Below are 72,089 nucleotides of genomic sequence, written 5' to 3'. Positions count from 1 at the left end.
TTTTGATCTATGTGAGCCAAGCATGAATGACAGGAACCTTCATCACTTCATAGTGGATGAGTAGCCAGTATTGTAAATAGTCATCCTTTTAGAGGAGATCTGGATACACGACCCGCTCTAGTCTCCACTGAGCCCTCAATATCTCAAGGCTCTGCTGAGAAATTTTAAAAATGGCATTAGTTAACTATTATGGGCATATTTCTAAATATTTAGAAATAGTAAGAAAAGGCAGAATATGTTATCTGTACAAATGGTTCTTTCTTGTATGGTACTGTACTTACTGCCACAAACACTACGACCCCAGCTTGTTGGGCATCATCCATGTTGAGGCCATAAGTGATCTGACAGAACACATTGCACATTCTTTGGCCATTCTGTTGTTATTGTTGCAAGGCTTTTGACCTACTTTCATATAGAATATTAAAATGATGGACATTATTATTGTGTGAGGCTCTGCAATGGCGTTCCCAAGATATCATTTCACCAAGAGGTGTAAACTAGAGAATAATTTATTTAGCCCCAAGACTGTATAGGGTACCACAGAGGTTCTCAAACTGTGGTCCGTGGATGACCAGTGGTCTGTGAGCTCCATTCAGGTGGTCCGCGGATTGTTCCCTCTAAGGTGCATGCCTGGGCAGCCACACACAAGAGAATGAAGGGCCTCCCACCTCATTAGGTGCCTGGACCCTGGAGAAGATGTAAGGTGAGGTGATGGCCTTGGGGAGAATAGAGAGTAGGTGGGAGGGGGCACTGGGGTGAGAAGAGGTGGTGGGGAAAATTTGGGATGTGCAGGGCTGCGGTGGCCAGAGAAAGCGGTGACTTTCTCCAGCTCCAGGGCTGCAAATGCTGGGGAGAGATGGCCCTACTTCCCAGCCTCAGCTCTGTGGCTGCTCTGGTGGGGGAGAGAGGAGAGACCCACCTCCTTTCCAGCCCCAGCTCGGGGGCTGCTGCAGTGGGAGAGAGAGGAGAGACCCCCCTCCTTCCCAGACCCAGCTCAGGGGCTGCTGCGGTGGGGCGGAAAGGGCACATCCATCGCATCAGAAAGGTAAGACTACTGATATTAAAATATGAGTTGTGTGTTTTTATTTGTAGAACAAAAAAAGTTTATTATTATTGAGTTGTTTTTATATAGCACTTTTAGCCAAAGTGATTTACAATAGTTAGCTAACAGTACAAACAACATTTGGAAAGATCATTAAGGGGTCCGCCGAGACCCTCAGCAATTTTCAAGTGGTCCATGAAAAAAAAGAAACTGAGAACCACTGAGCTACAGTATGACTATATTTGGCTAGAATGTGAAAAGCCCCAGAAAGGTCTATGCCTGGAGAGCATCACCAAATGTAGAGCATTGCCTGTGTAATCTGCACAGCCCACGTCATGAACACAGATGTACACCTACTCAGAAAAGCTATTCCCTTCTTCAAGAGTGTGAAAGGCAAACCCAGCCTATGCCGTGTATATATATAGATATAACAGCTCTGTCTCAGCTAACAGGAAGTACAGCCAATGCATTTAATAACAAGCAGCCTAGGAGAGTGGGAAAAATAAAGAAAGGAGGAAAACATATCAAGGAACACAAAAATAAATAGGATAGCATTTGAAGCCAGCAAAAGTTGCTGATTAAAAACTAACACCTGCTACTTAAAGTGACACTTGTACTTGCAATATATTAGGATAGAAACTTTATGCTGAGAGAAATGAATGTTATAGCAACAATTTAGATTCCAGCTCCTGTCCACATTCATACTACAAAGAGAGAAATATAAACAGAAAGTTTTGTAATAAAAAATTATGTAGACTCGGGGACAATAGTTGTGAAAGCACTGGATGAAAATCTGTTAGAATAGAAAAAAATTTCTAAATACTCTATCAACAGCAAAAAGATATCTATGAGTTTGCGTAAGAACTTTCTTGACTTGTATATCTTCATATATATTGGTCCTTAGACATGAATGTTCTTCAACAGCAGAATACTTTCTATTTTGGAAGCTAATGCTCCTTTCGCAAACATGTTCTGACACATTTCTATAAAACTTTTTCTCCAAAGATCAGTAGTAGTAATAATAATTGATTCCACCCACCTAGATCTCAAGTATCTTGGCATATGACTGCCAGGATCTCCCATGTCATCCCTGCATTAATATTACTTTTCACTTACATAGCACCTTTCATCTGAGACTCTCAAAGCATTTTACAACAGTGGGGAAGTATCATCATCCTCAGATTGCTAATGGGGAAACTAAAGCATGGAAAGGTGAGGTTGGAGAACACTGTCTCACTGTGGCATTGTGACTGCTTGTTATTATGTATTGATTGTTAAATGACAACAGTGTGATCTTCAGTGTCAAAAACACAAAGGAAGATATGGTCCCTGCCTTGAGGGACTTATAGTCAAAGATCCAGTCCTATGGATTGCTCACATAGGTAGACTGTTCAAGTAAGCAAAGTTATTCACATGCTTAAATGCGAAGCAGGATTGGGACCTAATTCTGCATGAGATTCTGCTAGTACAGATCCCCTGAACATGTGCAGCGTCCCATTGAAGTCAGAGGTGTAAGAATCCCTGCTATCAACTTTGGATGCAGAATCAGGGACCAAGACTGAGGTATAGTTGTGATGGGCACTTTAACATAGAAATTTCTTAACATCTGTGAATTTGAATTCTCACCTTTAACATTGTCTGTCTATAGCTCTTTGAATGTACTGTAATAAATATATCTGTTGTCTAGTCGTTCTTTTCTGGGGGGCTGAGAGGGGGCATGGGAGTGGGCAGAGGATGTTAGGCCCCTGTAGTTTTGTCAAAAAATGTTCCTTATATATTACTCAGAAGTCTGTGCTTACTGGGACAATCAAAATACACAGCAGACATTCAAACTTGTAAAAGCATAGGCCAGGTGACTGTATTTGCCAGAAATGCTCACAGCTAGATCCCTAACTATAGTTTCAGAAAATTCAAAAGGCAGAAAACAATAAAAATTTCTCTGCTCATATAGGGTCAAATTCAGGGGTGACATAAATGTTGTGTGTAACACATAAGTTAATCAGCCTGTCACACACTGAGTGCATGGAAGTGGGGGGCATCTGGCAGGAAACACAACCAGAAGCAGTATATTAGATGATGTTGGAGAAAGCAAGCTTGACACTAGCTTATCTTGCACTTCTTTACACCCTTTGTTCAATTTTTTTTCCTGCTAAAACCCACTCTTCCACTCTCTTATCATGTAAGTTACACCAACTTGCACTCACTTTTCAAAGTGCAACTTTCACCACCATTTATGCTTCCTCTTACTAAAGTGCACAAAGATGTGTCAACATTTTTCTCTTCAGCATTTTTTTCTACAGAAGGGCAGAATTTCAGCCATAATATTTTAGAATTTGGAATTCCTACTGGGCAATGTCCGTACTATAAAGTGTATTTTAGTTTTTTTAAAAACTCACATCTGGGTAGTGTCTTAGGTTAGCAGTTAGATGTTGATCCATATATTGCTTTAAGTGTGGTAATGGTGAAAAGGCTTATTGTGAAAATATCATCTCGTTACTTTACACATGTGTATCATCTTGTTACATTCCCTATGTGTCCAAGTCTTATTTGCTTATTGGCAAGGGATTTGACCATAGTCAGAATGGCAAAACCAACAGAGTTGTGAAAAAGAGAGCTGCATTCTATTCCAACTCATTCATTATGAGTAAAACTATGAGCTAAGTTCTGATTGTTACTTTCAGCTACACTAAGCAATCATACACTTTTGGAAACAGACCTCCATCTTTCTCATGCAAGCCTGAGGCTACCTGATGTTTAACTTAATAACAACAGTGTTATAGCCAATTTAGAGAAATTATACTGCGGAATGTATTGTACTTACTTCTCTTTTCCATTTCAGAGAGGTAGCTCAGTGGACTAAGTCTCAGATTTTAAACACTTAGGTTTTATCTACCTTAGGCATTTATCCTGATTCTACCAACTGGTAAATAATTACCAATGTGGATTCACTGGTGCAAACCCTTAGTGCACAATTTGCACTAGTTGAGCTCATCTTGGTTTTGAGAAGGGGTAAGTTTCCTTGGTGCAACCTTCCCCAAAAATGCACTTCTCAAGGAATCCACTGGAAGAAAGAGCCATTCACACAGAGGCTCTGTGCCGCATTGGTTCCTGGGAAACCCTGTCTCCTTCAAAGACTTCATCCAGGAATGTTATACTGGCTGCTGTGCCTGAAACTTCCCTCATTATATTGTGGTTTCCACAGCATAGGGAGGAGAGACACAAAAGTTAATACTGCTCTGTCATTATTAATTTTAATTTGGAAACTTGGTTCCCCAAACCTTCCATGTGCAGATCCCCAACTCCTTGGAGGGGCTTCCATCAGGTGTTGGAGAAATGGAAAATTATGTCACAGAAGCAGGACTTCCTCTTCCAGACTCCTTGGGTGAAGGCCTAAGTGGTTTTAGCCCTTTCTACCCACAGAGATGAAGGGGATGATTTGAACCTGTGCTTTTGTAAACCTGAGATTGTCAAAGCAGTCTATAGAGCATATTGGCATCTACAAATGATATTGATACAGAAAAGAATGCAAGGCTGCAAGAATACTTGTTTCATGAGATAATGTGTAAGTCCACTATACTGATTTATAGTTTGATCCTGCAAACCCTTACTCACGTGAATAGTGTCATTGATCTTACTGAGTCTCATTATGTGAGTATTGATACATTCAATTTGCAGAATCAGGGTCTTATTTAGTAACTGCTCACTAAGGCCTGGTCTACACTGGGGGAGTGGGGGAGGATCGACCTAAGATATGCAACTTCAGCTACAAGAATAGTGTAGCTGAAGTCAACGTATCTTAGGTCGACTTACCTCGCATCCTCACGGAGTGGGTCAATTGCCGCCACTCCTCTGTCAACTCCACTTCCGCCTCTCCCTACGGTGTAATACAGAAATTGATGATTTATTGCATCACCGCTAGATTGATCGCTACCCACTGATCTGCTGAGTAGTGAAGATGTACCCTTAAGTGATAAGTTATGGGGCATTAGGCATTGCCCAGGATTACAGGCAGTGAGAAGCTGCACCAGCCCAGGGAAGCACAAAGACATATTCATTTCTATTTCAAGGAAGCAGAATACCATCCTTCTCTGCTGCAGGAGGAGAGCACAAATACTCTTATACTTCTTTATAGGGTGCAGCCACTTACTTAGGGATTCATGGGCCTGTGGAGAGAGGGTGGAGCCATGGCCTCATCTCATCCTGGTCCCCTTTGTTGTGCCAAACACCCTTGTGGAAATAGAGTGAACAGTTCTTGACCTTTGAAATGCAATTCTGCCCTCAGAAAAGGGAGGAGAGAAGAACATTTTATACCTCCCTCCTTCCTCTCTCTATGCATATTATATTAGGCCAAGCAAAATTGGACCCTGTGAGTTTATTTCTAAAGTGATTTAGATGAGGAGTGTGAATTTCCAAAGGATAAGAATACATTTATTTCCAACAGCAACAAACTCTATTCAATCATGTCATCAAAGATTCATATATCTGAAGAAAGAATTTATGGAGACAGGAGCTATTTCTATTTTCTATGCTGCTAAATTATGGGTTCAAATTGGTGGGAGAAAAAAAATCTTTGTTCTGACCATTATGAGGTGAAACAATTGCTGGATGCACAGCATATAGAGAATACTTCAGAGTTTCCTCTCCAGTAATTTTAATGGGGGACAAAGTGTATCAAATCCGTTCGAAAAGTAGCAAACTACCAGAAGAAAATAATTATGTTCCCCAGTTTTCACACTGGTCACTCCTAGAACTCCGGTAACATTTTAATAATTATACTGAATTCAAAGTGGTGTTAAGAGTTCAATGTATTATTTCCTGAGATGGTTTGATTTCTGTCTTGAGAAAAGAATTTTACATGAGATTGTATTTTGTATTTATGTTTGCTTATTACCTCTAATATAAATATTGTCTTTAATGAATTTTATGGTGCTATGGCTCAAGGTAGTATATGGTACATTTCTTCCTTGACCAAACGGATATAGTTCTCCCTTGAACAAACAGGATTTTTAAAATAAAGCATGGAGGGGTACAAATAGATACTGTGTCTCCTGCTTGTTTCGTTTTTTTTAATTGGATAATTAAAACAGTTGGATAATCTTTTATTCTAGAAAATGTGAATAATTTATTGTGCTTATTTTATTTCTTCCTACCTTTATGATTTATTTATTTGTTGAACCATATTATTGCTTTTTTTTGACCTGATCAACGAGTCAACGTTTCAGGGCCCTTGGGGTGTCTGGTTGGAAGTAGAAATTGATGGAATCTGGTATTTTCTTTGATGTAGTTTTATTTACAAAGAACGTGCAAAGTCCTGTCTCTGAACACAGAAGGAATCAAATAGCAGAAAACAGTTTCAGTTGCTTAGAGCACTAGAAACACCCTTTTCAGTTTGCACCCTGAACCAAAAACCTCTCCCCAGGTTTCTTCCAGGGTCACCCATTGTGCTTTTACCTGCTTCTTTAGGTTGTCTCTCTCTTTCTTAGTTGTTCTGTTCTATCTTCCTTCCCACCCCACATACCCCCTTTTATCCAAAATAATACTCAGCCAACGCTCTTGGGCAGGTTCACAAACTCCTTTTGTCTTAGGTGGGAATTTTCACTCAACTCATAACACTGTTCCACCCAGCTCATGACAATATAAATAAAAAAGTTATTTAAGCTAGATATTTATATTCAACAGAAGTGAAATTCACACGTGTGCAGAGGCCTTTGTACCATTTAAATAACCACTGAAGCCCTCAAAAAAGGGTGTAAGTGGGACATAGCACAAGGATGAATTTAATAACCTCAGAAGTAATGAGGCTGGAGGCAAAGCAGCATTAACTTCTGGCACACCACTTACCAACTTCCTTATGTCTAGCCTCAGCACCTTTCTGTTGCCTCCTCCAATCTCATGGGGGATATACGAGCATTTCCCATGCTTCTTCCACATAGTCAACCTGCTACAGTCCCTCTAATCAGTGCTCCACGATTCTTATCTGCCTGAAATACATACACAGACACCACCTCATACTGTACATATAAACTACTTGGTTTCAATAATCAGTTAAATTTACAAAGTGACAACTTGTCACATCATTTCTCAAACACAAGCACTTATATTGTGTTCAGTGGTATAAAAGGTGGTTTCTATAATAGGTAGACATAATCCCAGTCTATAGAGAGTTTAAAATCTAGGAGTCGGACTCTGTAGATCTGGGCTGACCCCTGTACTCTGTCATGGGTTCACTTGTAGGATCCTGCTCTAAATTTTAGACTGGAAGCAACAATTGAGGGACAAAAGAAATTAGAAGGGAACTGAACAAAGATGTAAATATGATGTTGGTGTCACTCTGTGCACAATTTTAGCAAAGTTTTTTTTTAGTTTACATTTTAAATGGTTCACTTTTGTAGGCTTTGTAACAAGTATCTAGGAGTCTCTTGGATGAGGTTTAGGATAGTGGCTGGGTTCAGCAGGTTTTTTGAGTCTGTTCCAGATACCAGGGGCAGCATAGAAAAGAGAGAATTGGGTTTCATTTGCTACTACTTGGATTTTATAAACTTCAGTTGTCCACAGAGTCTCTTTAGGGAAATCTGACATATAAGTCTGAGTGTTCTAGTAATCAGGAAAGGGGGTACAAAACCCTTTCCCCTTGTAGCATGAAGCCATCCTCTGCAAAGAGGGGCAAAAGCTCTTGTTCCCATTTCTGAACCTTCCCCTATTTTACCAGTCTGTACCTGCATCTGCATCCATCTCTGCCCTTGATTTTAAGTCCTCATTTTGCTCAGGGAACAACCTCCGTCAGCAAATGAAGACAGAGCAGTGATTTCCCTACACCCCCCCGAATTTCCCCAACCCCCTCCCCGAATTTTGTGAACTAGTTAGGTGCCAATTTAATGACTTTTTGGAAATTTGAATTGAAATTGAAACATTAATACACACTTTAAAAGCATATACAGTGTATGATAAAATACGTGTATCTGTAAAAGTATAATAGATTTGAAAAATATGAACATAGACTAGCTTCCTTATACAGCTGTTTTTTTTTATGACAGTGTCAGTGCATTCATTTTGGTGATGTTGGCCAACCTAATAATTTCAAATGAGGATTTGAAAAGCAAAGTCTAAGGCCATATCTATGCTACCCGCCAGATTGGCGGGTAGTAATCGATCTATTGGGGATCGATTTATCGCATCTCAACTAGATGCGATAAATCGATCCCCAAATTGACACCCATACTCCACCTTGGCAGGAGGAGTAAGCAGAGTTGACAGGGGAGCCACGGCGGTCGACTTGCCGCAATGAGGACGGCCAGGTAAGTAGAACTAAAGCACTTTGACTTCAGCTACGTGAATAGAGTAGCTGAAGTTGTGTATCTTAGATCGAACTCTCCAGTGTAAACAAGCCCTAAATGAGCTCTCCCTGACAGCTAGTGATGAGCTGGGTCTGGTGGGAAAGGCTTCGGGACCAGATTGTATTTACATTCACACCTAATCCACCTAGGTATCCAGCAAACAGAGCTGTGTTGCCCAAGTGATAGATTTTGGCTGGGGTTGGGTTACGAATCACTTGAATGCAGGGAGGGGGATGAAATGTTGTTGTTCTTATTGTATGAGTAAAGGGCAGTAGAACTGTACTTAGCCTGTGCTGATTGAGGGCCTCAAGAGAGAAGGTGGGGACCTATCCCTCTCCGCTGTTTAAAGACAGAGCTGATTAGGCTCCATAGATAGTCTTTTATTCTATTAAGTGACCACTGCAGCTGAAATCACTGATAATCAGGTTTAAGTGCTTTGTCCTGCTGTGGGGACAGTGTTTCTGCGGAAGAGACAGCCCAGACTGTACTAGCAATGAGGTTCCCCCATTGAGAGCTCAGCTGAAATCACTGAGAGCTGGGTAGAACCTCAAGAGACCAACTCACAGAGGTCACAGTGGCAGGTGGCAGCAGAAGGTGACTGCGCAGGGCCACTGGCAACAGACTGGTGGAGTGAACGGTGGCACAACAAACAGCAGTGGCAAGAGTGAACAGTGAGCAGCTGGAGCAATGAGCAAGGTGCCTTCTTCCCCCCTCTGAACTCTGAGTCTCCACTGACCAAGGACAACACAGGTGAGTGGGTTGTGGTAGAGGGAAAAGTGAGGGGCATGTTAAATAAACATTTGTTAGTTGGACTATATTTTAGTGACTTTGCTCCAGAATGCTAGATTTGAGACTGGGAATGGAAACTTATATAAATATGTTTCCTAGTAGGCCAAGATTGTTAAAATGCATTATTTGCCAAGGTTGTTATCTCACATCGTTGCCATCTTGAGAGGTCATTATGTTAGGGAGTTTCTGTACTAAACATTTTTATTATTAGAATTAATTTTTACATAAGAATGGTCATACTGGGTCAGACCAATGGTCCATATAGCCCAGTATCCTGTCTTCTGACAGTGGTCAAGGCCAGGTGCTTCAGACGGAATGAACAGAACAGGTAATCATCAAGTGATCCATCCCCTGTTGCCCATTTCCAGCTTGTGGCAAACAGGCTAGGGACAACACTCAGAGCATGGTGTTGCATCCATCCCCATCCTGGCTAATAGTGGATCTATTCTCCAGGAATTTATCTAGTTTTTTTTTTAAATCCTTTTATAGTTTTGGTCTTCATAGCAGCCCCTGGCAGAGTTCCACGGGTTGACTTTATGTTATGTGAAGAAGTACTTCCTTTTGTTTTTTTTAAAACCTGCTGCCTATTAATTTCATTGGGTGACTGCTAGTTCTTGTGTTATGTGAAGGATTAAATAACATTTCCTTATTCACTTTCTTCACACCAGTCAAGATTTTATAGACCTCTATCATATCCTCCCTTAGTCATCTCTTTTCTAAGCTGAAAATTCCAAGTCATTTTAATGTCTCCTCCTGTTTCATACCCCTAATCATTTTAGTTGCCTATCTCAGGACCTTTTCAAATTCCAATATATCTTTTTTGGGATGGGGTGACCAGATCTGCACACGGTATTCAAGGTGTGAACGTACCATGGATTTATATAGAGGCAATATGATATTTTCTGTATTATTATCTATCCCTTTCTTAATGATTCCCAACATTCTGTTAGCTTTTTTGGCTGCCACTGCGCATTGATGAATGTTTTCAGAGAACTATCCACAATGACTCCAAGATCTCTTTCTTGAGTGTTAACAGCTAATTCAGACTCCATCATTTTGTATGTATAGTTGAGATTGTTTTCCAATGTGCATTACTTTGCATTTATCAACTTTGAATTTCATCTGCCATTTTGTTGCCCAGTCACCCGGTTTTGTGAGATCCCTTTGTAACTCTTTGCAGTCTGCCTGGGACTTCACTATCTTGAATAGTTTTGTATCATCTGCAAATTTTGCCACCTCACTGTTTACCCACTTTTCCAGATCATTTATGGATATGTTGAACAGTAATGATCCCAGTACCGACTCCTCAGGGATACCACTAGTTATCTTTCTCCATTCTGAAAACTGATAATTTATTCTTAGCCTTTCTTTCCCATCTTTTAACCAGTTACTTATCCATGAGAGGACTTCCCTCTTATCCCATTATGGCTTACTTTTCAAAATTCAATTTAAATTAAATACTTTTTTTTTAAATGTATTTTTTTAGAAATCTAGACCTGTTACGTGTAATGTTTTGGTGTAACTTGCATTATCCTTATGTTAAATTTGCATTATACTAACAAAATATTTACTTTATTCATATCTCTTTTATATGTTGCAGGTCAAGGTGAAAATGAAAAGATAAAAAACAATACAATAATTTTTCCACTCAAAGGCCTCAAAAACTAACCAAAGTGAAGAACACATCAAGAAGCAAGAATATATCAAAATGTCATCTGAAGGTTCAAGTGGTATATCTACAACCAACCAGCCCAAAGCACAAATACAGCTACCTACTGAAGAAACAGTGTTTCAAAAATCTAAAGGCAGTTCCTGATGTTTGTCGGACAGTGTTCCCATTTATTGAAGTTACAAAGATGGCTACTGGTCCACCTCTTGCAAAAGAGCTTACGAAGAAGGAAAGCTTCCCAATTCTACAATTGATAAAAGTGGAGGAGCTTGGTTTGTCAAACCGACCAGTAAAGCCAATGCTGACAAACTATGTGAAAAGGCTGCAAAACACCAGGCCTTTGGAATGCATCAACATGAAAAAAAGACTTTTAAGCCCACTTCCAAAGCCAATTTTAGAAGTACTTAATGAGGCAGTTAAGAATATTGGAGACACAACATAGTTCATGCAAACAAACATGGCTGTGGCATCCTACTTTCTATTTAAGCAAGAGATACCACACATTACAAACTGAGAGGCCAATGTTAAGTGCATTGTCACTTGTTCATCCTCAAGTTGAACACTGGTTCAGAACAAGATCAGCAAATGCTCACTATCTTTCTGCAAGAAACTCAACTGACTGGCTGGAAGCATGTGGTGCAACAGTGAAAGCCTCAACAGTTGAAAAAGTGAAGAACTCTCTCACCACATTCAAAAAATTTGCATACATGGCTGATGAATGCACCGATGCAAATGGACATCAAGTATTAAGTCATTGTGTACATTATCTTGATGTCAGTGGTAGGCCAGTAGATTAATTTCTAGATGTTGAAGTTATAGAAGACACATGGGCATCTGTGACAACCCACATCTTAGAAGAGTTAAATGCTTGTCAGTTGGACCCCAAACAGGTGGCTGCTTGTGCATCTGATGGAGCTGCAAACTTCTCTAGAAGACATGGTGGAGTACAAGCTTTGCTCAGAGAAAAGTGTAACCCTAATCTCTCCTATACACACTGCAGAGGCCATCTACTCCAAATAGCACTACAAGCTGCAGAATCTTCAAAAGACATTTAAAAAGCTATAAATGTAATGTCTTCATTATACTCTTTTTTCAGAAAGAGTCCAAAATGACTGAATATCTTGGAAAATATAGAAGGTACACTGGGACTGAAGTTCAAATTAGTCTAACCTGGGAAAACCCACTGGCTTTCTCATGAGCGATCCTTTGCTGTTGTCTTAAAATTACTCCAACCATTATTACTGGCTTTGGAAAGTATCTACCAAGATGGGATGGATCTAAGTAGTGAGGCTGGTGGACTACTTTTGCTACTACATTCAGAGAAGACTATTGCTATTCTCTCTCTCGCAAGTCTACTGTTGAAAGCACTTGGATCATTAAACAATGCCATCCAGACATCTGCTACAACAGTAGTAGATGTTTGTCCAGCAATAGAAGCTACATTTGGATCAATCGGAGAGCTATCCATTGAAAAAGTACTGGAAGAAGCAAAGCCTTCAGTCCAGAAGTTGACTAATTAAGGCATTTATATTGAATCCTTAAGTGAAGAAGACAAGAAGTGTCTGTTAAGACAACTGAAAAAGCACACAGACTTGATTCTTAAAAATCTACAACAGCGACTTCTAGATCTACCCAACCTCTACCTAACTTTTACAGATGCCTGTCTTACAAAACACCGACAATTGAGTGGCGTGAGGCACTACTAGCAATGGGGCTGCCATGTGCTCAGGACAGAATAGAGAATTTGAACACAGAGTGGAGTATCATACGTTGAATGAATGAAGATTTGACTTCAACTTCTTTTTTATCATCACTAGTGGCTCAACCCGATCTTTGTATTCTATTTCCTGGGATGAAAGAAGTAGGAATTCATCTCCTGCTGCTCCCAGTCACAACAGCTACAGTTGAGCATTTTTTTCATCATTGAATAGAATTCTGTGTTCTGAAAGAAGTCTCCTTCTGCCTGATCATGTGAATTAACTAATGAGCGTAGCAATTGAAGGAATGAATTTACCGGACACACAAGAAGCCACCAAAGATGAACACACGGCATTCAAGAAGTTCATTAACAGAGTTAGCAAAATTCTAACAAGAAAGCTGTAGACGTAGTGCCTCATAGAAGGATTGAGTAGCCAACTTTAATTTGTGATTTTAAAACATGAGTTAAATCTAATAAAACGGTCATGAAACATTTTTGTTTTTACTATGGTGCCTTGTAGCCCACCTGTGCACTCACAGTCTCACCACTCATCAGCCCTGACACCCCTGCCCCATTCAATTCCTGGGGAAACCACTGCGTGTGTTAGAGTTACGAGGAAGCAAGACCGTGCGCGGGAAGCCCGCGCAGTCTGAGAACCCTAGCTCCAGGCACAGCACTGGGGCGGCCGCTCATTCAATCGGGCTCCGGAGGCGCATGCTCAGTTAGACAAGCCAAAGGTGCCCGGAAGCGCATGCGTAGTTTAGTGGCCTTTCTCTGCCGGAGTGGAGGGGGCCGGGCTCGAACTGACCGAATGAAAACCGGAAGCGGAAACGCTGCGTGTAAAACCGCTTTTCCCTTCGGTTAGGCGGATTCCCCTCCCCCTTCTCTGTTCCCGGCGTAAAGCGAGCGGTGCAGGCCCCGAACGTTGTAGTGTAACCGCCCTAACTGCTGCTCGCCCGTGTCCCCTCCCTCAGGACAGCGAGAGCCGGCCAGAGAAGGCTCCCTCCCCCTGCCCCTCTCCGTGTGGGTGCTGGGCCTTCGCCGCTCCCGTGTCTCTGTCAGGCGGCCGCTATGTCCGACAAGGAGTTTATGTGGGCCCTCAAAAATGGAGACCTGGATGAGGTGAAGGACTATGTGGCCAAGGTAAGAGCCGGGCGGGGCCGTGATGGGGGGCTGCGCGCTTGGTAGAGCGGTGTGTGCGCGCGAGAGAGAATTGGCCTCACGTTGCCAGGGGCCGGGCCGGGCGCTTGCAGGGGTGATCGCGCTGTGGGGGGCGGGGGTGTAACGGGCCAGGCGGTGGCGGCGTGGATCGAGCCGGGCTGGGAGTTGTTTGCAGCCGCGCCCAGAGGCCGGGAGGGAGCATTGGGGCACACGCGCGGGTGGGGAGGTGCCAGTGCCTGGGGGCTCCCGGGGCTCCCCGCCCCCCCGGGTAGTGGCGGTAAGTCCTGCACAGGGAGCTGAGGGCTAGCTCGGTGCTGGGCTCTCCTGACTTACCAGGACTGTCTTTAGGGCCTTGGGCTGGTCCCGCTCCCTTTCTGAGTATTGGGGCCCCAACAGTACAGCGGGGGCAATTCTGATCTGCTGGGCTTGTCTCTTAGATCCAGGAGAAGGGCAAAAGATTATTACGACAGGGTACTAAACATCTATGTAGTTACTGTTAGGTCTTTCTGCTCTGAGCACTGCCGGGGAGGAACTCTCCCCTCACTATGTTGCAACTACGATCGAGGATTGGGAATTATTCACATTGGGGTGGGGGGAATTCTGCCTTGACAAATGTTCAGGATGCTGTGGGAGGTGGATATGCTCTCTTCTGTCTTGGTAGAGATGATTCTAGCAGAGTTTCTCAAACTCATAGCATGGACCTGCATCTTACTGTCTTGCAGGCCATCTTTCATCCTGATAATTGCTTACACTGAATACTTCCCTCATATTACATATTTCTTTATTGTATTACTGTCAGTCAGTTTTTAATTTATTTGAAAAGGGTAATTATCTTTTGCTGATTTATCTCCTCTCTGCTAGAAGTAGTCAGACGCTAGGTCAGTTTGATTTCTTTGGGCTTGTCTACATCACAAAGTTGCAGCGCTGGTGAGGGGGTTACAGCGCTGCAACCTAGGAGGTGTACACATCTGCAGGGCATCACCAGCGCTGCAACTCCCTGTTTGCAGCGCTGGCCGTACTCCCGTTTTGTCTCGGGTGTAGAGGATCCAGCGCTGGTGATCCAGCGCTGGTAATCAAGTGTAGACACTTACCAGCGCTTTTCTTGACCTCCGTGGAATAAGCAGGTATCCCAGCATACCTGAGGAAGCCTCTGGTAATCAAGCTGGTCTCCTTCCCCGGTTTGCTCTCGCGTTCCCCGAACCCCGAGCAAGCAGGTCTCCTTCCCTGTGGTTTGCAGGGTGGTTCGGGGAACGCGAGAGCAAACCGCGGCGAAGCTGGTCTCCGTCCCTGGTTTGCTCTCGCGTTCCCCGAACAAGCAGGTCTCCTTCCCTGCGGTTTGCAGAGTGGTTCGGAGAACGCGAGAGCAAACCGCTGCAAAGCTGGTCTCCTTCCCCGGTTTGCTCTCGTGTTCCCCGAACCTCCTCCGTGCAAGCAGGTCTCCTTCCCTGCGGTTTGCAGGGGGGTTCGGGGAACGCGAGAGCAAACTGCGGCGAAGCTGGTCTCCTTCCCCGGTTTGCTCTCGCGTTCCCCGAACCTCCGTGCAAGCAGGTCTCCTTCCCTGCGGTTTGCAGGGTGGTTCGGGGAACGCGAGAGCAAACCGCGGCGAAGCTGGTCTCCTTCCCTGGTTTGCTCTCGCGTTCCCCGAACAAGCAGATCTCCTTCCCTGCGGTTTGCTGAGTGGTTCGGGGAACGCGAGAGCAAACCGCGGCAAAGCTGGTCTCCTTCCCCGGTTTGCTCTCGCGTTCCCCGAACCTCCTCCGTGCAAGCAGGTCTCCTTCCCTGCGGTTTGCAGGGGGGTTCGGGGAACGCGAGAGCAAACCGCGGCGAAGCTGGTCTCCTTCCCCGGTTTGCTCTCGCGTTCCCCGAACCCCCCTTGAAGCCGCCCAACAGCGCTGCAGTATGGCCACATCTAACACTACTTGCAGTGCTGGTTGCTGTAAGTGTGGCCACTCTGCAGCGCTGGCCCTATACAGCTGTACTAATACAGCTGTAACAACCAGCGCTGCAAAATTTTAGATGTAGACATACCCTTTGTTTCTAGTAGCTTTTGTAGGTCTCCAGGTTCTTCTTTTCATTGAACATCCAGGATACCTGCAAAAGCTGTTGAAAGGAGCCAGCACTGTGTGAAAAGAGAGCTCTCCATGGACCACTATTTGAACACCTGTGAAAAATGTCAGATATAAGCTGATGCTACAAGATACTTTAGCCATCTCCAACATTAGGAGCAATCTTGAAATGGAAAGTAACTAACATGAGGGAGATCTGTTTTATTTTGATTTTTTTCTGAAAATGGTGTATTTCACCTCAGTTTGAAGCCACCTTTATTTTCTGTGTTGAGTGATTCTGACAGAGCATACTGGCTAGTGACAGAAAGAAGGAATCATTACATCTATTAAGCCTTTCTCACCTCCCTATTAGGTGTGTCCACCAGATTGTTGTGAGGTATTCTGTTTTCTTCTCCTCTCCCCCCCCACACACATTCTGCCTCTTTGGTTCTCTTCCCCCTGCTTATCAAACTTCTATCTGCTGTGGCCCATTGCTTTCCCACTATTAGCATAGTGTAGCCCTCAGAATCGCGTAAACTTCATATTGCTGTAGCAGATTCCCACTCTGCACGAGAGAGTGCTTTTTACTGGTGGTTCACTCAGAATACTGAGTAGTGCTCCATCTTCTCCCCTTAATCTCAATTCTAGTGACTCCCATCAGCACTTCTGAAATACTTCCAGTTGCCCTAAACAAAACCATCCTTTGTTCCAGTTTGTTGTTGTTCTAATGTTATCTTTGCACGTTCCCTCCAGTGTTGCAGTCATGTCCTTTCTTTTCATGTAAAGAGTTCAGTCTTCTACCATGTTAATAACTGATTGGTAACAGTTTTCATGCTCTGACAGAAAACTACAAATAATCATGAAAGACAAGGGTCAGGGTGGGCTTCACCAGTGAGGTACAGAAACAAAACCTTGTTGAGCAGTTCAGGCTCCTCTCCACTCATGGCCTGTAGGTTTTAAAGAGTCTGTACCCTGGATGTGCTGTTCTCTTTCACATCAGCCACTGGGCTGGCTATATATCTTAAACTTCAATATATCTTAAACGACACACTTCCATTTTCTGCTTAGAAGTGAGAAGGATCCATAGGCCAATATTGTCATTGCTGTTGTTTAGCTGAAGTGTAGCAGCACGAGAGCATCTGTCTGCATACTTGAAGAGACAACACTGCATTGGCTTATGTACAGTTAATATTTGGAAGGTTATTGGTTTAACTATAAAGATCAGAAATTTTCATTATTTAAAATGAATACTTAAATTCTGCAGAAATTTTGGGCTTAGACCCCCGTTTGCGCCAGTGAAAGCTTCCCATTGGCACGTAAATTTTTCAGGCCTTCCTTAATGTTTCCTTTATGCTTAACATTGTTATGTTCAGCAGTTGCTGGGGTTTTTTTTGACTCTTCTATTTTGGCTGACTCATTTTTACTAGAGATGGAGTTCTTGTGCTTTATCGTATAGGCCATTCGATAACAAGCAACAGCAAATTTCTAATTTGTTGAACTTTTGTTCCTTGGTTGTCTATGGCTAGTCATTCTCCTTTTCTTTTTGAAAATGAATAGTGTCTATTGGCTTCAGATATGCCTTTGCTGGAGGTTAGGTGGGACATTAAGAATTCTGTGTCATCTCCCCCTCTTGCTTTACCCCAGGGATCTGCAACCTATGGCACGCGTTCCACCTTTGGCACGTGAGCCGATTTTGCCTGGCACGTGGCTGCTAACTGGGGTCCCGGCTGCCGGCCCCATTCAGCGCACAGCTGAGTGAATGGAACCCCAGGCCGGCAGGAGACTGAGTGGGGCCAGTGGCTGGGACCCCAGGCTGGCGGTAGGCACGACCCACAGCCCGGGCAGGTGCGCCTCTGGCTCCCCCCTCACCGCGCTCGGGTTCTGCAGCTCCCGGAAGTGAGAACTGCCACTGCTGCCCCTTCTGCAGCTTCCCCCCCACCCACTGCCTCAGCACTCCATGTGGAGTTTTGCTTCCACATGGAGCCAGCATCTGACCGGCATGGGCATGGTAAGGGGAGTCCCGGGGCGCAATCAGGGAGCAGGGGGAGGGTTGGATGGGTTGGGAGTTCTGGGGGTCCTGTCGGGGTGGGGAGTGGTTGGAAGGGGCATGGGAGTCCCCGGGGGTCAGTTTGGGGGCGGGAGTGTGGATAAGAGTTGGAGCAGTCCGGGGACAGGTAGGGGGTAAGGTCCTGGGGGGGGGGCAGTTAGGGTGGAGGGGGTCTCAGGAGGAGGCAGTCAGGGGACAAGGAGCAGCGGGGGATTGGGGTGGGAAGTGGGAGGGAGTGGATGGGGGCAGAGCTAGGGTAGGGCTCTCCCCTCTTTTTTTGATTGTTGAAATACGGTAACCCTAGGTGAGGGGGGAGCCAGGGAGTGCATGGGAGCTGGCACCTGGGCTGCAGCCAGGGCAGGGGGGTGCAGGTGCTCCGCACTAGCGCCTTTGCAGGGCTGCTGGCCCCCTTCACCGCACCGGCTCCTCCAGAGCTGAGGCGCAGTGCTGCTGCAAGAGGGACGCTCTGGCTCTCTGGTGCCTCCAGAAGGCAGCTTCTGCTGCTGCAGCGGCCCAAGCCTGGCAAAGCCAGTGAGTGGACTTGGGATGGGGGCCACCTGGGTGGGTGGGGAGGGGAGGGCTTGCAGTGGGGCTGTGCACCCTCCAGGGTAGTTCAGAGGGTAGGGAGGGGGGAATCTGGTTTGGGGAGCAGCCCTTAGGCATGGCTGGCCCCTGGGGTCTATAAAGGCTCATTGGGATTTGCCCATCAATGAACCGATGTGCGGGGGGTGGGGCACAAAGTGGAAGTTTTGCTTGGGGCACAAAATATCCTTGCACTGGCCCTCCCCCAGGGGGTGCGTGCACCCCAGGTTAAGAACCACTGCACTTAAAGTAATAAGATATGCATTTTAATTTAATTTTAAATGAAGCTTCTTAAACATTTTTTAAAAGAACTTGTTTACTTTACATGCAACAATATTTATAGACTTATAGAGAAAGACCTTCTAAAAATGTTAAAATGTATTACCAGCACGTGAAACCTTAAATTAGAGTGAATAAATGAAGACTCGGCACACCACTTCTGGAAGGTTGCTGACTCCTGCTTAACCCACTCAAATTCTTAAAATTCCATTGTAGGAAGGCCCCGTGGAATAAGATCACTACTATTCTGTTAGAGATGGTCCTATGTGCAGTAGGGTAGAAGTGATTCTGCCTGGGCAGAAAGGAACCCAAACAGAATGAGGAAGTGGAAGGCATACGTAGGGAATTTAAGTATGACTATTCAGAAGAAGTGAAGGATGAGGGTTAGCTTTGTGGCAGAGCAATATACAGCCTTGAATATACTGAAGAAGTTTGCCAGGCTAGGTAACTCTTACTTCCCCCTTTCTTTTGAAATAAGCCTTGTGTCCACACAGAAGTACTCCTGTTGGTTTAGTAAAGGATTTAGATAAAGTTGTTGAGTCTTTTTGTTATTCCAGGCTTAATCATTGGATGGATGAATGGAAGTACTGGTGCAAACATTTTATTATTATCTTTTGCACTATACTTATCAAAGCTTCTGTACTCTGATGGCTGAGATGGACATCGTCTCCAGGCTGGCCTAGAACATCACCCATGTTGTTTCCCCCCTAAAAGTGCTGCAGTTTGTATCCTCATTTGGCAAACCATCTAGTTTAACCAGCTATAGGAGAGATCAGCAGGTAGTTTGTGACACTGGAATGCTCAGCCAGCAAACTAGAGTTGGCTCGCTGACTGAGTAGTGAAATGGGAAGGTTGGAAATGGGCAACATTTCTAGGTGGCATTCAGCTGGTGGGCATGGCTGGTGGGGGATTCTTGGTTAGTGAACAAAGGAGGCTCAGTGGCTCAGGCTACTGTGGAGTGCAACTAGTAGCTATGCTTCCTCCCCTGTGATAGGCATGGGTAGAAAGAGGGCCTTGGATTGAATTATGACAGTGCTAGTGAGGACACAAGATAAAACTAAAACAAGTTCACTGACTTGTGTGGAACATTGCTTCCACCCATTTATTACAATTGTTTGGAGCATAAACTATTAGGTCTTAGAATGGGAGAGAACTTGGATCTTGATTGCTAAGGTTGTCTCAGTGTGATGCAAATTAACAAAAAACAATAAAATTCTAAGGCACTGGTGGCTGGATCTACTTTAACTGGTATATTTAAACTTCTAAGCCAGTTAGAAGAACAGTACCAGCCTCCAGAACCTTGTCATACGTGTTGATCCACCTGGTTTAAACCAAGTTAGAGTTCTTTTTTTCAAGAGGGGCGATGGTTGGGCATGTCTACCCTGGGGAAAACAGCCAAAGTTGGCAGGTGTGAGAGTTATCGCTATTCTGCATTATTTTAGGCTATGGCTAAACTGTGCACCTTACAATGTAATTGTGTAGGCGCTCTTTATCTCTGGGAGGGAGCTTTCCTGGCTACAAAATAAAACCACCCCGAATGAGGGGCAGTAGCTTCGTCAACAGGAGAGCAGCTCCTGCCAATGAAATGCTGTCCACACTGACACTTTTCGGTCCTTAAAACTTTTGTTGTTCAAAGGAGTGTCTTTTTCATATCCTTGAGCGACACAAGTTTTAATGTGAAAATGCAGTATAGACAAAGTCTTATATTGCTCTCCTTAACTTCCCTTTAGTTGACTGAAAGAATATTGTTGACAGGCTCCAGAGGGAGCAATGTCAACACTTGAACAGAGGGAGGAAGTAAAGTCTCATAAGGGGCTTCTTGAGAGAGAAGGTATCTTGGCAGACAGCTTCTCCAAAAATAAATTGGAAAGACTGAAGAAAAGGGCATGATTTGAAAGTAAATTTAATTTAAAAAGAGCAGCAGAAAGAAGGAATAGAGTAGAGGAGGGTGGGAAGTAGGTGGAAAGGGATGGCAGGATTTTTAAATTTAAAAAAGTCAAGGATAAAGGACAAAAAATGCAAATGAAATTGCTTAATTTTAAATTATATTTTCAATTCTTTTGAGTTTCTGCTCGATGTATCTCCCTCTTCATTCCCAGGACAAACAGAACTAAATATCATATAAGATACTGTCTGCTTTCTTAATGCCACATAATTCTTATATTCGGCCCCAAGTTTCAACACTTTGTGGTCTGTAACGTAAGCCAAGTTTTTCTTGTGTTCAGTAGTACACTCAGTTACGTCTGTACCATCCCAGTTTTCTAAGGGAGTGGGGGCTGAGAAACCTTTTTGCTATTGTGTAATCATGCTGGATTCTAATGTGGTGTTTTGTGGCTTTTGATATTAAAATGTAATGGTACTGGGCCAATGTAAAACAGTTTTCCGTAGCACACAGCATTGATCATAGTGCATAATGACAGGTCCAGCAACAACTGGTATGATGTGGAGAAGTACATGTAAACTTGGTTATAATAGGAGAAAAACAAAGGCACTCAAACATTGTCAGTCAAATCGTTCACTTTTTTCTTAAATCTGTTTGGTTGTGGATGGCAAACTCAGAGTAGGACATGAATGCAGCAGTAAGGGAGCATCAAGCAAAGCCCTACAAATGAGTATAGGAATGGACTACAGAACAGTTAATACTAACCAGAAAAGCCCTGACAAAAATGTAAATACCTCCAAAGCCCAGGTGGAGATATATTAATTTAGATAGAATATATAAGCTAAAGATAATAACACAATCCTGTCACTGTCCAACAATAAACATTGTATACCAAACCCAGTTTAACCACAGCCTGCTCAGTACCATGGCATACACATCATTGTATCTTTAATAAAAATATGTTAGAAAAGAAGGAAAAATAGGTAAAGCCTTTGAAATGTCAAGTATTAAATAATGCTTTCATTTTAATAACATCCCTTGTTCCCTTTCTTTTAGCTGGAGAGAGTTTTTTAAAAGGGGGCCGGGGAAACCTTGTTGACAGTCTTTTAAATGATGGTAACTATCCTTTTTGGGAAAAGAAAAGAAATTAGTTGGTATGAGCTGGAGCTGTTGCAGTCTTTTCATCCCAGTTGGTGGTTATGATTCAGCTGGAGGTGATCAGGATGGTGATGTTATCTGGCTCCCTCTCTCTGGCCTGGTCTGTTCAGGATATTTCTCAGGATCAGGCTGATGAAGGCCTGAGGTCTCTGGAAATGGTGATGGTGTTGGCCATGATAGCGAAGTTTGTTCCAGTAGTCTGTCTGTCCCTCCCCTCTGCTGTTCGTTTTTATTCTTTTGTATTTGACCCACAAAATCTTTCTTTTAAGGCCCCCAAAATAATGTGGTGATTGTAATAGACCATCCCCTCATTATTTTTGTCCACTTATTGCGCCTACTATCTGACATCAGTTTTATTTTATTAACTTCTGGCTCCATAGCATTTGTTTTTAACATGCATAATTTCAACAGTGCTTGGAATATATCAGTGTTGCCTTTTTTCAGTTTGTCTGTCTGGTTTTCTTGTACCTGGTCTAATCCACATTAGCTGTTATAGGTTATTGTGGCATTTTATGAATGTACTCATTTTTTACAGTTAAAACCCACAATTAGGATAATTTTGTAGGCCCAGTTGCCAAAATAGTGCCCATATGGGCTTCCAAGCATGTCCTAAGGTCAACAGGTTTGACTTAATTCAGGTCAAAGCAAGTTCCATAGTTGAAAGGCCCTCATAGATAATGCCCTGCTGGAGACATTCTCCGCCCCCCCCGCCCCCCCCCCCCCACAGCAAAAGGACTACGGGTCAAGTGCCTCTTCTTTCTGTAGCTAAGTTCTTTATTATAGGTCAAAGCCAATATCTTAAATACCAACCCGAAACCGATAGGTGACTGATGTATATCATAGCAATATAATATGCACATAGTAACAATTTAGCTGAATTCTGCACCAACTTCAGTTTCAGGAAGGGCTTAAGATCTGTTCTAACTCATGTAGAGCACACAGCTCCAAAAGGCATAAAATAGCATGATCCATATCCAAAATAAAATGTTTCAACTTTCTAGTAATACAAAGGTTAGTGTTGGCCTTTGCTGCCACTTGTCTAGTTGCAGCTGGTACTCTATCTGGACCGCAGAACTGCAGCACTTACAACAAGGAGTGGATGTCCACAATGAAAGGAGAAGACCTTCTCTAATTTTCTAGTACTTCTAAACCAGTCAATCTCACTGTGATCTTTTCTGGATCTGGTATTGGTCAGCTCGCCCTCAACTAAGCAGAGAACAAAGGTAATTGACTGCTTTGAATGTGATGGAGATATTTATGAACATGCCACATTCCAGGTCTCCTTGCTAACATTCCCAATAGCTTCATGCACAGAGTAGACAACATGGAACCCTGCAGAACCCATGAGAATCCTTGGAGAGAAGCACTTACATGTCACTACCTTTTGAGTGCTTGGCAAAAAAAGAACAGAGCTACTGAAGGGTAGCCCTGTACAGTCCTGCTAGAACTGCAGATGAATCAATACATTTGATCAACTCGCTGTCTTTGATACAGTATCAGCATGGACACCTGATCTTCATCTGTCGTCATAAGATGTATCCAATTCATTGTCTATGCCCCCATGTCTGTTCTCAAACTGACAAGGTTGGTGATGTTTGAGAATAGTTTTGACACATCCTTTTCAGTAACATTAAGAGTGGAAGACTAGATACAAGGTGATAATTGGCCAGATTGTCAGCATCAAATGACTTTCTTGTGCAGTATCCACGTATGTGATTATTAAACCAGTAGCTGGCTTTCATCGTAGTCAAGGATGTCCTTAATCAAGGATATTTAAATAATATCCTGATAGCCTTCACCAGCCATGAAGAACATGAGTCCTGAGCATTTTAGTAACATGTGCTTAGCACTTCTCATAGCTCAGATTCTGAAAGAAACTCAGAAGACTAACATGCTATTGAAGTTTATTTCACTTGTAACTTTTAATAATTAAGAAAAATCAGCAATTTGAGGTCAATCAGGTTATAGTCCTTGCATGGGAAGAAGCATCTTGTAGGAAGATCTAGGTTCTGGGGTGGGGGTGGGGAGTAGGGGTATTGATCCTGTAAAGACTGTCATAATGCATGTGCATAAGGGGGCAAGTTTAAGGTTGCACAGGCAACCTAAATTCTAGCACTTCCTACATTCAAGTGCTTGAAATAAGCATGAATGGACATCAATTTTATGAATTTATTTAATTTATAGCTAAATATTTTTAAAGCTGAAATCTAAGAAGTTGAATCTGCCAAGTTGAATCTGCCAATTTGATAAGTATTGGTCAATATTTGAATCTAATTTAATTAGGGTAGACCCCTCTTTGCAGATTGAAGAAGTATTAGCATACTGATCATGATGATACTAGGTTCCTTTTAGATCAGGTCTTGAACAGTATTTCTCAAATTGGGTGTTTGATGCTCTTAACCAGTCAACAGTTATATTATACTTTAATTATAGACTCAGCAGTTTATAGTTGAAGTTTAGGTACACCAAATGTTCCAGGCATGTACTGAATATATAATAGTCTTGTGAGCAGTAGTCCTAGACTAGGGTTGAAGTACAGTAGTTACACCATGTAACAAATCACCAAAATGTCTGCTTGCTTTTCAGTTCTTTAGTATCTTTAATACATTTATCACCCTTCCAGTACTTCTCCGAGCAGTAATGCTATTTTAAGGCACTCTAAGAAATGTAGTCCCTGTTAGAATTGTTTGATGTAAATGGGAGAAATTTTAAGTATTAAGAATAACTGCTTAAAGCTGTGTTTTGTGATTCTTGTAACAATTTTCTTAGGCTTATAAAAAGGAATTAATGGATATAACATTAGTTACAAAAACTGTCAAAATATGATTCATTGGAGTCTCATTGGACTGCATGTATACTCACCAAGAACTTGTGTTGTTTAAAATAAGTAAATGAAAGAGAATTTCTAAAATTAAATCTCACCACTACTTCTCAGTCCTGGTAACTCTTGCAGGGGAGAGATTTGGACCTCACCGCTGCTCCAGGTGTCCAGTAACATTTCTAGTTTTGCTGCAGCTTCAGGGGTTCATCAACTATGGGGTCCACACAGTGGTCTCAAGTTTATAAACTCTGCTTCAGGGTCCATTGGAGGAGAGCACTCTTCCTATTTTCTATTGGACTCCTCTGGTTGGGGCAGTGTTCTCATTTCAGTTCTGTTTCTTTGTCATCTACTGGATACCAGTGGAAACATCAGTGTAATATGTTTCTTCAATTCTTTTATCATTAGAGCCCTGCAAATCCATAGATATCCACATCCGTGGACTATTTTTGTGGATTGCAGATCAGATGCAGATACAAACATTATATCCACACAGGGCTTTTATTGGAGGCCATTTATGTTTGAAATGAGTTAAAGATTGTATATCGGTGTTGATCAGACTATTAACCGGAATCCCTGTTTACAGCAAGTACTTTTAATATTCCCAAGTTATATCCTGGTTATCTTTCATAGCTACTGGGCCCTTTGGGTTACATCTAAAATGCAATAAAATACATGTGGCTGGCCCTCATCTGCTGGCTGAGACTGTAGGGCTAAAACTATCAGTATAAGCTTTTGGATCCAACTCAAGCCCAAATGTCTGTGCTGCAGTTTTATACCTCCACAGCCCGAGCCCTGCAAGCCCAAGTGAGTTGATCTGGGCTCTGAGACTCTGTGCTGCAAGTGTGTTTTTATTGTGGTACAGACTTATCCTGTGTGTCTAAAGCTGAAGGTGGGGAAAGTTCATCCCCGGGTGGTGCCCTTTGGGGCCATACTTGCACGATGCAGTTACTCAGAGAGAGAAAATGGTGAGGTAATACCTTTTATTGGACCAGTTTCTTTGCTGAGAGAGACAAGCTTCTGAGCCACACAGAGCTATTCTTTAGGTCTGGCTACAGTTACTGGGAATCAGAGTGGATTGATTTAAATCAAAGTGACTTTAATCACTAATCTTAATCATGATGTAAATCAGCAAGCAGGAAACCTAAATTTAAATTTATTTTAATCTTGCTTTGCATTTGTACCTTTTTTTCCCTTGAGAGGTTGATTCTCATTGGTTAGTAACCATTAAAACATTCACAACTAATCTATACATAAAAGCTGGTACTATTTGCTAACCAGGAGTATACACAGTATCTTTACATTTATTTGAGCCATTGTATAGTTTAAGATAGTTGTTTGGATTTTTTTTAATTTTACGTTCATTGAGAAAATGATGGATGATTCATTTCTTGTATGCTACATTATTTTCTTACTAGTACAGTTCGGCTGTATTTGGATTTTAAGTTGACATTTAATTAAATACAGAAAATGAGCATTTTGAAACAGTTAAAGGTTATTTATGTTAAATGTGCTGGATACATAAGTAAGTTTATCAAAACATGTTTTGCGTTTAAAACTGGTTTATTAAACAAAGGTTGTATTATCTGTAGTTAGTGAACTGAACTGATTGTTTCTGGTTATCATTTCTTTCAAGATTTTAGAACTAGTATATCTCACTTCATACTAAGTTTTTATTTATATTTGGATTAAGGAGAAAAATACGCTTTCCTTCTTTTTCAACTTCCTGTCAGTTCCTTAACCTTAAATAAACTAGTTGTGATGGGTTCAGTCACAAAGACCCCCTTGGGACTGTCACTGATGTGCTGGAATTACCTCTGAGCCCATTTTCCCTGCCAGCTTGGGACTCCAGAACCCTGCCTTGTTGAGCCAGACATGCTAGCCTGCTGCAACACAGACCCAGGCCTGGTCCATGCATCCAAAACTGCAGACTTTAATCAAAAACTGCCCAGCAGGTTACCTGCCTCCAGCACCCAGTTCCCAATGGGATCCAAACCCCAAATTAATGTTATACTTTGTATAAAGCTTATACAAGGTAAACTCATAAATTGTCCACCCTTTGTAACACTGATAGAGAGAGATGCACAGCTGTTTGCTCCCTCAGGTATTAATCACTTACTCTGGGTTAATAAACAAAAATGATTTTATTAAGTATTAAAAGTAGAATTTAAGTGGTTTTAAGTAATAACAGACAGAACAAAGTAAGTTACCAAGCAAAATCAAACAAAACACGCAAGTTGAAGCCTAATACATTAAGAGATCAAATACTAATAAATCTCACTCTCAGAGATGTTCCAATAAGTTTTTTTCACAGATTAGATTCCTTCTTAGTCTGGGCCCATCCTTTCCTCAGTACAGTCCTTGTTGGTTCCAGCAGGCATCTTGGGTGAAAAGTAGGGGCTTTCTTGTGACTGGGAACCCTCTTTGTTCTCTTTCACCCCCTTTTATAGGTTTGGCACAAGTCAGGAATCTTCTCTCTCTGGAATCCCACCCCTAGATTCAGAAGGAAAAGCACCAGGTTTAAGATTGGTTCCACCATTCTTCCTGGGCTGGCTTACAGGAACACAGGAAGGCGTGCAAGTAAACAGCCATTTACAACCAAATATCCTAGTCAATAGGAGCCATCAAGATTCTAAACCATCATCAATGGCCCACACTTTGCATAATTACAATAGAACCTCAGTTATACTTTATATTTCTAGCTTCAGATACAAGAATGATACATACATACAAATAGGATGATCAGTTTCAGTAGATTATAAGCTTTGTAATGATACCTTACAAGAGACCTTTTGCATGAGGCATAATCAAATTGCATCATATTTACACTCAGAATCATATTTCCATAAAACATTATGGAGTGCAGCATCACACTAGTCATTGAACTGAACTACCTGAATAAACTGAAATGAGGAATGTTCTCTTCGCTCCTGAAGAAGAAACGATTGCAGTCAAAAGATGGTATAGTCTTCAACAAACTCTTTTCTAGGTGCTTAGCTGGTGATTTATACCAATTCAGTGATTTGACTTTCTTTAAAACTTTGGCAGCAAGCATGGTACTGCTTAATATTTTTATTTTATTTAAATTACTTCAATAGATTAGGTTTTAATATAGATTGTCATAATTTGAAATAGGTTTATTTTTAACAAGAAAAATGTAGTTGCATTTAAACAATTTTTAGTATTTTTTTTTAATTCACCTTGTTTGCGGTTCCTGCTTATGTGCTTCTACCTTGAAAGCCTTGTAGGATCCTTCATACCTGACCAAAACTGGGATATTTGGAAGTGTATTGCTTTACTATACAGCTAACCCTTCTTGTAAAACATTCACCCCTCCTTGGCTAGAGGATGTAATCTTTTAGAGCCTTGAATGGGGTTTGTAATAAACCATTAACCGTTTCTCTTATAGTCATGTGATGGAGATAGGAAGTTCTTATTAACAGTAAACAAACTTGATTGCAAGTTTTTATTGGAAAATTGGTATCATACATACAACAAATACATTAAACAAGGAAATGACCTTTTTTTTTTTTAAAAGTTTCCCGTATGAGTTCCTAACTGAAAGTTGTACTCTTTCAGTTTTTGTGAATGGTAGTAAAGTCCATAGTCAAACCCTTTCTGATATTCATACCTGGGCACCTGTTCTCAGTACCGAACTCTGATGAAGCTCAAGTAGCTTTTTGTGGATTTTCTATCTATCTATTAATATTAAGATGTGATAAGATGATAAACTTTGTAAACTACTTACACGCTTGAGTCATTCCTGTAAAACTGAATTTTCTGATTGTTTACATCAAATGTCTACTTTGGATAAAAACTAGTATTGTTTGGATATTACTATCTGTAGGTCTCACCTTGTTTGTTTCCTAAACTGGAATGGGGTTCAACATTGACTGTGTAGACCCAGGAATTTTGTTTTTGTGAATAGCTTTTTTTTATTTCATTCTGTCTTCATATGATTCCATGCATGTAGTCACACTGAAATTTAATTCCACATCTGTGCTTGTTAATCTCGCTGAGGAATAGTGATAATTCAATATTGTGAATAATCCCTTTTGTTACTGGTAACACCAGGGAATACCCGTATGAGATTTAAAAACAAAAACAAAAAATCCCAAAATAATCACTTGACAAATGTAGAGGACAATAATATGCATAAGAATTAAAAAACAATATAATTTACTTTTGGATCACACTGTTCTCTAACTCTTTTACCTGTTGTTTGGATTTGAGGTAGCAGTGGAATATTTTAAAGGGCGAGTAAGTCTTGACTCGGGTACATTTTGGATAGCAAGGAAAAGTCATAAATTGAACATATCACTCTAGGAGTAAATTCCCAGAGAATGGAGAAGTGAAGAGCTGAGAAGGTTTTATAAGGGATTATATTCCAGAATATTAAAATACTGTATTTTTTTCAAATTGCTCAGATTTGTTAATTTACTAAATCATGTTGAGAAATTTGCTATTGATGTAGTAATTTATATTTACATGTTTCCCATACAGTACAAAACTTCTTTTCAAGAAGTCTGACGTTACTCTTAAATAGACACTTAATAGTGTTTTTTAAGAAGAAACGAAGTCCAAAGATATCATTGACAATACTGGAAAGTGAAATCCTTAGCTTTGTCTGGGGCCATAGTGATATGTCTTTGGACAGTTAAAAGGCATGCATTTCCTTTTTCTCATTATAACCAGACATTTGTTTGCCATACCACTATCTGATGTAGTTTCCCATATATTTTTGTGAAAATGACAGGGAGATTAACTTTCTATAGACAAGAAGGCTACTTTTCCATACCAATAGGCTTGGAGCAGATCAATAACACTGATATTGGAACTAGCTTGCTCAGACCTCAATTGTTTCCTGCCTCAAATATGTCTGTTGCCCTCTGAGCTTGCAGGATTTTACTAAGTTGCCATCTGGCACCCAGGTGGACTGAAATATTTTCCACTTAGTATGGCCCCGGAGGGATAAACAGTACAAAGCGGCAACAGTGCTTGGGTTTTTGGTCAAATTCTGTGCTGACTTTGGACAGCCACATCACTAGAATATAAAATTACCAGATGGGCAGTTCAGGGTTGTCAAAGAGATTGGGAACTGCCGTATGCTCAGTTGATGTTATGTCAGGTGTGAAGATTTTCTTCCCCATCCCTCGATGTTCAGTCATGATACTGTTAGATTCAGAAAAAAATACATGGCTTACAGAAAGTTTATATGTAGCCACCTGTACTAACTGCACTAGAATCTTATTTGTTGCTCTACTTCTGATACTCAGAATTATTTTAGCTTGTTTCTATTCCGCTTTCTGTTGCTCTTCCTGTTTCACTCAAAGGGTGATACTTTGAAAGTTCAGTAGAACTAATCTCCTCTCTAACTCGGAAGAAAGTCTAATACAAGGTTTATTGGGCAAAGGATTAAATGGGAATCCTTGAGTTTAAGAGAGTTCTTTAACTAGCTTGAGAGAAGCTAGGCCACTGGTCCATGGATTCCCATGTCTTACCCAGAAATTTAAGTTCCAGGTGATCTTCTGTCACATGGAACAGGGAATCAAAGGAAGAAATGGGTTAACTGACTGTCATTCTTGTCCCCCACTGTACAATTTCTGGGGGTGGGCTGTTTTGAGACTTCAGCTCCCAATTCAACAAACTATTTAATTGGTCATCAGACTTCTTGAATACTTTTCCCCAACAGTATTAAGTTATTCCTTTTTTTTTCTCTTTCTCCTTTACCCTTTGAATTTTGTGCCTTTCTCTCCCTCTTATTTATTTCTGCCAGTATTTCAGTCCTCAATCTATTGATGCTTCTCTTCAATATGGCTCAGGGAATGAGACCATGCTTGGGCTTAACTGTTATCACTAGGCCTCCTCTTTTGGCTTGCTGCTTTTTATGTTCCTGTACACAATACTTCCCTAGAAATGCCAGAGTGAAATCTACGCTAACCCAATCAGTCTCACCCTGTTCCTGCTGTGCCACAGAGGAAGCACCGTATGCAGGAGAGGTACAAGGATATTTTACTTTGATCAGATCTCATTTTTCCTCCAAATCACATTTTATTGTTGCATATTGTTTCCTAGCTGGAGTGAAAAATGTAAAATTGACCAAGTTAGTATTTCAATCTATAACTGCATTGCAGGGAAAAATATTGTGTAGGAATGGACTTGAGTGGGGACTCAAAATTGTCGGTAAGGACGAAAATGCATGATGTCTGTAGTGTTGCAAACAATTTAAACCCTTACCCATGTATTGGTCACACACACAATCTCTTGCAAACTGAGGTGTTTTCACTGTAGTTCAAGATGAGTGCCAGTCACTTGCATAGTAACATGCAAAAAACAAATTATCCTCTACTGATTTGATATCCCACACTTATCAAATCTTTATACCACTTGGTGATCTAAAGGTGGTGCATTGTACTGTAGCTATACTGACATAACCCCACAGTGTAGATATAGCCTACAGCAATTAAAAGGTTTTTTTGTTGCATCGGTAACACCTTTCCTCTGAATGACGATAGCTAGGTTGATGGAAGCATTCTTCCATTGACCTAGCTGCGCCTATGCCAGGGCTTAGGCCAGTATAGCTATGGTGCTCAGGGATGGATTTTTCACACCCCGGCATTTCATAGATACATCAACCTAAATTTTAACTGTATACCAGGCCATACTCTTCTGGCTTGCAAATGTAGTGTATTCAGTGCTGGTGAGAGGCTGAGAATGTTGCCACAAAGGAAACTTACTAGAGGACTTAATTTCACACTTTACTTTGAACAATCTTGTTATCGGCTAATCAGAAACGCATAACAGATTTATGTTGCTATTCCAGCCAATACTGTGAACTTTGAGCCTATGTTTTGTGACTCTTTATTTATCAGTAAAACGTTGTGAATTTGTACCACTCAGTCTATTATTAGGTGTATATTTAAGATTCATTCCCTTGGGAATATGTCACTAAATATTCTAACTAGGTGAGTTTCTACCCTTTGAACTCAATACCAGTGCTTAAAGTGTATGGGCGTTATTTTCATTTTTAGATTATATGTGTGTAAAATTTCTATTTAGTTTTCTGAAGTCAGAGAGAGACAAGCTTCTAGAAGCTCCCACTAGAAAATGTAGAGTTCATCCTTGTTCTATAAAAATACTCAAATGCTTTGCAGGGTTTTTTGTCTAAAAATGCTGATACAACAGCCAAAACGCAGATGGCTCAGTGGTTCAGTTTGGCAGTTTGTTTCTGGAATTATGTTCTTTAGATTGAGACAAAATACTTCAGATTGCATTTGATTAGATTTGGGCAAATTGGTTATTTGTTTGCTGTTGACATTACAGCCACCAAAGTAGACGTCTATACTATACCTTACCTTTTGTTGTCATAAGCTAACAGAGGTATAATAGTGCTTAGTGCTTGTATAGCACTTTCAAAGCCTCTACAATGCTCTTTTCTCTTTTTTTTTTTTCTTTTTTTTTAACTTAAAGTTGAACTTTTATTTATTAGGCAATGCTTTTGGAAGGCAGGCAAGATTCACAGAGATAGGGCAAGTATTTTAACTTGTCAGTTTTCTTGGGAATTCAAGGCCTTGTATTAACCAAGAAAATGCCATGCCTGTTTTTCAGTCAAGGCATAAATGTGAGGATAGTATGGGTCTTACCTGCTTCTGACATAATAAAAATGCCTTAGACCTGAGTACTAGCACTTACACTGTTGCTACACTATGTGAAGATCTGGATGGTGGTTGTTTGCAAATAGGTATGCAATCTTCCTGTGTGGATGTACTCTAGCAGTTCCTGGCTACCAGGTCTGTCCTCAGTCGCCTCAACTGCACTGCCTAGTGAAACTAATTGGAGAAAACAGGCTCTGAATCTACCCCAATAAACACTTGTTTGTATTCACCTTCCACTGCCAAAAATAAATTTATTGACTCTCCATATCTGAACAGTCTCCTCTCACCCCTTGTCTGCCTGCTCAGCTAATCTCTTGAGCCTGCCCTCCGGAACTCTGTCTCTTGTGGTAGAGGCTGCTACTACTTTCACTTCTGTAGGAGGAAGGAATAGAAATTAGAGAGTCTATATAAACTCTTACTTCTAGGGGAATTCTGCACCACTGTGCATGTGCAGAATTCATGTCCCCTGCAGATTTCTTTGCTTCCTGCAGAAAAATGACTTTCTGACAGGGAAGAAAGGGGAAGCCGCAAGAGGGGTGTCCCACCCCCCAGTAGTGCAGGTACATCATTTCAGGCACCTGGAGCAGCCAGTGGAGAGAGAAATCACCGTGGGGCTGGGGACACCCCAGCCAGTTGCTCCTATCCTGCACCAGGATCAGCTGCGAGTCCTGGCTAGAGGTGGGAGAACACTGGACAACTTCTTCCCCTGCAAGGAGTGGCTGGGATTGTGTCAGACTCCAGAAACCTTCCCCCAGCTGCAGGAAGCTCAGCATCCTCCCCTTCTTACCCCAATTGCTCTTTACTGCGGGGGTAGGGGATCACTGTATGGGTAGCTGCTCCACCATCTGCCCAGCCCTGGTGCATCCAGACTTCCCATATCCAGACACCCCTACCAAGCCTCACCTGATACACCCAGAACCTCCATAGCTCTCCATATCCAAACCCCATCCCACTGAACCTCAACCCCTGCATCTGGAATCCCCTTGCCTTCGGACCCACACCCAGATCACCCCCCACTGAGCTCCCTGCAGTCAAACCTCCATCTTGCAGAGCCCTACCACCCTGAGCTTCCCATGCCACTGACCCTCAACTAGCTTCACCCAGACCCCCACCCCACCAAGCTCCACTCTTCAAGAACCCAGACACCCTCAACCACTTGAACCTGGAAGTCTCTGCACCTGGAACCTGCCCACAACAAGCCTCTGCATCCAGAACCCCCCCCCACTTACCCCTCCCCCTTTGCTGTGTCAGGGTTGGGTGCAGCCTCCCTGCTGAGTCCATGTCTAGGGTGATCTTCCACCTCCATGCAGCCACTGGCCTGAGCTCCGCACTGCCTTTCTGGAGCCTCCGCATTTATTTATTGACAAAACTTGAATTTTTTTGGCACAGAATGCACTAGGGAATAAAAGTATGTCTCAAGCCCATAGGTGGAGGAGGGAAGGAGCACCTGGGTAGAAGAGGAAGTAAGCAGGGGCGGAGGGGACTGACCTCCTGTATTACTTGTAGTTCTTTCTTTCTACTCCAACTAGAAACTGGGTTGATCTTGTCAGTATCATTGCTTCCTTCCTTGCCTTGCTCCACCCCACCCACAAGACACAAGAATCAGAGATCAATGAAAAGTGACTAGTCTAGCCAGTTTCCACTCTGCTGTAGCTTGTGGAACCACCGAGCAGTGACACAAACGATGGATATTTTTAAAATGCAGACTTAAGCCATATCTACAACTACAGGTGCTACAGTAGTACAACTATAGCATCATAGCTATGCTGGTGTTGTACGATAGTAGATCAGTGGTACGCGATCTTTTCCAGTTGTACCACTCCCCCATACCATTAACCAAATCTGTCCATGCCCCCGTCTATTACTGCACGGTCAAGGCTGCCCCGAGCTCCACTACTGAGAGAGAGCGGGACTAGGGCCTTAACGGGGTTGGAGGAGGAGCTGATCTGAGAGTGGGGCTGGAAGCATGGTGCTCCCTCCCCATGTTCCTCCCCCACCCCCCCAAAGGGTGCTGGCCCAGGCCTGGAGGCAGAGCAGGATGGGGGGCTGAATGGGGTTGGAGGAGGAGCAAGGCTAGGGGCAGAGGTGGTTTGGGGGCGGAGTAGGGCTGGAAGCATGGCGCTCCTTCCCCATCCCCCATGTGGGCTGGCCCTGGCCCCACTGCAGGTTTTAGGGGGGCATGCATCATAATTTGGGGGCCACTGGTGTAGATACACACTACTGTAATAGAAGAATTTTTTCTGTAACTGTAGTAAGTCTGTGTTCCTGAGTGATGGTAGCTAGGTTGATGGAAATATTATTCCATTGACTTAGCTGCACTTAAACTGCAAGTTTAGGTCAGGTTGGCAGTGGTGCGGATTTGTTCCCATGACTCAAGGTCATCTTTTCCAACACATCACTCTACTCTAAATCCCTGTCAGAGTGCTGTTCTTTGTACTGACACCAGTAACGGAGGCATCTTATCCCTCCAGAATCTGACCCTCCTGTTACAGATGTTCAGCAGAAAACAAAGCAGATGGACTCTGTAATAACTAGAGATACACCTATCTCCTAGAACTGGAAGGGACCTTGAAAGGTCATCAAGTCCAGCCCCCTGCCTTCACTAGCAGGACCAAGTACTGATTTTTGCCCCAGATCCCTAAGTGGCCCCCTCAAGGATCGAACTCTCAACCCTGGGTTTAGCAGGCCAATGCTCAAACCACTGAGCTAGCCCTGCCCAGCTCAGTACCTCCTCTCAACACTTACTCTACACCAGATGAGGCCACTGTCTTGGAACCATCCTCCCCAGTACTGGATGTTACAAAATGTACCAGGAATTTATGAAAAGGTAGCCGCCTCCATACATACTCAGATTGAACTAGCAGCAAAGAATCCTGTGGCACCTTATAGACTAACAGACGTTTTGGAGCATGAGCTTTCGTGGGTCAATACCCACTTCCTCAGATGCATGTAAGGTGCAGATGAGGAAGTGGGTATTCACCCACGAAAGCTCATGCTCCAAAACGTCTGTTAGTCTATAAGGTGCCACAGGATTCTTTGCTGCTTTTACAGATCCAGACTAACACGGCTACCCTCTGAGATTGAACTGGTCCAGGATAATCCATGCATATTAGGGGATATTTTGCATTCTGTGGGACATACTAGAGTGGCTCTGCCTATTAAAGAGGCCACTTAGTCCATGAAAATCTTTAGCAAACTCCCTGTTCTGACACCCACAGGACATGAGTTTTTTATTCACATTTGTGAATGCTGTGTAGGTGACATCCCATTTTTAGGCAAAATTGATTTATTCTTTTGTAGCTGGCATGTGTGACCCCCTTGGTATGAGGCGGGGAGCCTATCAATATCCTACAATAAAACAAAGCTAAGACACCAGATGTACCCTCTACTTTCATCCACGCTTCACCATTCCTGCACCTGCTGTTCACTGCAAACTGGCTGCAGCACATTTTCAACATACAAAATTCCACATTTGCTGCTACTCCACTCCAAGTCTAAATTTGTCATCAATAAATGTCTTTTTGTTTCACTCATGCTCGGTCAAGGGGGAATATATGATTTGTAGTTCTTTGCAATACTTATATATACACGATATAAGATGTGTATATATACTGTATGTGATACAGCATGGCCAGAGGGCAGCAGGAGACGGTTAGAAGGGAGCCTTATTCCCTGTAAGGGGAAGAAAGTTTGCTATAGATTAACTAGAGCACCTGAAGCCAGTTAGAGCACCTGCATTCAGTCACATGATAAAACCCCCTGCTTCAATCAGACAGTGTAGGAGCTGGAGCAGAAAGGGTTGTATCGGAGCAGAGAAGATTGGTGTTGGAACAGAGAACAGTTTGAAGGGAAGCAGAGGAAAGTTTGGAGGAGTGCTGCTATGGGCTAAGAAATCCAAGACCCTAGATAAGGGGCACCTGGCTTGTGCAGAGGGAGGGCAGGAAGCCCCCCCCCCCACAAGCTGAAGAGCAGGAGAGGGAAATAGCCCAGGGGAAGGAACCACCAGTTCAAGTGGTTCACCACTATCCTCAGGGCTGGGACCTGGACTAGAGGGTGGGCCCAGGTCTCTCCCTCGCCATTCTCCTCCTCAAGGACACTAGTGGGGCAATTAATATTCCAACTCAGGGACAAAAAATGGTGCCTTGACCCCGCCCCCCAAAAGAAGAGAGAGTGTGAGACCCATCATAATAGTGCTGGCAATTTGCCACACATAATATATTGCGTAAAACCAACTAATGTATAACTAGTAATTCAGAGAAATGGCAGAAGAAAAACATTTTGATATCACCTGTAGCTTTAATTTTTTCTTATACTTCCTGTTGGACAAGTACATCCTAATCAAAGGTTTGAAATACTCAGGGTTTCTTACTTAGCTTTTACATTAGAGACCTCAAAGGTTTTAGGTGCCAATTTTAAAATCAAATGTCCAAAGTTCATCCAATATTTACCAAATATTACTGCCCCTTGGCCTTCTTGATACAGTCACCAGTTGAGAGTGGAAAAGGAGTTGAAAATACATTTCAACTACAGTGTTTAGCACTGAAAGCTTTCCTTGAAATTTTACTTTAGGGAATATCAAACTGATTAAACAGACATCTGTGGAGAAGATTTAAAATAAATTCTCTAATCTTGATTGGGAATTTTTGGGAGAAATATAAATTGGAATTTATTACCCAGTTTATTTCTTCTCAAATTCCTTTCTGTAGGGAAGTCGTTTAAAGTAAGAAAAAAAACCTGTTCTTACTGAGTGTAAATCAATGAAATCATATTACTTTCCTTGAAGGGACTAGTCTATTGAGTAATCTAAATTATGCCCTTCCTGTCACCAGGGATCTTGTTGCATCTGATGGTATTAGAGAGAAATGGAAGAGGTGGTATGTGGAGGTGAAGTTACACTGCTTTTTAGGATTTGAATAGGCAACCCAGGATCCAAAAAATATATCCTTTAATTACTTCAGGTGGGGTTGGATGTTGGTGTTTAAAACATTTCTTTACAGTTTTATTCAAGATCACAGCTTCCAAATAAACAGTCTTTTAGTTGCATCTTGGTGACTTTTAAAGGGCACTGAGCCAAAATGGAAATATACTAGTCTAGTGTGGTTTAGTAGGCTAGCAGGAAAATAATGATCTTTTAAATTATCACTTAATTGTGTGACTTGGAATTTATAATTTATCACTAAACTTACTCATTGTGCCTTCTTAATAGGCTGATGTCATAGTGAATTGTAGGGACAAAGGCAATAAAATCTAATTCACTTCTACAATTTGAGCTGCAAAAGAATTGAAGAGTTAAATTAAATGATTGGACTTAATCAGAAAATTATTCAAGCGCAGATACTACAAGCCTGTCCTGGGAGCTTTTCAAATGAAAATAATGGGGGCTGGAATAATAAATTCCTGAACTGCCTAGTACAGTTCAGAACTTTGTCCAAAGCTGAAATCTCAGCCTAACCTGACTTATTTTCCCCCTCAAGGATGTATTATTAAATGGTTTTAATAACCATACTGTTGGCCACATTTTTGTCAATGAATAAACAATCTGAAATATATTTTGATAATGAATTGCCACATTTCAGAAACCTGCTGACTACTGTTCTCAGAGAATGGAGAACTCTAAAATGAGGCCTGTTAATATTGAAAAATTGGAACGATTGTTGAAAGAACTTGATTTGTGGTTAAGTTTTGAACTGAGGCTTTCAGGAGTCCTGTCGGGGAAAGGAGGGGCACAATGAAGGACTGAGGACTTCAACTATAAAATGTTCAATATTAATATAGTTTTAAAAGGTTACCAAGGTTTTAATAACCTTATTTTGACAAGTTGCTTATGAAGTTCTCCTAATTCTTGTACCAGAAGAACAATTTTACTCAGAACTTTTTCCAATGGGTTTACCAATTTCTCTGAAAAGTGTATGAATATATGAAAGGAGCAGATCTGATTAAGGTGAGTAATGTGTTGACATTGGTGAGTGGTTTTATTTCTATTTTTTTGTGCATCAACAAAATTGTGTAATGCATTTGAGTTGGTTATACTTGTGTATAAATCATCAATGAATATTAATGTAGAGACAAGTCAATATGCAGCAGGTTATTACAAATTGAGGGTGTGGTACAACAATGTACAATTTGTGCTACCATTGATAGTTAAATTGATGTGGGTAATATAAGCTCTAATCTAATGTTCACCCACGAAGTGGAGTTATCAAATTATTTGTTCCTGCTTAACTACATGGGTAGAAGTTTTCATTCCAGTAAAAGTGTCTTATCCCAAATTAGTCTCTTCCAAAGTTACTCCAAATACAAAGTTACCACCAAAAATACAAAGGCATTCACTACATTGTTTTGTAAGGGAATGGGGGAGAGAGAGAGAGGTGAATGGAGAGAGCTTAACTTTCTCTGTTTTGGAGGATCCTTGTTATTTGCATACCTTTGACCATCAATATTTACGCTGAGCTAGACAAAACTGGCAGCAGTGTGGTTAATTTGTATTAACTATGGAACTTACTAAGCCCTTGACATATCCAGTGTAATGATTATCCATGAAGCTAGTTGCCTAAGCCTTCCAAGGGAAAGATAAAGGAGGAGAAAATATCCTTGTCTTGTACTTTGTTTATGGATAAAGTAAGAGTGCACTTTATACTCCATAATCAGTTTAGAGTGCCTGAAGATACATGTGTCCAGAATACTCTAGGTGTAATTTTGGCACAGCATCAGGTGTCCATAGGTAAGATTGCAACTGGTTCCATTACAAGCCCAATTTTGGCCGCCTTTTAAAATTTACAAATTCTGTTGGCTTTAAAATGGGCAAACTGGGACAGAAGTAGAACTTGTCTTGCCAAATTTGCTTGGAATTTGATAAAAGGGTTCAGAAATAACTCTCTAAAAATAGTTTGTTTCAGACAACTCTTTTGTTTGCCACTCTGTAACCAAAACTGCCCAAGAATGAGAATTTTGTTTGCTGGACTCCCCATGAATGGAAGTTAATGTACAGAACCAACGTTTTAGTTAATATTTGAGTTCGTGAATTTAAATACAGCTTCAAAGTAGTGACAAAGCAATGTTTAACTTGACCTCTGGAACTCCCAGGCCAGTGTGGTGGTGGTGATGAGGTCCAGCAGCCTTCTGCTGGAAGCGGAGCAAGTTGGGGCATGCTTTTGTGAACTTCATGAGATTTGCATGGTGGGAGTAGAGACTGGCAGGGAATTTTGATGGAACCTTGAATTGCTGCTGCTTTTGAAGTATCTTTTTGTGAACACTTGAAGAACATTTGCAGCAAGGCTGTAAAAACCAGCATCTTCCCTCAAGTGCTAAATTCATTTGCCCACTGATTCACTTAACACATGGTACCTGTCAGTGTTCAGAGTCTAAAGCTTTCAGTTGTTGCTGGGTGACAATGACCTGGTTTTATTTTGGATGGTGTATATCGACTGAGGGAAATACAGCTGGTATATTGCAATAATTAGTTTTTGTGTTTATCTAGTGAATTCACGGGTGAATACTTACCTTGGTCCTGTTAAAGGAGGGGCATTGATTAATCCTGATTTGGTTGGCCTTTTTCAGTACATCCTTAAGTTTACAGAAAATGAAAGATTGGTGCTGATCATATCATGCTGACTCTCTTCTAAAGGAGTCCAGGCTCCTCATTGTAAAGAGACCTGTAAAAGCTGCTGGAAGCAAGCAGAACAAGTTAGCCTCGCTGTCTCTATTGGTTAGTGGTGGTGATTCATATGGCAGCTGCTCATATGAAAGGAAAAGGATGTGGAAATAAGAGCCATTCTTGGCTGTTACTGTAGCTGCCATCCACCAACAGAAGAATGCCCAGAGGAGGAGAGAATGAGGCAGCTAAGCAGCATGTGCAGTAGGGTTAGAAGGCTACACAGTTGGTTTATAGGAAAAGGGAATTGAGCTGCATGAAAATATATACAGAGGGAGGAGAGCAAAGGGAGATGGGGGAGATAAAATGTGAGGCTATCTTTCTTCAGAGAACAAATATTTATTGGATTAAGTATGTCTAAAAATACTCAATACTTAACTCCCCAAGTAAGTAATTGCTATATTTGACATATATAGATAGACTGCAAGGCAATTTAATCTCTGGAATGTTGTCTACATCTGAAAAAGTAGACCCAGTCTCTTGAGTTTTTTTTCTTGAGTAGTAACTTAATGTTTGCAGAGTTGGGGGCAGGTGAATTGTTCAGTGTATCTGAGACGTTGGACTTTCTGTTTCTATTTTAAAGGATGTTGCATAAATAAGGAAATCTAACACGTTTTACTTTGTTTTTTATAAGGGTGAAGACGTCAACCGGACACTGGAAGGTGGGAGGAAACCTCTTCACTATGCAGCAGATTGTGGGCAGCTTGAGATTCTGGAATTTCTGCTATTAAAAGGAGCTGATATTAATGTATGTTTAGGAAATTGCAGAAAGACTTATGTTGTGTGCCTCATGTAATTGTTTGGGTTAGATGTGTAAAGAGCATTTTGTGAAAGACTCATTGTGAAAGACTGAGGCAAATGTATCAAATGAAGTATATCAATTTCATGTAATTGAGAGATCACTTAGTGAAAGGTTTTAAGAACAAATCAGGCTTGAAGCTTAAACTGACATTTACATATTCATTTTGTAGCATGTAAATTACACACACTGCAGAAATCAAGTTCTGTTTCCTAGTTTCCCTTAAAAATGCAGATTAAGTTTGGTCAGTGAAAACCAGGATTCAGCAGGCACATCTGGCCTTTTTGAGAGTTTAAGATATTGTGAAGTTGTTATACATTGCTATATTGTGAGAAGATACTTGTTTAAACTTAAGTTATGACAGAGTGGCAGCTAAGGCAAACTTTTCTCTCCTATTCACCCAGAGGTTAGTGAGGAGTACAGCTAGCACCTGTAAACAGTACACTTCAATTATTCTGCACACTTTAACCCCCCCCCAAACTTTAGAAAGTTGTAAGTTACGTCCTTAACTGGTTCATTACAAAACAAATCTCTCTTCTTTGCTTCCTTGCACTGGGGAGAGGTGGACACTTCCTTTTCACTTGTGTTCTCTCTTCTGCTTTCCTTTTCATTCTATTCAATCTTGCTCTGAACCTGTAGCTATTCTGTATAGTATGGAATTAATATAGCTTTAACTATTCCCCTTCCACCCCAGAAAAAAACAAAACTAAACTAAATGGACTTTCCAGCAAAGCAAATAAAACAAACTTGGTGTTTTGTAGCCAAGCTGTTGTGGAGATATGGGCCAAGAAAGCTTTCCAGAAAGTTATCAGTCTGCAACAGGAAAATCTTTGAAATTCCTGGCTTTTTCTGTTTTGTTTTTGTTTTGTTTTGTTCAGGAGGGTGGGTGTATTGAAAAATGGGCTTAGTTTTTTGTTAACTTTTCATTATACACCTCTGCCTCGATATAACGCTGTCCTTGGGAGCCAAAAAATCTTACCGCGTTATAGGTGAAACCATGTTATATTGAACTTCCTTTGATCCACTGCAGTGCGCAGCTTCCACCCCCCCCACCCCCCCCCCGGAGCACTGCTCTACCACGTTATATCCAAATTCATGTTATATCAGGTGGCGTTATATCGAGATAGCGGTGTAGTAAAAACCAATGTGCATACCATAAAGGCTGAAGTGTAACCTTTTGAAATACAAGTGTGAACTTGTGCTTCAATGATTGTCTTGGTTCCTGTCTTTACAGGCTCCGGATAAACATCATATCACACCACTCTTATCAGCAGTCTATGAGGGTCATGTCACTTGTGTGAAATTGCTTCTGTCAAAGGTGAGACTTAAATATTTACCCAGTACTAACTCTTATAACTTGCCCATTGATGAAGATCAGTACTCTGACTTTAACAATAATAAAGTGGACCAAGTACGTTCAAAATAACTGAACAGGATAGTCATTCATGTCATCAGGTCAGTGCCTGGCACTTCATTATGCAGAAACCAACATTTGGTGCTGCTGCTGCTTACTTGCTGCACGTGGGCCAAGGGAGCAGGTAAAAAAGAGGAGTGCTTATGTCTGCTCATTTTATGTAAGACTACCATTTGGCATTCTGTATTTTGGTAGATGTAACACTAGGTTGCTTCTTCAGAGTCCAGCATAGTTGTTAGAAGGGTGACGGAGGAAAAGTCCTGTTTAAAAATTTCCCTTCTCTAACTATTTTTTTAATTGTGAAATGTCTTTTGATCTCCCTACTCTTATGTGGGCATTGTTACCAGAACCCAGAGCCCCACAGTCTGTATTAGTTGCAATAGAAATAGAAAATCTGTTTAGTCAGTAGAATTTAGTTATAATGAGAAGTGATTTTACTGACCCTTTAAGATCACTGTCAAAATGGAGTACAACTTTCTCAGTTGAATGACTTGTACGTGTAGATGTACTCTCAGGCTTAGTCTCTTTGCTGACATCCTATAGTTTCTGTAACTTTATTACAGAACTGATGCACTTTCAGAAACTATTAGAGCAATCTTAATTTATGCATTTAAGTGTATTCCTGATACTAACTTAATGAATGAAATCTCAAAATACAATGCTATTATGATCTCCTCCTTCCTGGTGAATACCTTGTTCAACCTTTTACCCTTTAGCCTCCTCTCAGGACACATGCCTGTAAAATATCAGGGGATCTTACCTGCTTTTCCTAACTCTACTTTGAAGGCCCTGCAGATCTCTTCAAAACCCCACCAGTTAATTCTGCCTTCAACTTCTGGATCTGAAATTTGTAATTACTTTGATTAAACACAATAGCTTTCACTAACCCTTCTACTATTTACTCCACTAGGGAAAGCCTAATCTTATAAGAGCCCAGCAGTGCTTTCTTTCCTGATCACAGTCCAGCTCCCCACCCGCTCTGTGATCCATCTTCTTCAGGAACTAACTGACAGTCCTTCAAATTCAAACCCCCCAGATTTCCAAACAGGCAATCTGGATGGACCTTGCATTCAGGAATCCAAGCTCCTGTGTTTCTGTGCACACAGCAGCATATATTCTTTTTTTTAATCTTTATCCCACCACATACCCTGGCTTACAATTTTGCTTAATGCTTATCTGCAGCATCTCACTATAAAATTTCTACTCTTGGGGGGAAATCTGCACCACTGCTTATGCACAGAATTCATGTCCCCCTCAGATTTCTTTGCTTTCCTGCAGAAAAATGACTTCTGACAGGGAAGCATAGGAAAGCTGCAAGAGCAGTTATGCACCACTCCCATGCTGTGCAGGTACATCATTTCAGGCACCCAGGACAGCCAGCAGAGAGGTAAATCACCGTAAGGCTAGGGATATCCCATCCAGTGGCTCCTACCCTGAGCCAGGTTCAGCTGCTAGTCCCTGCTGGGCTGGAGCCAGGGGTGGATGGAATTTCCTCTTCCCCTGCAAGAGTGGCTATGTCAGACCCAACCCCCCCCGTCCCCCAATTTTGGGAAGCTCAGCATCCTCTCCTGCGCCCTGCCTTCATTGCTCCTCTGCTGTGGGGGTAGGACTCACTTTACAGGGAGCTGCTCCCCCATGCATCCAGACCCCCTCATACCCAGATACCCCTGCCAAGTATCACCTCGTAAATCCAGAACCCCCCAGCCCTCTGTGCCCAAACTCACCCTACTGAATCTCAATCCCTGCATCTAGAGCCCCTCTATACCCAAACCCCCACCCCTGCACCCAGACCACCACCCCCACTGAGCTCTCTGCACTCATACCCCCATCCTGACAAGACTCAGCCCCTGCAGCACCCTGAGCCCCCATATCCAGATCCTCATAACACTCATTCCCAAATAGCTGCACCCTGACTCCCAACAAGCCAAGCATCCCCTCTGCTGATACCCAACCTCTTTCACCTGGAAGCCCCAGTAGAGTCCTGTTGCCCCTACACCTGGAACTCCCCGTCCCCCCAAGCCTCTGTGCATCCACATTCCCCCCCACACCTAGACCTCCCTCCACAGAGCTGCTGGCACCCAGATTATCCCACACAGAATCCTCTCACCCCACACCTGGATCCCTCCCACTGAGCCTCTGCACACCTGGATCCTGCCTGCCCCACACCTGGTGCACCTGGCATAGAGGAACAAGGCCCCAGGGTGTTCCTGAGGTAAGCCAGGCCTTGTGCTGTGTCAGGGTTGGGTGCAGTCTCACCACTGAGTCCGTGCTGTGGGGGTGGGGAGGCTTTGTACAACCAGTGGCCTCTGCTCCCCACTGCCATGCTGGAGCCTATGCATTTATTCATTGACAATTAAAGCTTGCGGAATTTGTAATTTTTTGGTGCAGAATGCCCTCAGAAGTAAATTTCAGTTTAACATTGTAAATTCTCCATGAGAGTGTATATAGGTAAAACTATTATAGTTAGGACTTTCCTGGCCCAGGCAGTAAAACTCTTAATGGGTTATTCAGAAACTAATTAAAAACAAGTGTTAAAGGATTCTGCTTGGAATATATATTGCTTCTAATTTAGATTACCAACTGCTTTATTTCCAAGAAAAGGTAAAGTAACTACTGGAAATGAAAAAATTTAGTATGATCACAGCTCATGCAATATGAATTCTAAAAGAGTACATGAATATTAAGACTACATGTCTTTGGTTTTTAATCACAGTAGTTCTGCCAAGTTAATTTCCTTTTTAAACTGTTCTGATGTGAAGTACTATAGCACTTCTCATATACAACATAGGGAAATGCAGTCTAGCTGAAATTACTATAAATTGGGTATCAGAAGGTTAGCTGTGTTAGTCTGGATCTGTAAAAAGTGACAGAGTCCTGTGGCAGACCTTATAGACTAACAAGTATTGGAGCATAAGCTTTCGTGGGTGAATACTCACTTCATCAGAATACCCGGTACTTCTTTTAGTCTATAAGGTGCGACAGGACTCTTTGTCGATTTTTATAAGATGAGTGTACAGCAGGTCGAAAGATGGTACTCAGAGTAGTTATCAGTGGTTCGCTGTCAAACTGGGAGAGCATCTCTATTGGGCGTCTGCAGGGTTCAGTCCTGGGTCTGCTACTATTCAATATTTTCATTAGACTTGGATGACAGAGTGGAGAGTATCCTTAAAATCTTCAGAAGACACAAATCTGGGAGGGGTTGCAAGCACTTCAGAGGACAGGATTAGAATTCAAAACAGCTGTGACAAATTGGAGGATTAGTTTGAATTCAACAAGATGAAATTCATTAAAAACAAGTGCAAAGTACTATACTTAGGAAGGAAAAATCAAATACCCAACTGCAAAATGGGGACTAACTAGCTAGGGGGCAGTACTGCTAAAAAGGATCTCGTGGTTTATAGTCATTTGCAGTTTGAGCCGTCAGTATGATGCAGCTGTGAAAAAGGCTCATATTATTCTGAAGTGTATTGACAGGAATGTTGTATATGAGATGCGGAAAGTACTTGTCCCACTCTACTTGGCACAGGTGAGACCTCAGCTGGAGTATTGTGTCCAGTCTAGAGGAGAGCAACAAAAATAATAAAATTTCAAAAACTTGACCTATGAGAGAAAATTAAAAGCTGGGGATCTTCCTTTTTGAGAAGAGGAGAATGAGGGGGGAATCTGATAAGTCTTCAAATATGTTAAAGACTGTTATAAAGAGGATTGGTTGACCTCCATGTCCTCTAAAGATAGGACAAGAAGTACTCAGCTTTATCTTCAGCAAGGTTAGATATTAGGAAAACTTTCTGACTAAAGGGTAGTTGGTCTCTGAAATAGACTTCCAAAGTAGGTTGTGGAAGCCACATCAATGGGGATTTTTAAGAACAGGTTGGACAAAAACCTGTCAGGGATGGTCTAGATTTACTTATCCAGCCTGAGCTGAGGTAGGAATCATGATGACTTCTTGAGGTCCCTTCCAGCCCTGCATTACTAGGATTCTGGATAGGCTGTGAGATTTTCCTTAATTAGCCAAAAGTTTCAGGGGCATTTTATCCAAGTTAAACATTGACCCTTGCTGTTGTCCGAATCAGGCTTTTTCATAAATATATCACTGTCCACCTGGTGTATGATAGAGTTCTGACTATATGCTTAGAGTCCTGAAGGCAGATGTCAACCAGTTCTTACACAGTGACAGATCACCTGAAAGCTGGATATAACCATAATGCTGTTACAACCTTGTATGTGTACCTCCAGATTAATTACAAATCTGCAATACCACCTTTGTGTAAACAGCAAGTTTACCATGAAACTCATTCGTCAAAGCTTACTGTGCTGTGTTTTGCCAAACACAATGCAGACACTGGTTTTCATCAGCCAGCGTTAGCTCATGACTTAAATAGTGTGCTTTCCAATACACAGAATACGCCTCAGATTTTTCCGGCTGTTTGTTTGAAATGCTTACATTCTAATAAACAAGCCCAAGGCAACTGAGTAATTCAGGGAAAGTAGCACCAGTTTTCTGGTTCCTCAGGCAGAATTTAGTGTTGCCACCGTTCCCACTTCCCTCAATTAGCCAATACCAATCGATTCAAATGTTGCATTTACTGGGACTCAACTATAGTTGAATTTTCTGACCAGATCAGTTACATGTCTGAGGCGGTGTTCTCCGTGATAAGACAGACCTGTTCAATGTATTAAACACCTTAGGACCCTCATCCAAGTGACATTGCCATGCTTTGTCTATTCAATGGTCTGAATTGCACATGATCTTGAAGTGTAGTTACTTAAACTGTGAAACGATCTTAATGTAGTAAAGTCTGCATGTGACTAACTTAAAGCTAAATAATTAATATTTTGAAAAATGACTGGAGGATGGAAGGCCATTTAACAGGCTATATATAGATGAGGCAGAGAATAAAGAATATATAGGAGTTGTGAAATGGGAGAGACTCCTTCATAATGGGGTTTAGAGTATGCAAAGCAGAGTTTCCAGCTTAGTGATGGCTGGATCTGACACTGTGTGCTTTAAGTTTATTTTGAAACACTTTTAAAAGACTTCACATCAGAGCCCACAGAGGACTGTGTGCTTATCTTTATACTTTTGTATGTGGCTAAACAAGACTGTCACGTTCAGTACAAAATCAACTTGTATTTTGGTTGTGTAATATTTCCTCCTGCAAAAGAGATCCTTTGATATTGATTCCCCTGTGTCCCTACCATCAAACCGTTCAGGATTCTGAGCTGGAGTTGTATTTAACTGCCTCTGCAAGTATAGTGAAGTAATGTTGCAGAGAGAAAGTAAAAGAGCTTCATAATTCCAAATATAGTAAAGACATAGATTTAGAGTGTGCGTGTGGTGTTTTTTTTTTGTTTTTTGTTTTTTGTTTTTTTTTTTTACAATGGGAGGAAATCCATTCTACCCTGTATTCATAGCTTTGACAGAACATTTGATAAAAGTGGCCAATAGGTAGCATTCAGAACCTGTTGTTGTTCTGTGGGAAATAGAAATAAGGTTAGCTTTTGAGTTGAAGGGCCTCTTTTTCAGCTGTCAGCTTGAACATAGGAGAACATTTTCACAAAAAATGAAATGTCTGGCAAACCTATGTAATTGATTCCTTTTCCTTGGGTGAGCTGAAGGCAGTTAGATCCCAGCTGAAAGATTTATTTCCTAGTTGCTCAAGTACAGACTTTCATGAAAGGCTGCCCAGAGGGGGCGGGGGGGGGCAAGTGGGGCAATTTTCCTGGGCCCCATGAGGGTCCCCACGAGAATATAATATTCTATAGTATTGCAACATTTTTTAATGGAAGGGGCCCCCAAAATTGCTTTGCCCCAAACCCCCTGAATCCTCTGGGCAGCACTGCTTTCCTGCATCAAGACTGGGAGGAAACAGCAGCAGTACTCAGTGTTTCTATCTTTTTCTTCTATGTAATTTCTAATACTGAATATGTTATCACAAAATAGGATTTTCGACCTCCTATTTAATACTACTTTACAAAAGGGAAAAAAAGTGAAGACCTTTCAAGACTCAGGGGGTAGAATTGATACTGTCCCAGATAACCCTAATGGGTGATGATTCTTCCAGAATAGTATACATGTCAGCTGGAAGACCAGTAAACTTGTAACAGGACTGGTAAACAACAGTGACAGATTTGCCTTCTGGACCAGTTCTCCATAAATTTAGTAAATCTACTGCTACGAAAGGTAGTATTTTAACTGCACCCTTCACTGTCTCAGCATGCTACATTTCAGTTACTGTTGCCTATTCAGATTGAAAAATCTCTTCTGTTGCTTGATTTTTTTGAAACCCAGTTGATTCAATTCCTAGAACTTGATATGCCCTATCCCTTTCTCCACACACATTCAATGTCAGCCCTGTTGTCAAATACAAAATTGGAGGGGAAAGGATCAGAACTTAACTACCTTGTTAAATAATGTTTATTTTATTCAAGATGTGGACATTCAAAAATGTTCACTTACGCACTTAATGGCTTCTATGCTCTGAGCTGTGCTACCTTAACATTGCATAACTTTAATATTTTTGCATTTAATAATGTGTCTAAGTGGATAGTTTATATAAGTAAAGGGACTTAACAGTTTAGTGAAGCAAGAAGAATATAGATCACTTTCATACCTGTAACTGAATTATGGTAATTAAAGCAGAATAAGGAATCCAAGTGAATAATAACTAAGAAGTATCTTGTAAGTGAAAAGGTGCTGAAGCATGTGAACCATAAATGCCCCCGTACCAATTAATTTCCTACCACTTGCTGCAGTATGTGGATACTAAAAATTTTATTTAAAACCTGAGATTTTTCTGTGTCAATACATTACTTTTTATCTAAGATTCTGAGAAGACCTTGGTTAGAGTACATTTTGTGCACCAAGAACTGTCAAAGAGTGAGTGCAAAATGTATGCTAGTATGAAAGTGCAGTTATAAAGAAGAAAGTTTAAGCTTAGTCAAGGTGACCTACAGTAATCGAAAGCTTTTAAAATTCTGGAGGAGAATGATTTAACTCATGCAGGATTTAACTCTTACACAGAGCATAAAAACACAGTTTTAAAGATTACTCTATTTAGAAGCAGGAAAAGCATTTAGGCACATCTTATTCACATAGGCTACTAAATGTATAAAGAAGTTAAGGTCCATTGAAGCAAGAAGCTTTCAAGCTGTGATCCATCAAGATGAGATTGTAACTGCAGAAATGTTGACAGCCTCTTGAAATTGCAGGACAAAAAATTTTGGACCATTTGGTTTTTAATACTTCACTGTTAATAAAACTATAGTGTCGCAACATTGGGAGACATCAAAAGAAGCCTTGAGCCTTGCAAAGTTTGTAGTTGGTGTATACAGGTAAAATCCCAATTGTATTAAATGCAGGATGTCATAAACAGATGGTTAAGGGTTAATGCCTCTTTTACCTGTAAAGGGTTAAAAAGTTCACCTAGCCTCACTAACACCTGACCAGAGGGACCAATGAGGAAACAAGATGTTTCAAAAGGAAGGAGGGAAGTTTTTCCTTTGTTTAGAGTTTCAGTTTCAACCCCAGTGAGAGAGATCAAGGAACCAGCCTCTTATCAGAGTAGTAAGTTTTAGAAAGGAAAAAAATAGGTTTGTTTATTTCTTTGTAACCTGTCTTATGCAATTAAAGGTAGAATCAAATTGGGTATTTTCTTTGTGTAACTAAATTGTGCCCAGGGGAACATCCTCTGTGTTTTGAATCTGTTGTCTGTGAGAGTAGCTGGTATGCTAATCTCTCCCAAAGGGTTTGCTTTTAGCTTTCTTTTCTTTAATTAAAAGCCTTTTTCTTTATACCTGATTGATTTCTCCTTGTTTTAAGATACAAGGGATTGGATCTAGACTCACCAGGGAATTGGTGAAGGAGTCTCTCAAGGCTACCCAGGGAGGGGAAGGTTTTGGGGGGACAGGGAGTGATCCAGACACTGAAAATTCTGGATGGTGGCATTGATACCAGATCTAAGTTGGTAATTAAGCTTAGAAGTGTCCATGCAGGTCCCCACATCTGTACCCAAAAGTTTAGAGTGGGGAAGGAACCTTGACACAGGGTTATCCAAAACTATCTTGTCCCTCATAATTGAAACTTCTGTAAAATTTGTACTGCGACCTACATGTGCATACATAACTCTGACGTCTAATTGGAGTTTACCTGTAATATTTAGCCAAGTATCTGAGCTTGTCTGTGGCATACACAGATGTAAAAATTCCTGGACATCATAGCTGACTGCTTCCAGTACAGTCTTAATTAGAATTTTTATTTGGCCTCTGTTTAAATAGGCTTTCTCCAAATTGTCCAGTTCACGTTGGCTCTCTCACTAATAATCATTGTGGGTGGATTGTTTCTTTTTTCAATCCTACAATCAGGTGAATGCTGACTTAGTTTTTGGATCTAGTCCCTTTTGAACACTTGCAACATGGACATCTGTTCATTAATTCATCTTCTGGAGGCATCTGGCATTAATTGATTAAAAATCAGGGAAACTGACTTGAGGCTGAATGTTGATCCTTCACCTGCCTTGTTGGAGTAAAAAAGACAGGTACAAATAATTGTTTGTATTGCGTTCAGTACCTGGACGTAAGGGGGAAGATGGAGGATTATAAGTGAAACTTAATTCTTCCCTCTGAATTTTCTACCTCTTGCTGTTTTTCAACCCACCCCTTTAAAACTTTCATGCATTTTTTAAATGAAAATATTATGTGATGGACAATTTCTTTAGAGAGTAATATATGAGAATCTGCAGTTTAAACTTTGCCTGATTAGACATGGTGTACTCTTTAACACCATCATGTATCTTGGAAAAACTCAGTATGACCTCTGGAGGGACAAAATAGATAAGAATAATCTACAGAAGCTGTAAATCAGAATTGAGTTATACTGCTGTGTGTGAAATTTACATAGCAACTGTCCAGTACTATCAGCTCCTATTGTTAGATGTACAAAATATTATGATGAGCTGAATGTAAGTAGGGTTAACACAGGTGCAAGACAACATACTAGTTACTGCAAAAAACACTTATTTTAGTTATTGTTAAAAAAGCTTACCGCATTCACTGTGCTAAATGCTAATGATGTAGCTCTTGGCTCACCTCACATACTCTAGGTAGCAAAGGCAATATAATAGCGTACCAAGTTTGAAAGATGGCTAACCCTGATTAAAAATGTCTAACTATCAGACATTTACCTACCTAGAGACCCACTGCTGGCTCTGCTTTGTCCTCTCTTCCAGTTAAATAAGGGGCTCTATTTCTTTGCCTCTCATCTGCTGCAAGAGAAACATTTTCCTGGCCCTCCCTAAAATTCTAAGGACAGCACTGGTCCTGTTGTCAGAAATCTGGTATACCGCCTTTGTACATAGGCAGAAGTCTGCTTGCTATTCCTGTAGCTTAATGCTACATGGTTGTAACATGGTTTCTGATTCCAGATTGAATTGAGCAAATTGCTGACTTAAACTGTTCTTTACTCTGGTCCGGTTTCAGTCATGGGGAGAAAGGAAGAAAAAAACAAACAAACAAAAAAAACTTTTTCCGAAAGAGCCTCTTGATTAAATAAGATATTTTACTGAATTGCTCCTACAAAGGATGAAGGAGTAAATACCCAAGACGAAACTAAAATCTTGCTCTGAGAAAAGTCTGTAAAGTCAGTGACATAAGAGTTTTTAATGTTAAATGTTTTTGTTTTTCAGTTGTGAAAGTCAGTGATGGACCTAAATCCTAAAGCATCTGGGAACCTGACTGAACTTTAAAACTCTGAAACTCAATATGATGGGTGATCAGTTACTGAACAATTTTTTTTTTTCTGGGCCCATGAAGGAGAGGAAGAACGAAAGTTTATTTAAAATTTTATTTCATTCGTTTTAACTTAATGTTCTATAGGATTCTCTTTTTTAAAAACTGGACAGTTAACCACTCAATAAGTAATACCTATTCCTTATATAAGAACATGTCCCCTGAGAGACAACAGAAGAAACTTGACAGTGTGTAGAGCTGCAGCCTGCAGACTAGATTTTTAGTTTGTTTTATAACCCATAGTACAACTGTTTTGTGTATCACTTGCTGAGGAGACTGACTTCCTAACAATAATAATAATTTAATGAATCGGAGGTAGTGCTGACAGCTGAAACCATAGTATTACATCCCAGAAAATACTATAACTGTCATAAGACTTGCAGATAGGCATGGTTATCTTAAGAAGCTGTTTTATGGAGTGGCTGGTGGCAGAGCCACAGGAAAAGATTGTGGCTAAGTTTCCATTAAAAGCAGAATTTTCCACTCTCTAAAATCCACCTCCAATCCCTCTCACCTTCCACCCCCCCATCCCCTCCCCCACAAAAAAATCTGCCCCAAGAGCTGTGTAAATTAAGAGCTAGGTTAGGATTTATGAGGGAAATTCCAAGTAATTTAAACAGTCAGTCATTTGTGAGATAAAGCACATTTTAAATAAAGTATCAGAGGGGTAGCCGTGTTAGTCTAGATCTCTAAAAGCAGCAAAGAGTTCTGTGGCATCTTATAGACTAGACTAACAGACATATTGGAGCATGATCTTTCGTGTCATGACATGCATCTGACTAAGTGGATATTCAACCACGAAAGCTCATGCTCCAATACGTCTGTTAGTTTATAAGGTGCCACAGGACTCTTTGCTGCTTTCACATTTTAAATGTTTTTTAATAGCTGGAAACTTTTTTGGTAAGAGTCTAGAGATAAAAATGACAATTGAGAGAAGACTTCATTTGACTCTGTAGTACATGGTACTGTTGTAAAAGTCAATTTGTTACCTTTGGAACAGTGGACTACTAGTTATTCACCCATGGATCACTGGCAGTTCCTTCTCAGCTGAACATGTAGCTTCATTCACAGCTTTGGCACAACTCCCTGCCTGCTCCAAACGTACCAGGGTACATAGGTACAGAAAGGGGTTCTGGTCTTGAAACTCTTGACAGGAGAGTAGTTAACAGTTCAGCTGCCCAAGTGAATAGACTTTCTGTAGTTCAGTTAAGTCCTGTTTGATGTACCAGAGTTGGTTCATCTGACTGGGGGAAGTGGTTGGAGGAAAGAGGGGAGGGGACAGATGGGTAAGCAATATTGGAGGTGCAGTCAAGGGGCCCCTTCTGTAGTGTTCCTGGAACTTGGCTCTCTTAGCCCTGAGTCTTCAGTAACCTTCTTGCTGCAACTGTTGGTGGAGGTGGAGATTCTAAGCAAGATTAGAAGGCAATCATCCTCATCAAATTTGAGATGTGAAGGGCCTCAGAAGGTCCATTGCCCTTATCAGAATCCCATAGAGCCCTGCAAATCCATGGATATCTATGAAGGGCTCTATCCATTTAGACACTACAAAATCACTAGAGCCTTTTGGATTCTTTTTTTTTAAATTCAAGCAGAGTAAATGTCTTGTCCCTTAAATTACATATTTAATTATTTATATTTTCCTTTTTATAGGAAAAATCTTAGCTGATGAACCGCACCCTGAGCTGCTGCAAGAGGAACAGAACTGAAAACTCTTTCCCTACCAGCACTCCTGGTCCCTGATGTGTTATGGGAAGGGAGAGGTGGCAGGGAGGCAGAGCTGATTTCAGGCAATTCTGGCTGCATTTGCAGCAGCTCCAACTAGCTAATCAGCTGTGATTCACTAGACTTGGCATGCTTCCTGAGTCACAATAATAGCTGTTTCTGAGGCAGTTAACAGGAAGTCCTCACCTTCTACTCCTCTTCCAGTTTACTTAAAACTGTAACAGGAGCTGAAGTGCCAAATCTGGCTTCTCTGATTCCTCTGACTATGACCTATTTGAAGATTACCAGTAGTGGAATTACCCGTCTGACAGGCTCCTCAGACACACCCTACTTTCAGGAGGGGAGTTACTTCCAGGGCCTGGACAGGTGTGGAATTGTCTTCTGATCATCTGTAAAATTCACCAAGAAACTTTATAAACAGAGTTCAGGTTGCCAGTTGGTGTGGGGAAAATGGTGTCTTAACTTTGCATTTCTTGGTTTCTAACGTTTAAGCATTGGGTGTTGAATTCCAATATTCAGGAAAGATACAAAGAGAATAGAGTATTGAGTGCATACATCCTTAACTCTACATTGTTTCTTATTAGAATCTGTTCATATGCATAAAGTTTAAGCCATCTCTGGAATTGTGTGTTGGCCCTGGTAAGAATGGAAAAGCAATTTTGCAGCATTTGATTGGCCTTGGAGAATAACCATCAGTAAACTACACACTTGAAATTTTGGTGAACTTATATCTTTATGGACTTGAAATGCTCAGTGGAATTTCAAGTGGAGTATAAGTAGAATTTTCTGGGAGCAAAAAGATGTAGCCTGAAACTAGTCAAGTATGCCGCTTTTAATGCTGCTATGGTTGCTGCTGCTTATTCCTGAGGGCATTCTGTGCCAAAAAAAATAAATTATGTGCACAATATTTTAAAATTCTGAAAAAAATTGCAAATTTCTTTTGTCAAATAAATATGGAAGCTCCATCATGGCATTGGGGAGCACAGGCCACTGGCTGCACAGAGATAGACCACTGTTCATTTCTCCCCGGGACACGGACTCAGGGTTGGGTGCAGCCTCACCGTTGACACAGCACAAGGACTGGGCCTACCCTAGAAACACCCCAGGGCCCTCCCCTTTATGCCAGATGCACCAGGTGTGGGCAGGTAGGCTCAGAAAGGTAGGATCCAAGTTTGGAGGGGCTTAGTGTTGTGGGATCTAGGTGTGGGTTGAGAGGGTTCTCTGTGCAAGGGGATCCTAGATGCCCAGGGGCTTGTTGGGGGCAGGAGAGGGGAGTCTGGGGGCAACGGGTAATGGGACTCTGAGGGGGCTTCAGGTGAAAGTGGCTAAGGCTCAGCAGGGGGGGTCTGGTTGTAGGGGGGATAGAGCTCAGCAGGGGTATTTGAGTGTGGGGGGGTCCAGATGCAGTGGTGTGGGGATCTGGCTGCGGGTGGTGCAGGGGGAGTGGGGCTTATTGTGGGGGGTGTCTGAGTGCAGGTTGGTGAGGCTTAGTGGGAGGGTCTGGGTCTGAGAGGGTCTGGATGGATGGGGGTTGGCTGAATGGGGGAGCAGCTCCCTGTGCTGGGATCCTTCCCACTGCAGCTGAGGGGCAATGGGTGCAGGAAGCAGGGTGGAGTGGGAGTTTGCAGAGCTTCCTTCAGCTGGGGGAGAAATCTGGGTCTGAGTCTGACCCACTCTCTGACTTACCTCTCTGCCAGCTGCCCTGAGCCCCTGAAACATGCTTCTGGAGAGGGTCCCATGACCACTCTTGTGGCTTCTCTGTCAGAAAGTCATTTTTATGCAGAAAAACAAAGAAATTTGCGTGGGACATAAATTCCGCACATGTGCAGTGGTGCAGAATTCCCTCAGGAGTAACTTCTGGTCAATTTTTTAACGGTACTGACAGTGCTTCTAACATTGCTTCTGAGAGAGCATTCTCTCTCAGGCTTTGACCTACTAATGTAGTTGCATTGAAGTTCCTGGGGGAATGAAAATGTAGAACAAAATTTACTATAGTATTGGACTTACCTTTTAAGAAGAGCAAAAATGTTTTTCATGTGTTATGGAAGCATGGCCTTATGGTTAAGATATTTGAACTTTTCATATAATATGAAAGTCAAATCTAATCAATAATTAAGTAATATGTAATCTATACAAGAGGCAAGGCATTAATATTTATTTAATGTGCAAAATAAAATATAAAAGAACCTATTGATATTTAGTGTGAGATTTGAGAGTGATTCAGTATAAATCTGATAAAACTCTTGTGTAAGGCTTATGACACTGAGACACTTCATCTGAAGTGCATGGTTTCTGTTCCCTTTCTACATGGTTTCCCTAAGCCACATACTTCTGTAAAAGTTAGGGGTGTCTGTTTCTCATAGTCTTAGCCCTTTAGAACTCGTGTCAGTGGAAACACTCTACTGTGTTTCTATTCAGACTTTTCTTCCTCAAAAAAGTAGAAATTGATTTGCTCAGTTTGATTTATTACTTGCAACAATGTGAGCTGTATTTTGAAAATTTTGAGATTGCAGGTGATTGCGTGTTCTCAGGCATTGCTGTCACACTAATCATAGTGATTGGCTGCAGTCTATTACAGGCATGATTTTGACAGATTGGGTTCATTAAATGTTTTCAGTCAGTTGTCTTTTTCTGATGGTTCAGGCCTGTCTGATATCACTTGAAACACAAGCACTGATAAACCATCAGGAAGTTGCCAAGCTGAACCTGAGGAACAAAAGTAACATTTTCTTTCAGGTTACTGGTAGATAGGGCTGAGAACCCTTCCGAATTGTGTTAACCCTAAAACCTTTAAGGGTCAAAACCCACTAACTCTTTAGTGTTTCTAGCCCCTCGGTTTGCAACTAGTTGTGCAGTTTGAAAACAGATTTAAGTGGCAAAAATTAGACGTTGTGGTGGGGGACATTTAAATGTATGCAAACTCCTTTCTGTCCATTACAAAAGTAAAAGAGGGTTTGAGGGAGAATGCCAATGTCTCTGGTACAAAACCAAAATGGTGGGTTACCAAAATCACTTCTTTTATTTCTTTAATATACTGGTTATTTCCCATCAAAACTGTTAGCAAAGCATAGCTGGCTAGGAAATACTAATCAAAGTAGTAGATACAAGTCCCACTGGTTCATGCCAGGCTCCTAAGAATGTTGTAAATAAGTGTTTTGATACGAAAAAGTTGTATCTACAGAAAAATAGAACTGTATTTGCCTATTTTAACAAAAGGCAATTGTGGTTTTATACTGTCCAATACCTAAACAATGGATAGTAGTATAACTGATGTGAAGTTTTAAAGTAGAAGTGTGAAATTTTGACATTCTGCGGTGCAGTGCATAATTTGGGGGTCAACATACTTGGATTTCCGCAATGAATTATCACTTTGTCATACCCATTTAGAGGGAAAGTTGGGCTTCTGAAATAATCCTCTTTTGTGGCACAGCAAGACCTTTGCGACATAGTATGCAACTAACATTAATTGTGAGACTGCATTTTCAAATGAGTTTGAGACATGACCGGAGATGCAATTTTAAAAATCCTCTTCCAACAGAGCAGTGATACTCAAACCTCAGAAGTTCAGGAGCAAAATCAGTGATCAGTGTTACCCAAAAGAGCCACAGTAGTGTAAATTCATTGTTTACTTTACTGTAGTACTGTATTTAGCAGTATGATGGGAAATATTTAGTGATTATTTTTATATAGAATATAAAGTAATACTAAAATACTTAGTCATCTTGCTGTGAGAATAATTATATATTCTCGCAGCAAAATGACCAGGTATTATTATTTTATCAACTACAGTCAGTTAATAACATAGTAAAAGCATCTTGATTGGTTAATAATTAAATCAGTGTTTTAATATTATGAGCTGCAAAGAGATACAGGAGACACAGTAAAGCACCCCTTGAGGCTCATGAGCCTCAGTCTGAGTATCACTACAATAGAGGGTAATTTTTTTTGTACTTCTCCTTTGCCAGGAAGTGTGTGGTAAATTCTCTAGATTTGCATATAAATAAAGTTACACTAGTCATGACATGCACACTTACGAACTCCCTGGCAAGCAAGTTTGGTCTCTCTAATGCTGTTTCTGACTACTTTGACATATATTTAACAGAAAACCTCTTGTTTTGAAGTCCAAAAAAGTTCATTAATAGCCAATAGGTTTACTTATCAAAGCTTAGTTTCAAATCCTAGTTGGATCTCATCTGAAAATTAGTTTGGCCTTTTCCTTCTATGTGGGCATGTGGCTGAATACCAGTTTCTCAAAGATCTTTCTACTCCAGAAAGTCTTAGGGCTCAAATAACGGCAGCTTTGTAAGGTTGAAGTGCCTTGGCAAAAGTGTATGAACAATCCCTACGCAGTTTCTTGAGTTAATCTTGGTTCACACCGTCACCAAAAATCCCTTACTTGTGAGCACTAAACTTGTCCACATGTTTTTTTTTTTTAAAAAAAAGACGTGTTTCTTCAGTTGTATGGAATTGGGGTAAAACTGAAGTACTGTAAATCACCCATTTAATTTCTGTTGAATGCAGAAAGAAATTTGATGTAGAAGTAATGTGTGACTTCAGCTCGGAAAATTAAAGGAAAAAATGGATTAAAACTGTACTGCAGTTTGGGGAATCAGAATTGGCAAAATCAAAATTTTTGATAGCAGTGCAGTTTGTTTTTGTGTGTTTTGTTTTTAAATCAGTGCAGAATTAGGAAGCACAATCTGAAATGTTTCAGGCCTCTGAGCTACTAAAATACAATTAGGGATTGTGCTAGGCACAGTATACATGTCATGAAAACACTGTACTGACCCCCAAAAAGTCTAAGGATGAAATGAAACAGGATTAAATACTGTAAATTCTTCAAAGCTTGTTAGACAGCACCTGTTTTTTCTTCCCCACTCCACTTAATCTAACCAGAAGAAAAGATAAATTATCTGAGGGACTATAATAGCTTCTTCTGAGATTGTAAGAGGTTGATTTTCTTCAGTGCTACTTCATGATTTAACTAGATGGTGAGGAAGTATTCTCAGACTTTGAGAGTTCCAGCAGATCACTTCTGATGCATTTCATGTTATCTGTCTTGGGACTCAGTACCAAAGTGAGTCTTATGGGGCAACATGCTGTTGCTGCCAAGTTAAATCTTTTTGAACTGCCATTTGGATTATTACTTTAAAAAAATCATTTTCCCAAGAATGTATATATTTAAAATTAAGGGACTTACTGCAAGTCTTTTCATAGAGCTCTTATAGAATTTGCAGGTTTGTAATTGTTCTAGGTGACTACTAAGTTACAAAGCAGTTAATAAATACCAAACGATATTAGTGCTCTAAATAAAAGTTTCCTTCACAGTTAATAAATGACACTCTGCACTTTGACTCAGAGAGAGTGGGGAAGGAATACTGCTTTGCAAGTCTGCCTTTCAGCTTGTGGACAGCTCCAGTAGGTCACTCTTGTTGCATCACAGAACATAGTATTGCCCAGATCCCTTTGTCTTGTAGGTTCCAGGTATTCACATGCCATTTAGACATGAAAGAATCCTTGGTAAGAATAACAATTAAGGTTTTTGATACAGCTTCTTTCATCCAGCTGGATCCTGAACTTTATTTTGTCATTTTAAAATTTAATGCATGAGGAGGCAGTGCTTTTCCTCAGAAGGAAAAGTCTCAATTCCTGGGGCTTGGCCTGCACTATAGAGTTAGGTCGATGTAAGGCAGCTATTATGTCTGTATACACACTATAGCCTTGCTCCTGCTGATTGCAAGTGCTCTACTACAGTGACATAATCCCTACGCTTTTGGTGGAGGTATTATGTTGGTGTAGTTAGGATGACAGTGTCCATCGACTCTTGGCTGTCATTCTTGTCAATTTAATGGCTCTGTGCTGAAGCTGTGAAATTGACAAGAAAGCCAGGCTGTCACCAGGATGGGCGGGTGTCTCCAGCTAGAGCCTGGCTGCCCCCAGGCTCCCCATCCCTCTCCATGCTTCCAGCCAGGCTGCTGCCTGGAGGTTCCCCGCGGGGATCTGTGGTGCTGTGCACGGAGGCTTGCTGCGGGGAGCCCTGGTATTGTCCTCCCACCCCACTCTCAACTCCCCATAGCCGGGCTCCTGGTGTGGAGTTCCGCATCCAGAATCCAGACAGATCCTGGGCAGCTGCTGGGTTATCGGCAGGGAGCTGGGTGGGAGCAACCCTGTTCCCTGCCCCTCTCAAGTCAGTGGAAGCAAATCTCGACTCTGAATCAAATCTCCATCTGTTGAGCAGGGATGGAACATCTGTAATTGGTACAGAAGATCCGATGGAGAAAACTAACAAACTTCCCTGTTTTGTAGTTCCTTTTGGTTAATCTCTAGTGTATTCTAGTGTTTCAGTTGGGTTTAGTGTGCAAGTGTTGGGATGGTGTTGGTGGCTTGTGGTAGACAGGAGGTCAGGCTGGATGATCTGGTGGTCCTTCTAACCTAAAACTCTGACTCAGCTTGTTTACATATAACATCTTGTTTTCAGTCTGGAATACAAATTAATATATTCAGAACCTACTTTTACTGTTGGAAGCAAATGGCATCCTTTATTTGTGTTCTTTCCATTGTAGTAATACTTTTATGCCCACATACAAAACTAAATGTTTCTTCCCTGAAAACTTATTTTGTCTTTTACACTACTTAGGTGCTGCACAGTTAGAAACAAGAGCTCAGGACTTGGTCTCATCCAGAATTTAAAAGTTTGATTTCCTTGCCAAAAATTCTAACCTTCCAGTTCTGAAGAACATTTAACTGTTTGAAATCTAAGCAAAATTGACTCAGAACGTTATGTGTGCAAGAAACCTTTTAGTCAGTGTCAGTGTCAACGTAGATAGCCATAAAAGCACACTGCTAAATCTCTTTAATCTTGCCCAGATTAATTGTGACAAAACTCTCAAATGTATGAAATGAATTGATAGTATTCCAATTCCTAATCCACAGGTTTTAACATCCAAACCACAAGTGTAATTTGGTGTGGCATCATGGGAATCCTTAAAGTCTATTGCCCTTGAACATATTTAAAAATTCCCTCTTAGACATGCATATGTGCTACCATTACTGCCCTAATGCTTCCTTCCCACATACAAACAGAATGGCTGCGGTCTTGGTAACTGTATTCTTTTGGGGTACAACTGCACTGCACTAAAAGACCCACATCATATCTGCCCTGGGTCAGCTGACTCTGGCTCAGGGGACTCCGGCTTCCGGGTTATAAAACTGAAGTGTAGACATTTTAGGCTTGGGCTTGGGCTTGGGCTGGATCCTGTGCTATGAGATCATTTGCCCTCACAAGCTCTGATCCTGGGCTCCAGTCCGAGCCCAAATATCTACACTGCAAATTTTAGCAGCGAGCCCAAGTCAAGTGATCCAGGCTCTGAGACTTCTGTCATGGGTGGTTTTTTCACCATGTAGACATACCCTTTGTTCCTCTACCTAATAGTGCTTTCCCATTTGCTGGGGGAAGCAAAGGCATTATCCTCAGCTGTTGTGCATTCAGTACAAAACAGATTAATCTCTCCTGCAAGCAGCCCTCTCCATAGTCACACCAGAAAATTTCAGTCTCTAGTCCCACCAGTATAACACTTTTCTAAAAGTACTCTTTATTAGAAAAGGGTATTCTTTGAGGGATTTATTTTCCAATTTTCATAAACTTATGTTTTTCAAGTTGTCATATCATTTCAAGTTATCAAATCATATTAAGTTCAAATTTAATTAGTCTTAAAATAAAATGTCAAATATTTTCATATTTGTACATCCAGAAACTCCAACTTAGATTTGTCTAAGACATGTACTTTTCAGGTGACAAAATTCATGCAGATTTGTAAGGATTCATATTCTAAACTCTACAAAGGGTTCAGGTAGTCCTACAGAGCCTTTCAGATACTATCCAGTCCTGAAAACTGCACTGTCAGTCTTGTCTGTTTACCACACTTTACTTCAGTTTTATTGTTCTACATAAAAATAATTAGTTTTGGTACAGAAGTGCAGTTGCTTTGTAACGTATAAAAGACAAATGCATTTGGTCTTACTATTGCTTTAACGACTTCACTCTTGTTTTATTCTTACATTTAATAGGCACATTTTCCAGCTGTTGTTGTACTATTAAAGGGCTTATGATGTTAAAAGCAGCATTATCTTTCAATGCCACCTGCTGCTGTTTCCTCAAAGGGGAACTGAACTATAGCAATACCTTTAGTTGTTGAATATTGTAACTTTGAAGTAAAATTAAACCTTATCTACTAGTTACTTCCATTGCTAAAACCAGACTGTGTACAGAACCTGGATAGTGTAAAGAATCTTAGCACTTTACTCACTTCCAAAATGTGTGTTTATATTTGAAGTTTTGTCATGTTCATCTTCCCTAGAAGTGTGTTCTTGGCCTGATTGAGGTGGTGTGAAGTAGTAACTTAACTTTACTGTAACATGAACTTCCTTAGTCCAATATCTCAGAAAAGTGTGTTGTGTTTTTAAGAAGCACTCCATTTGGCTCTCAGCTTTTGCAGAATGTCTGTCCCATGTGTTGGAAAGTAGCAGAATGTATACAGACTTCACCTTAGTTACCATTTGGGCTTGACACCTCTCTAACTTATCATTCAGTATGTCTCACTACGTTGGGCACACTTAAACTTTTGCCATTCTGAATGTTTATAGTGGAGTTCCCTAGTAATGATACAACTTTTCACTAGAAACTAGAATCTTTCAAAATGACATTAACTCTGCCCATTGTGTTGGCACCTAGCCCACTGGGGTCTCTGGGTCCTGCAAGCTAAAGATAACTTCTTATAGGCTGGGTTAAGATGAGTAAGTATGGGAGAGGCTTCATTTCTTAGAAGACAAGATTAGGAAGGTAAATAGATCAGCAGGCTGAAAACAGAATGTTTCTGCTAACTATGATAGGTAAATGGGTAAGTGAGCTAAGGGACACATCTGAACTAGCTAAGATGAAGGGACCACCCAGTGACACAATCTGGTAATGATTGAAATAAGTTTGGAACATAAAGATGAGGTAAAGAGTAAGTTATATATGGACAGTATTGTGGACAGAGCATGCTGTTTTGGGATTGGTTTCTACCAAGTAACCAAGCCAATCCCATAACATGTACTACAATGTATATAGTACTTTCAGTGTAATGTGTATACAAAGAAAGAGATTTGCTGTGTAATTTTGGGTGTCTGGTACACCCTACAACCACCCCCTCTGCTTGGGTTTGATCAACTCAGTGTCGCAGTGCTGTATGTCAAATAAATTAACTTGAATTGCGAGACTGGAGTCCAACTGAGTTCATGGGGATCTGAGTGGAAAAGGTCTTGAGGAACCCCAGCACTTCTGTGGCACACAGCAGATGCATTTTGTTGCCCTAAGGGGCATGTGGTGCACATCTTTGGGGGGCACAAGCATACAGATGCTCTCCTTGTTTAATGTTGCTAGCATGTTAGAGTAGGAAGGTGTGGAATGAATGTCATCTTCAAAAAGAGGGAAAAGTGAAATAGACCAAAGGGCAGAAAAGCTGGCTTAAAATTTTTAACTTGTTTGCTTCAGATGGGAAAAGAAATGAAAACTGTAGAATCACCTTGCCCTCATTTTCAAAATGTCTTGTGCTTTTGAAAATTGAAAACTTGGCTTCTTTAGGCATTTTGACCTAAACTTGTGACTGTTTTGCATTGTGCAGAAATGCACAACAGGAATCTTTCCTTCAAGTGGAGAGACCATTCTTAAAACCAGAGCATTTGTTTTAGGCAACCTAGTCCTTTGTTAGACTGTAGTATCATGAGTAATTCACAGTTGGTTTTATCCTACATGTGATTAAACAATTTTATAACTCATACCTTAGATAAGTTTCTTGTCTATTCTGTATACAGTAAATGTTTGCTTTTTTAGTATTGAAGTAGTGTACTATAGCAAATGCAAAATTAATTTTGCTAAATGATGCTTATATTTACTAACCATTTTAATAACTTACTTAGAATGTATATAAACACTGGTCAGATTCTCTCAATTGTTTGAACACACCAGTACTTTGACCTTTTTTTTTTTTTTAAATGAGGATATCTCTGGTTAATCCTTTACCTAATTAACAGTCAGCTTGCAAGCTCTTACGGTATGTCATCTGCTAATATCTTGGGAACATAATCAGGGTTGACTCAAGTCACGACAGCCTGTCCTAATGGCACTAAAAAATGACCTTATGGCTATGGACATAGGCAGAATTTCCATGCTCATTCTACTGGACCTCTGACAGTGAACAGCAAGGTGTCGTTAATCCAGCTACCTGATGTAAGCATAGCACTGCAGTGGCTCCAGTAGTTCCTTTCCAGGAGAACTTCAGATGCACTTATTTGTGGAGTCTCAGAGGGATTCATGCCATCCCTCATTGTTTAATATCTTATGTGAGATGCCACGAAGTCAGCTGCCAACAACATGACATGACACTCAGCTGTGCTTCATTCACCACTCACGCAGCACTGCCACAGCTAAGATGTCACAGGGTCTACTAGGGATCACTGTGTGGATGAAAAATAGCTGGTTCAAGTTGCACCAAGGCAACAGCATTGATGCTGGTTAGAGGGGAAAATTATCTGAAGAACTAGCAAATATTGTCCCCATCTTCCATTGAAGGCATGCAACACCGTTTATCAAACTGGTGCAAAATGTCAGAGAGGACCCAGACTTCTCACAAAGCTTTCACGACCTGGTGGTGGTGATTTAAAATAAAAGAAGCCTTTCAACTCCAGCTCACTAGGAAGTGTGTACATCTCAGAAGAAGGGGCCTGCTCATGCTGTTTCAGTACACAAATTACAATTGGTAGGGAAAGCTTACATTGCTTTAAAAATGAAGTACAAGATGTTAACTATGCTGCCTGTCCTGGAGACATAGTACTAAACCTCAGACTCAGGTTCCACCACATGTAGTTTGCTGAAGGTCACATGGCAATTTAGTGTCAGAATCAGTTAGAACTCGAGTTCTTGGCCCCTATCCACAAGCTAAATGTTTTAAACAGTTCCTCTTCTACTGGAAATAAGTGTTGAGTTTCCAAAAGAGACAAGTTTTATCTAGCACTCATCTCTCTATTTGGCATTTTGCATCAAGTTGATGATACTGGGAATAGGGCTAATAAGTGCTTTTTTAGGATAAATCCTACACTGTAGACCACTAAGTAATATGTGAGAGGTTATCTTTGTATCTTGAGATTAGACTTGTTGGGGGTTTTTTGTGGGCGGAAGGAAGTTACCATTTATGGGGGTAGTTTAAAGAAATGTACAACTTATATTGAAGGCCTTCAGGAGTTTGCTTCCAAGTGCCGTATGTTCCTTATTCTTAATCATCTAAGTGTGGGCTTGTGTGAAACTTATAACAGTTTCATTTTAGCAAGGGCCTTATTTTATGTTCTCACTCAGAGATATTCATATCCTTGGTGTGCGATTGATTGAAATCAGTCTTGCAAATTGTGTGCTATTGCAGTTTTAGATTAAAATGTATGAGCTAAATTGAAAATGCTGTTTAAAACACTACTAGTTTTAGGTAATAGAGTATTTTATATGAATTTAACAAACCTGCTGAATGTAAAACAAAAAATAAAAAACTACTAACACTGTACTTACGATTCTAATCAATTGAGGGTTATAAGGAAAAATATTTGCACGTAACTAAATTCTTCAGTGAGAACTATGAAGTATAGAGATGAAATCTGTGTAAATTTCAACAAAATATAACACATCAACAGAACAATGCCAGTGTTATAATGCAACGTTTTCAACTATAATTTGAGAGGAAAAATAAGAGTGCCATTATCCAAGTTTACTTAAGGGTAGGGTGACCATACATCCCGTTTTGGCTAGGACAGTCCCTTTTTAAGCCCTGTCCCAGCCAGCTTGATTAGCTGATAAGAGCAAAAGGGACGTGCCGACTTTTGTCCAAAAAAAAAAAAAAAAAAAAAAAATGTGGGGTGTGGTATGGAGGAACATGCAGGGGACAAATGGAGATGCCAGCCCCACACAGTGTGGGGAGGCAGGGCTACGGGGGGGCAGGGTGAGGGGAAGTTCCAGTGTACGGGTGGCAGGTTAGGGTTCGAGTGACCAGCGACATGAGGGGAGTGGTAGAAATATATGCAGAGTTCATAATCTTACATATCATTAATAAATCATACAAACTCCCAAATTATCACAGGTGGTCTAATGACAGGATCTTAATGAGGCGCTGGGACTTGTTTTTGTATTCATCAATACCAGTAAAGTGTGGAACTTGGAATTTTAGGTTTTATGTATGGATTTTGTGTCTGTTAAAAAATAGAAACAACTAAATGTTTCCAAGTGCATAATAGCTGCTCTAGGATACAGTTGAAGCAATAATTCTGTATTTTTCTACACTTTTCTTCCATCAGTATAGTTTTAGTATGAAATTTCAAGAAGTATAGTCTTTAATTTTAAAGTTGGGGCTGGTAAATAGAATTAAAGATGGAAAAGGTCTGTTAGTCTCTGAAATCCTTTTATTTCCAGAGTAATTCTATTCACTCAGCATACTTCCTGGCACCTTGTCTAATCTAACTTTGTCACTACCAATGGGTCTTCCTCCTCTTCCCAAGGAAGTCTTTTTCACACTCATACTTCATTTTTAGGAAATATCTTTCCTGAATAACTTTTCTTTTCATACCATTAGTTCTTTCACTCCACCTCCATTTCCTTTTGGATTTCCACCATTAATCTGCTCACTTACCATGTCATCTTAATATTTTAGCTAAGCTATCCATTATTTGTCCTTAGTGTCCACTCTCATGTGCAATGTGACTAAACAAAATGCAAAGTGAGTACAGTATAATTAACTACACAAGGTGCAAGGCAATGGAGATGGGTCCATTCCACTTCTAATTTTTCTGATATCTCTACTTCCATATCTGAGATTTTTGTTCTCTTTTGAGCTTCCTCTAATTTCTTTTTGGTCCCGATGTGGCTAGATGTACACACTAATGCAAGTGTAGTTGAATCTAATATGTTAAGAAAAGGTATTGTTGCTTCCTTTCTTGGAAACGTTGCTTTTGGTTATTCCATTTTATTCTACCAATTTTTATGGCTTCATGCTTTTAGAATGCCATTTTAAAAGGTCTAGAAACAAACATATCTTCCATACTGTCCTAACCTCACCCCACCGCCGCCTCCTCTGCCAAACTATTGAATGAACACCTACTGCCATGACATGACATAGGGGAAGGAAAATTGGACAATCTTGGAAAGAAAGGGGGGTGGGGGAGTGAGATGAGTAATAACACTGAATTGCAGTGTGGAACAGCCTATTCATATTCCTGTAGTTTAGGACTGACCAGATGAAAACTCTGTACTGTGATACGTTTGGGTCTTATACATCAAAACCACGTAGTGCCATTCATTAGCTTTGTTTCCATTTCCTAGAACATTGTGGAAGGCTGGGTCGTAAAGCCTCTGTCATCCAAATTTCAGTACTTACTTAATTTTACATTATTTAAATAGTAAGCTGTATTGGGTCTTGTAAAACTCATTTGGCCATCATTAATGACCTAATATATCGAAATTAGGGCAACATACTGGTGAGCAGGCTTCTTGAGAATTTTGATATGACGGTGGACGGTATTTCTTACTAACTTTTATCTTGTTTAATTGATTCCCCTGCATTGTATCTTAGTAGGCTTTTTGAAGATGTTTGTATCATTTTTGAGAATGTAGGAGAACATTACTAATTCATAGAAATTGGGGAACTATAGTGACATCATAGCAAGTATGTGAACAAACAAAGAGAATGCATAATGAAATACACTGTTTTTCATCCAATTTCTGATATCTAATGGGCTATGTTAGTAAATAGTATGTACTGTAATTCATAAAATAGTTGTAATGTGACCTTTCTGCAGCACTCTGTATCATTCGAAGTGGAGTGGCAACCATTTTTGTATACTAGCGCAAATTCAATGTACTTCAAAATGAAAAGATTGACTATATTTAGCTATGAAACTAAGTGGCTTGTGGTTTCTAACTGAGAAATATACAGCATGTAAAGGAAATTTGTGAGCAGTTTTAGTGAGTTCTCCAGTGTGAGTAATTACTAGTATGCCAGAACCCCTTCACAAGAAACTGCCAATACCAAGATGCAAACTCCTTTATTAAGTGACAAATCTTCTCATGTTTTTACAGGGTGCTGATAAGACTGTGAAAGGCCCAGATGGACTAACTGCCTTTGAAGCCACTGACAACCAGGCAATCAAAGCTCTTCTTCAGTGACAGATGGACTGATATAACTAATGTCTTTTCTGTGGCCTCTCACTGCTGCCTGTCTGTCACTCTATATCTTCCAGCTTCTTCAGCTAAATACTTTGGGGGGAGGAGAATTCTCAATGAATCAAACTAACAAAGGGTCTCTATCAAAAAGATAATCTGTTTGGAGAGAATGGAAATCTATATAATCAGTGTCCTTCAGGATTTGTTTAATGCACAATCTTTTTTCCATATCTAGCGAAAACAAACTTCTGCGGGAGGGAGAAAGAACATGCACTTAAAAATTTGGTTGTATGCCTCCCTGATTAGTTCTATTAAGTTTTGTGTTGAAAGATCAATTTAGACAAAAGTACTGTATTAAGTACTCTAAAACGCTAACTAAGAGGCAGTAGTCCAATGCTCTTAGTGTCTGCCATGATCTAAAATGTAGTAATTGAGGTAGTTGGATTGCTTATCTCTTGAGAGCTATATTCTTCTGCTTTAAAGCATATGTTGAAATTCTGAAGACTTCTGATAGCTATCGCCACCTTGACTAATCAGATACTACACTAACCTTTTTTGACTCCTTGTAAATCAGGAAAGATCAGTTTAGGCAAGACCTTGTTCTATTCCAAAAGACCTGCCAAGGTCTTGAGTTTTGGGATTTCCCTCTCTTTCCACCCCCCATGTGTTCTAGTCCGGAGCTGACCAATCTGACTTGTAATATTTTGGGGTCTGATAAGAAATGTCTGTGCAGTTTACCCTTTTGGGTTGTCAGTTGGAATTTCCTCATTTTCCATGTCAATGTAAACGATATAGGCACATATGGTGAAAGCTCCAGGCCCTCTGGTACGCAAGAAGAATTTCTCTGCTACCTTTAAATGATTTAAACTTAGTGCTGCTGGTAGTTATTTAGATGTTCTCACTAGAAACAAATATCAAAGTTGCTAAATGTTTTTTGCTATAGTTTCAAAAAATAGTTATATGAAGAGCTTTCTATATTCTACTGTCAGGAAAAGGAAGACTTAAATACAGTCTCACTGAAATCTGTAACTACCACCAGAGAAAAGGTAAGATGTCCCCCCCCACCCCCATCCCCAATGAATTTCCCAAGATTCCTCATCAACTGGCTGAAAAGGCGCTTTTTTAATGTCATGAGTTCATGGAGAGCAATAGACTGCTTCTGAAGCTCCTGCTACATTCCTAAAGCATGTATGATTCTGCAAATATATTTAAATTTCATCTGGAAGTTAACATATCAGTAAATATTACAGCAGTAGAACTGATAACTAATGGAAGCAGGTAAGATTGTAACACAGGATTCCCACTCCATTCCTCCCATGAAAATCTGAGCTTTTGATTTTCATCTTTAATTTGCATTAGACACATACCAGCTCACTCAAACAATTCACAGTACCTTTTTTTTTAAAAGGCATACATTATATAAAAATATATTTACCTTTGGGATGTCAGTATATGCAGCTTTCAGGCATTATTGTAACATGCAAAAAAGGTGCATCATGTTTAATGCAGAATATGTTTAAACAAAACAAGCAAATCTTATCTTGATTTCTCATGTCTGGAATTGACGTGATATCAGGAGAGTGAACAATATAGTATTTGGTGATTGCCATCCAGATAAATATATACTGAGACATTTGGGGTTCATGTTTTAACCATGTTGCATAAAATTGAATGTACTTCAATTATAAACAACCCTGTATTTAGAATGTAAAATGAGAACAAACCGAGTTAGTTATATGCAGCATCCCCACAGGATAAAAAAATCAGGAAGACAGTCATTCTGGCCAATGAGAAACTAATGAGCCATTTATTGATGGGTTTCTTGGATTTATGGGAGGTATGGATGGCAAAGAGTGGAAAGATTAAATATGTTTTTAAAACTATGATCAATCACCAAGTAACTGGTAAATAAATGAGCACATTTGACTAACTGTTTTTTATTAAGTCTTTAAATAAAAACTCTGTAATCTGTCTCTAGTCAATGCTGGACTATCATCTCATTATGATAGTGTGGACTCTGAATACAAATTCTGACTTTCTGTAAGATATCACTGAAGTAATTAGTTCTATGTTGGCTTAAACTAGTTTCTATTTATGATATTAAAATAAACTAGTCCAGAAAACTGCAATTTGAGATCTTTTTTTAAAAATTTCAAGTTTGTAGTGAGTAGTGTCAACAAATTGTGTATCTGGCCATAAGATAACCTCCTATTGTCCTTTTCTCTTTGCCTTAGCCTCTCCGCCTCCTACTAAGTGATCATAATTGTAGCACTGGATCATTTGAACCTTCTTTATACCAGTTCTTCTGGTGGTACAGTGGAGGCTATTTAGCCTTCATTTCCTACAATTATGTAAACACTTGCATTTTTCTTGACCTATTTCACATTAAAAAAAAAAAAACCTGCAAACACTCTAACAAGACAAGAGTGTTAATTTAATTTGATTATAATATGAATCCAAGCCACTTTGCCAGAATAGTTAAAGGATGATATTTAAATGTATGTTTTTACTAAAGAAGAAAAACTTGTTTGCTTTTTGCATTACATAAAGGGTTGTCATTTTTGTCCAGGTTTTAAGAAATATTACACTTTAATCTTTCTGTTTTGTGCATGGACAATAGGTTTGTTCATTCACTTCCTTTTCATCACATTATGTGAGAAATTGCCTGGCTACCTGTTTCTCTCTCTAGCCCTTCGATGGGTGAAGTTGTCAAACTGTAAATTCTTTTACGCACAGGAAACTGTAGAACAGTCAAACACAAAAACTTAAATATCTTGTCAAAGCCAACTGGAAATGCATACTTGGAAATGCATTTTTGGAAATCCACATAGTTTTTATTGTTCTCCCTTTCAAATTTGGCTTGAATGTTTTAAAACTAAAATGTATCTTGGATTTTACATCCTCTGCTCCTCTTCCCTATTTAAAATAAATGCTTGAGACTTAAATTGAGCTTCCTCCTCCTTTAATACAATATTGAATGCATTAGTTTGTCTGTAGAAGAGGCTGGTAAGAGTGGAGTGTCCTAGTTCAAGCAATTGCAGTGTTGCATGCAAAATTGCAAAATAAACTGTCTTAATTATATTTTGTAAATGAAGAAACAATCATATCTTTCTACGCAGTGATGGAAGAAAATTAATGCTTTGTGCATTTTGATATTTAACTTCCTCTTTTCACCAGTGTAGTTAGTTTGACACAGTTGGATTTATCGTTATCATGGTTCATGGACATCAGAATGCTAAATGATACTGTGTTTTTAAGTTTGTTGCAAGAATGAATGAATGAAATAAACTTGAATTGTGCTACAGAAGAATCTGCAACTTTATTTCCCTACACGCTCTTCCTATCTGTATTTTCTGTTAATCTCTGCTCATACCTACATAGCTGTTTAGCTCTAGTAGCTCAGTTTAACTGGCACTGTGCAGAGTAACTTAAGCTATATTAATACAATAATGGGGACAAATCTGAAGCTGGTTTACATGAATGCTGTAAATCGATCTAAATTACGCTAGTTGATGTAACTTAGGTCTATTTACAGCGGTGTCTACGCTGCATTATGTCAATGGGAGATTCTCTCCCATCGACACAGCTTCCGCCTCTCAAGGATGTAGAGTGCAGACATCCAGAGGAGAGTCCTCTCCCATCAATTTAGCGTTTTCACCAGACCTGCTAAATGGACACCACTGCAATGATCACAGCAGTGCCAATTTAGCTGGTAGTGTAGACATGGCCTGAGAAACCAGTTTTGCTCTTGACTGACCACTAGTCTTAACATTAGCTACGTAACATTTAGAGCACATAAATGCTGTCTCTTCTCCTACACCTTCTCTTTCTCTCCCCAAAGCACCATCCCACTCCCCACCCCCCAAAAAAATTTGGGACTGAATGGATATGGAGACTCCCATAGACTTTCACAGGTCAATAAACAATTTGTCATACTGAAATTTGCTGCTTTAATGGAATGCTTACATTTGCACTGGCTTCAACTCTTATTTGCCTGAAAGGCAAATAGATTCCACTTCACATTTTGTGACAACTCAGAATTTGAGATTAAAAGGAATATTAATAAATACACTGAACCGGAGACTGATATGGAAACAAAGTGCAAGTGTACTTTCCAAACTAGATCAATGCCCACTTTGAAAGAAATGTTATTTATTAATCCTTTGCTCCCAGAGCCTGTACTTTCCCTGTTAGATAGTAATGCATGGTGCTAAAGGCTTGCTGTCCCTGAAATCCATTTACTGTAGATTGCCTTCTAGAGTGGATTAAAAGGACCTTGGAGAAAAACTTTTCCTGCCTCAATTGTCCTTCAGGAGTAATGCAG

At 40.7% G+C, this 72,089-nt stretch overlaps 1 protein-coding gene across 1 annotated transcript; it reads left to right on the top strand.

Moving 5' to 3' along the window:
- The first annotated feature begins 13,327 nt into the window (after window positions 1-13,327).
- On the top strand, window positions 13,328-71,066 carry MTPN (myotrophin). Its single transcript, XM_030543807.1, has 4 exons — window positions 13,328-13,676; window positions 40,446-40,559; window positions 41,845-41,928; window positions 67,682-71,066. Exons 1-4 carry the CDS (start codon window positions 13,605-13,607, stop codon window positions 67,766-67,768), a joined length of 357 nt encoding a protein of 118 aa, XP_030399667.1. The 5' UTR covers window positions 13,328-13,604; the 3' UTR covers window positions 67,769-71,066.
- Window positions 71,067-72,089: the final 1,023 nt, after the last annotated feature.

The sequence above is a fragment of the Gopherus evgoodei genome, chromosome 1, assembly GCF_007399415.2.
Source record: "Gopherus evgoodei ecotype Sinaloan lineage chromosome 1, rGopEvg1_v1.p, whole genome shotgun sequence".
Lineage (NCBI taxonomy): Eukaryota > Metazoa > Chordata > Testudines > Testudinidae > Gopherus > Gopherus evgoodei.
The sequence above is the reverse complement of the archived record's forward strand: the minus strand, read 5'-3'. Positions and strand labels throughout refer to the sequence as shown.

Coding starts and splice junctions, on each gene's coding strand:
- MTPN (XM_030543807.1), top strand. CDS start 13,605: ATGTCCGACAAGGAGTTTATGTGGGCCCTCAAAAATGGAGACCTGGAT. Junction 13,677..40,445: donor TGAAGGACTATGTGGCCAAG/GTAAGAGCCGGG, acceptor GTTTTTTATAAG/GGTGAAGACGTCAACCGGAC. Junction 41,929..67,681: donor TGAAATTGCTTCTGTCAAAG/GTGAGACTTAAA, acceptor ATGTTTTTACAG/GGTGCTGATAAGACTGTGAA.